This window comes from Macrobrachium nipponense, chromosome 1 (assembly GCF_015104395.2).
Source record: "Macrobrachium nipponense isolate FS-2020 chromosome 1, ASM1510439v2, whole genome shotgun sequence".
Taxonomy (NCBI): domain Eukaryota; kingdom Metazoa; phylum Arthropoda; class Malacostraca; order Decapoda; family Palaemonidae; genus Macrobrachium; species Macrobrachium nipponense.
Window position 1 is genome coordinate 127,481,586 of NC_087200.1, and position 52,297 is coordinate 127,533,882.

Consider the following 52,297-nt stretch of genomic DNA (forward strand, 5'->3'; position numbering starts at 1 on the left):
ATATAAGAGGGTTGCTAAACTGTTTGTAGTTTGTAAAAACAGTGTACTTTTACATCAGGAAGGGATGTATGTCCTTCATTGAATGACTTTGTTGGGGGAGATAAGGACAAGAGAGTTCTATACCCCGTCAGAACCTCGAGACATTATTTGAAAAGAACAGCTTGTCACAGACCAGCTGCAGAAGACTCTTCATAAGCACTGGCATGAGAGACCTTACAGACCTTACAACTTGTTCGGGTTGCCCCAGGTCCCTCAGTATGAGGCACCTCTAATGTCTGCCAGAGTTTTGCTATTACATCTTCCGTTATATTTTGCATCTTCCAATCTTGGATGGTCTGGGATGCAGTTTAGATATTTGTCGAGCTTATTCTTAAACACATCTATGCTCACTCCTGATATATTCTTCAGATGAACTGGCAACGCATTGAATAGACGCTGCATTATCGATGCTGGTGTGTAGTGGAATAATGTCCTGTGTGCTTTCCTTATTTTACTTGGTATAGTTTTGGGCACTATTAATCTAACTCTGCTTGCTCTTTCTGATCTTTTTAGCTCCATGATGTTTTCAGCTATTCCTTCTATCTGCTTCCATGCCTGAATTATCATGTAGCGTTCTCTTCTCCTTTCTAGACTACATAATTTTAAGGATTGTAGTCTTTCCCAGTAGTCAAGGTCCTTAACTTCTATTCTAGCTGTAAAGGACCTTTGTACACTCTCTATTTGTGCAATATCCTTTTGATAGTGTGGGTACCATATCATATTGCAATATTCAAGTGGACTACGAACATATGTTTTATAAAGCATAATCACGTGTTCAGCTTTTCTTGTTTTGAAATGCCGTAACAACATTCCCATTTTTGCTTTACAATTTGCCAATAGAATTTCTATTTGATCGTTGCATAACATGTTCCTATTCATCAACACACCAAGGTCTTTAACTGCTTCCTTATTTGTGATTGTCTCATTATTAGGTCCCCTATATGCATATTTAGTTCCTTTTCTCTGTCTCCATAGTTTATTGATTCAAATTTATCAGAGTTAAATACCATCCTATTTACCTCTGCCCAATCACATACTTTGTTAAGGTCTCTTTGTAGCACGTTCCTATCTTCATCCAAGTAATTTCTCTACTTATTCTTGTGTCATCGGCGAAACTACTCACTACCGAGTCCTTAACATTACTGTCTATGTCTGCGATCATAATAACAAACAGTAATGCAGCTAACACCGTACCTTGTGGCACACCGGAAATTACCTTAGCTTCATCCGATTTCTCATCGTTTGCAATAACTATCTGTTTTCTGTTGTGTAAAAATTCTTTTAACCATCTTCCTACTTTATCCACTATATTATGTTTTCTAATTTTCTTCGCTAATATATTATGGTCTACCTTGTCAAAAGCTTTTGCAAAGTCTAGATAAACCACATCTGTTTTCATTTCCGCTTTCATATTTTTGTATATGTTTTCACGGTGGACTAACAGTTGGGTTTGTGTACTTTTTCCGGGTACGAAACCATGTTGTCCTATATTAAACAGATTATTTTTTATTAAATGTTTCATAATATTTTTCTTCATTACCCTTTCATACACTTTCATAATATGTGATGTTAGACTCACAGGCCTATAATTACTTGCCTCTAGTCTTGATCCACTTTTAAATGTAGGGGTAATATATGCTAATTGTAGCTCATCATTAAATCGTGCCTGTATCTACACTTTGTCTTAATAATATTGCAAGTGGCTTTGCGATAGAATGAACTACTTTCTTTAACAAAATAGCAGGAACTCCATTAGGCCCTGCTGCAGCTCCATTTTTAATTTCATTAATAGCCTGCACAATATCAGCTTCATTAATATCTATGTCAGCTAAATATTCACTATTTTCGTCCCTTACTTCTATATCATTATCTTCATTATCTATTCTAGGGGTGAATTCTCTCTTATATCATTCCGCCAATATGTTGCAAATTTCCTTTTTTTCATTTGTTAATCTCCCTTCAATTCTTAGAGGGCCTATTTCTATTCTTCTTTTGTTCATCTTTTTCGCGTATGAGTATAATAGTTTGGGGTTTTGCTTGATATTTATTAGGGTTTTTTCTTCCAAGTCCCGTTTTTCATCTTCTTTTGATTGTATAATCTTTTGTTCTGCATTTTCTATCTTACTTTTTAGTTCTATAACTTTCCAAGCATTTTTTTCTTTTGCAAGACTTTTTTTCCACTTTCTGATTTTCTGGAACAAGATCCTTCTGTCTCTTGGTATGCATGACTGATGTTTACTTTTCTTCTTCAGTATATATTTATCCACTATTTTCTCTAATATTTTATATAATATCTCCGTATTTACCCTTATGTCATCACTTACGAAAATGTTATCCCAATCTTTGTTTAATTCTTCATTTATTTCTGACCATTTTATATTTTTACTGTAGAAGTTGTATTTTCCATATCCTTCCCACTTTTTCATTTCTTGCTTATCTCTGTTTTCACTTGCTTTGGAATGGACTGTTAATTCTATGACATTATGGTCTGAAATACTTGCATTATAAACTATTATTTCTTTAACATAATTCATCTCGTTCACAAATACTAGGTCTAATGTATTTTCCTTTCTTGTTGGCAGGTGATTTATTTGTTGAATGTTGCATTCTAGTAGCATATCTAATAGCTTTTCGAATTGCCTCTTATCTTCTGCACAACTATTACTCTCTTTTTTATATGTATAAGTACAGCCACAATCTCCTATTCGATCTTTCCAGTCTACGAAAGGAAAGTTGAAGTCTCCAGATAGGAGAATAGTCCAGTCCTTGTGATTTCTACATATATCATCCAATTTTTCTATTATTAAGTCAAACTCTTTAGTATTAGGAGGTCTATATATTACTATGTTCATTAATTTTTCAGATTCAAATTCTACTGCTATTAGTTCACATTCTGAGTTACTATATTTCTCACATATTTTTCCTTGTTTTTTGTCTTTCCCATATATTGCGGTTCCCCCTGGATTCCTATTTTTTCTATCTGATCTATAAGTTTGGAACCCTTTTATTTGATCATCATTCCCAGTCTCTTGGGAATACCAGGTTTCACTTATATTCATTATATCTATTTTCTTTTCAATTTGGGTTAGTTCTTCTAAGTGCTCTATTTTTCTTTTTGAGTTACTCGTAACTAAACCCAGCGCATTCATCACTATGATGGTTTGCGTGTTTTCTCCTTCATTTAATATTGGTAATAATAAGATTTCCCATGTCTCTTTCCTGTTCTGGTATGTTGTTCTTTTTTTCATTTCCAGAAATTCTGACATTAAAAAATCCAACTTTTCCATAATATTTGATCTTCCTTCATCATAATTATTCATTTTGTGTGTGAATCTGCAATTTTCTCTGTATCTGCAATATCCCCTTGCATAATAAATAGTCATTATCTCTTGAGTAGAATCTTGGAGCTGAGGCTTTGAAATTTTTTGCTGACATCTCTGCATATCTTGTTGATGGTTTGGTTTTTTCTTTTACCTGATATTCTTTATTCCTCTCTTTATTTGTTTCTTTCTTATTTTGGATTTTATTACTTGATTGATTATTTATTTGATTATGATTCATGGCTACAGGGTGCATATATTAACATTTTTTGTCGAACTTACATCCTTTTCCTTCTTTTAGGTTTTTGCATATTTTTGGATGCAGATCTCTGCAATCATCCTCATAGCCATCTAGGTATGCACATTTACCATATATTTCATAGTTGTGACATACCTTAGGATGTTTGTAGTAACATCTTTCTCCAAATCTGCAATTCCTTCTTTTCAAAAGGTTGCAGACTTTGTCTTTTTTGTCTATTTTTTCCTCTTTCCCGTCATTGTGTAGATCTGGATAGAGCCTCTTCGGGATTTTCTTTTGTGTTGTCATATCGTAATTTATTTCTTCGTAAGTATGCTGCTTTATTGCCTCATATGTAGTATCAATGAGTACCTCTGCATCTTGTTCTTTGTTTTCCTTATTTTTTTCTGTCATTTCAGTTTTGTTTACTTCTCTTCTGTTTTCCTCTTCTTCTTCATCCTCAACTATTTGTACATTCAATCTTGATTTAATAACATTGTCTATCCATGATAGACATGTTGAGCAAAATATTCTGGTATCTTATCTCATATCTTGCATTACCTCAGCACATTGTGGATGGGTCGGAATGTTGCATGCAGCACATTTTCTGATTAGGTTTTGTGGATTAACTATGCTATACCACACCTTACACAGTTTGCATGCTTTTGGCATTCTTTTTCCTAATGCATCAATTAGGATATTCACAATGTTCACCTTATTCATTTTCTTTGTCGGAATATGTTGGTTTATGTATATTTTCTTTATGAGTCTCTTGACCACTTGGATTTTATTTGGAACTTCTTCAATTATTTTCAAGATGTTTTCTGTTGATTTGTTCCAGTTTGAAGGATTATATCCTTCTAATATATCTATGAATGCTTTTGTATCTTTTTGGTTAGGACTGTTGCTAATCTCATAGATGAGAAATGCCAGTTCCCTTCCTGCTATCTCATCGTATAGCGAATCTGCCAAACAAGCTAAATTTCGCCTTTTTTTGCCACAGTTGGAACTTACTGCCATCTTGTTCTGATTTACAGTATTTCACTTGATAAACTAACTTAGTTGACGCTTTATCCTACTATTTTCACACTAATCTTATCACCGATAGTTCACGAACACTTTCAGCAGGTCCAGAAGGCAGGAATTTCAAAGACCCTTGCACCCCGGAGGTAGTAAAAACGGCAGTGAAGCCCAGAGGGTAGGTTCTTCTGTCAAGATTGTCAATCATCATCGACACTCCTCCCCTCAAGAAGGTGAAGTGAGGCGAGTACAGAAAAATTTTTTCCTTACTTTGGTTTTCTTCAGTGATGACCAGAGTTCGGTAGTTAGTTTTGAGAGTATGGGTAGTGTGGCAAAGGAAATCCAGAGTGAGTCCACCTGACACTCCAGACAGATCGGTCCTCCCACCTACTTGTTATGTCTAAGTATGAAAGCTTGGACTCATACTCCCATCATAACAAGTCAAAGTAATTTGTATTTTACCTGGGATACAAACCTATACTTTCATATAGTATGTTTGACTCTCCTCTACTGGCCCTTGTTTCCAATCTCTCCTCGTCATGTACTCTAGTGGTACAGCTAATGGGATGATTCACAAATTGGTTGAACTAACCTAACCTCAGGTCAAAGTATAACCTGCCGGATGGCCATTTGTTTCATTTTGAATGCCTCAGTGGCGTGGTTGGTATGGTGTCGGCATGCCACATCATTGGCCGCAAGTTCAATTCTCTGGCGTTACACTGCAGGGTGAGAGATGTGTATTTCTGGTGACAGAAGTTCACTCTCAACGTGGTTCAGAAGTCACGTGAAGCAGTTAGTCCCGTTGCTGAATAACCTGAATAACCACAGGTGCCATGCAACGTAAAAACACCATACACACAAAAAAATTTTTTTTTAATGTATAGGTCAGCAGAGAGCCACAGCATATATATGGCGGTAATAAGTACTTTGAAAGTGTAGATTCGTATGGAATAGTGCTAGTTACTTTGAATTTGGTGTATCTTCTTCCAATGGGGATAGGATAGTTTATACATACAAGAAAAAAGGAAAAATAAAGTACAATCTTTATCATTACAACAAAGCAATGCTACTGAGGAGACAAAGCAACTACGTGATAGCTTCCCATACCAACTCTGGTCTCTTCTTTTATTTGGTACAAGGCACAATGAGAATCCAATGCAATTGCAAAGAAATGTGCCCACAGGGATAGAGCGGAAAGCATGGCCTCCCTGCCTAATGCCTAAAGAAAAGTGGCTACTATCAGTAAGCGAGTGGGGCAGAAGAATGACAGGTATTACTCCACTCACCTTCTTATTCCCCCGGTTACCTCTGTTCTGGCTTGCACTCATGGACACATTCTTAATATGAAAAGCAATGGTTTGTATACTTGTAGGCAAAAATTACTGATTGGGACTTTTTGTCATAAGACAGACAGCTCAATCATTTTCATGCATATACAAGAGCAATCATATGTTACACACACCTGGGAATGAGACAAACTAAACTTTTACTTTTGTTCAAAAAGTTTACTCATATACAAAATACTACTTCCCAACTTACAAATTATTTATCTGATCTCAGCTCATATATGGGATACTAGTTTAATGTATGAATAAATGAGAATTCTATACAATTTGTTAAAAATTCATAATATACATAAAGTTTTTTATTTTATGTAGTATAACCTTGATACCTGCTAATAGAAACTTTTTATACCTAATGCTAAATTTGTAATTGCAATTTTGTGAACACAAAGGATTGAGGTATCACAAGTTTTGAGTAAATTCCAGAATTACAAAGGTACTAGGATAAATTAACATGCTATTGGGGATAAAAAAAAATATTTTACAAATTTAGGTAGATAGAAAAATTATACATTTTACTGAGAGATACTACCTCCACTAATCACTTTCCTTAAGACTGAAATTTCTCATAAAATACAACAGATGGGCTGCACAAGTTCTTAAAAAATTAATTAAAGGTTAATTTTTTTTCTCCAAATTCTTTTGACAAAAACATTTCACTATATAAAGGGAAAATATATCTCGATGGATAATAGCACCCATCTTCCATTTAGAAAAAAAAATCACAATTGTTATAAAAAAATCTTGAATGAGAACTGATAAAATTAAAATTAATAATTTCAGTAACAAAACAAAAACAAAAAATTAGGAGTGAATTACAGCATCATGCTACACTTCTGTTTTCTTAGTATTAAAAAGCTTCAGCAAGAATGGTGCATAATGTTCTTTCGCTTCTGGCATTCTGTCACATCCCTCATCTGTGCACCAATAGCCATGTGGGCAACAATGCACCTTATCACCACAGCATGTTGCCTGTAAAGAAAATAAATAAAATTAAATTTACCGGATAAAAACCTTCTGACATCAATTTACAAAAAAAAGTACACACACACACACACACACACCACGGGGCCTCGGGGAACACTCAAATTTTCAGTGGAATCTTCAAGTCTATAATATGTAATCCGTCTAGAAATTTTATTAGTACTATAATAATAAAGACTATGAAATGAGTTACAATAGAGAATATGAAAAAAAAGTTACACAGACCATGAAATAAAGTGTGGCTAAAGTACATACAGCACAGTTTTCTCCTGATATCCAATCCTAATATGAAAGGTCATAACAAGGAAAATTTCTATAAGGGGTTTTAAGGGACAAGCGTTAACCCACAAGCATGAGATGGCTGCCAACATAGCATAATCCTCTCATTGTATCCTCTATATCCTTCCCGTCTGCTGCCGAAATGCTTTCGTTTTAGTTAGCTGAGAAAGATAGAGGCGATGTAAGGATTGGAAGGAGCTTACCTTTGATAGTGGCCATACTGGGCCCTAAGCGGTCTGGCCTCACTGTTTGGTTCATTCTGACTCCAGGTTTGGCTATTACTGAGGGCAGACATATATTTCCCAAAACCCTACACAGAGCCACCACCTTGGGCTAAAGCCACTTATCAGTTCAGGATAACCCTATTGGATTGTTTCTTTGGACTCCTACAGTAAGCCTAAAGGCCTGTCCACACGACCGGGGCTGATCGGCGGACCTCCCCTCTAACAGGCACACTTGACTGGCAAACCGTCAAATTGCCCGATAGGTCTTGTAACAAAATCACCATGGTGGTGCCGGATGGCTTGAGCTTCGACCCCCCCCCCCCCCCCCCCCCTCTCTCTCTCTCTCTCTCTCTCTCTCTCTCTCTCTCTCTCTCTCTCGTAGTAAAAAGAAATTGTGAGAAATGGCATCTGTAGAGATTCCATGAGCCGCAGAAGGGAGACTTCAGTCAGCTACCGAGTTCAACCATGATTCAGTGTGAGCACTAACCTCAAGTAGTCTACACGTTCGAGTTTCACCTCTGACATTCGATTGCTTTACGTATGTTTATGTTTCGGCAAGAATTTCATCATGCCAATGAGGAAAAGACAAGGAAAACATCTCGCTAACATACAGACGAAGAAAAATCACTCAAATATTATTACAGAGTATCATAATACATATACTACGCGATATTAGCGTAGTTGGCGAAGAGAGAGGGGAGGGTTGCGTAGTAACGCCCACGTCTTGCCTGACAGCACACATCACACTGTGCCCAAGGCTACGATCTTTGAGCAAAGAGATCTTCATTTATGATAACATAGTTTTGGTTTTTTAATACCTAAAAAGGAATATGAAATTCATAAAAATCATGATTTATTAAATTGTCTTTGTAAAAAGAGAGTACACCTTCGAGTTTCACCACTGACATTCTCTTGCATTTACGTTTGTTTATCTTTGTTTCGGCGAGAATTTCATCATGCCAGAGGAAAATACAAGGAAAACATCTTGCTAACATACAGAAGAAGAAAATTCGCTGTAATAAGCCGAGTTAGTGAAGGAGAGAGAGAGAGAGAGTTGCATAGGAAGGAGTGGCCCGTCTTGCCTGACGCAGTGACCCAGGCTACAATATATGAGCAAAGGGATAATCATTTATGATTAAATTATGATAAAATAGTTTTTGTTTATTAATACATAAAAAAGAAATATGCATTCATAATAATCATTATTTATTAACAGTCTTTATAGAAATACGAAGGAAAACTTTGAACGCCCGTATCTCAAAACTATACTTATTGACCTTCAAAATCTATCTTCTCACTTAAGTTTTAAAGCTATAACATTGGAATTTGGTATATAACTCAGAAAAACATTACAGAACAATCAATTCAAGCCCTTTTATTCCATTTTTTGTTTCGTCTTTCTTTTTATAAATTTTTTTCTCCTGATTTATAGGGTTTACTTTTTTACCATATTGAAAAATTCATATCTATCAAAAAAATAACTTTTAGAAAAAAAACTCATTCGATTAGAGGTCTACATCAGGTCTATATATGGTAGTAATCCTAGGTCTTAATATGAAATATCAAGGGAGGAGATAGAATTTGAAAAATGGTAATTTTCGGGATAAATCGCCCTGGCGTCACAAAACCGAAGGTCAGAGCGAAAATCATATGTGGTTTGGAGATGTCCCAAGTCCCCTTATTAAGTGGTATGAATATCAAAGTCCTGTCCTTAAAAAATGGCATTAGCCGGCCGGCCCCCTTAAGCATTCAGGCATGATACTGCGGTGAGTTAAGATAGATATATGATATATCGTTACAGCCTTGATGCATGCTATCTTTAGTTACCCTTTAAACGCCGAGGGCCAGTATGTCGAAAGTGTCTCCTGTATGCCGGCCGCGTTCGCGATGTGAGCGCCGAAGTGGAAAAAAATTTTTTTCAAAAAATCCCAGCATGCTCAATTTTCAAAATTAAGAGATCATTTTTGGCTCCTTTTTTTGTCATTGCCTGAGTTTAGTATGCAACCATCAGAAATTAAAAACAATATCATTATCATATATAAATATTGGAATATATGAAAGCGTGAAAATAAATTTTCATATATAATTGTATACAAATCGCGCTGTGAGCAAAATGGTTAAGATAATGAGTTGATTATTTTTTGTGTATTGTACACTAAATTGCGATGATTTTGGTATATAACAAATTGTAAACCGATCAAAGCAACACAGAGAAAATATTATAACAATATGATGGATGAATTCGTAGTGTGCAGACATAAAAAAAAAATCTTTTCAAAAATTCACCATAAATCAAAATATTGTGCTAGAGACTTCCCGTTTCTTGCAAAATGAAGGTAATTGATTGAATATTACTAGACTGTAAGTGTTGTAGCTTACAATTGCAGTTTTTGACCATTTCGGTCAAGTTAAAGTTGACCGAAGGTCAAATTTTTTCTATTTATCGTTATATGAAAATATTTCAAAACTGATAAAAGCTCCAAACTATGGGGTTGTTTATTTTTTAGTTGTATTCTACATGAAATTGCGCACATTTTCATATATAAAACTTTGTGTAACGGCTATTTCAAAATGGTGCAAACATTACGATAGATAATCAGACAAAAAAATTTATGATTTTTTCGGAAGTTACTGCACGGACGTAAGGAAAAAGTTTATTTCATAAATTCACCATAAACCAAAATACTGTGCTAGACACTTCCAATTTGTTGCAAAATAAAGGTATATGATTGAATATAACTAGAATGTAATAGCTTACAATTGCTTTTTATTACCATTTCGGTAGAGTTAAAGTTGACCAAAGGTTGAAATTTTTGCACATCGTTATTTATGTGAAAATATTTCAAAACTGGTAAAAGCTACAACCATGGGTTGTTTTTCGTTGTATTCTACATAAAATTGCGCACATTTTCATATATAAAACTTTATGTAATGGCTAATGTAAAACGGTGCAAACATTACGACAATCGGACGAAAAAATTTCTGATTTTTTTCGGAAGAGTTACCGTGCCAACGTAGGAAATAGTTTTATTTCTAAAATTCACCATAAATCAAAATATTGTGCTAGAGACTTCCAATTTGTTGCAAAATGAAGGTAAATGATTGAATATTACTAGAATATAAGAGTTTTAGCTTACAATTGCGTTTTTCGACCATTTCGGTAGAGTCAAAGTTGACCGAAGGTTGAAATTTTGGCACTTATCGTTATTTATACGAAAATATTCTAAAACTGATAAAAGCTACAACCATGAGTTGTTTTTTGTTGTATTCTACATGAAATTGCGCACATTTTCATATATAATACTCTATGTAACGGCTAATATAAAATGGTGCAAAAATTATGTCAGTGACTAAATAATTTCTGAGATGTGTCGCTGATGCTTTTTAGTGCAAGAAGAAAGAAATTCGCGCTTGCGCGCTTGGGTAACGATTGTAAACAAAACAACAGCTTAATCCATGAGCTCCCAGCATCCCCCAAGGCGCGTGATTCAAAAGTTTTCGCCTAGTAGGCCTATAACTATTTTTCCGCGAATTTTCAAAAAACTTTTTATTGTCGACGTACCATACGTCGGTTTGGCACCCGACAGACAATTTCGTTGATGTTTAATACGTCCAATCGGCGTTAAAGGTGGGTAAGGGTTCAACACCTCTCTTTCAGAGGGACACCTTTATTGTGTGTGACATAGGACAAATCTCAATTTGCCCTTTCCTTCATTGGCTGAACCCACCCATGTGCAAAGGGACAAAGGAATTTCGTCTTTTACAGCACCATTAAATAATTACATACAATCTACTTTTACAAGTACCATCTGACTTAACACCAAACAGGACAAAGTAATTTTGTCTTACAGCACCATTAGATAATTACATATAATCTACTTTTACAAGTACCATCTGACTTACAACCAGCTCGACATATGACTCCTCATACTTACAACCATATGTCTGGCAGCGGGGCTGCATGGGGTGATGCATAAGAGTACATGCAGTATGACAGTTGACCACCGAGTTCTCGGAAACACGCAATCTCGGGAGAACACTCTCATCACTCAGGTAGCATCAGTTAAGAGTTATTTGAATTGCAAACCTATTTACATCAAATTTGACTTCCAACATGCTGCAAGAACCTAACCCTGTTGTAAATCAATGCCTACCTGTACATAATAGACATTACAGAAATGTTTAAAACATACCAATAAATTACATTATGGTACAAAGATTGAAATGATTATTGTACATTACATATCAACAGTACTGTGTAGCTGTAGTTGTGTACTTTACATGGAAAAAGGTTTGTAGTTATGCCCTACCAAGATAAAAGTCAGCATTGCTACACTGCAGAGCTTTGTCACACAAAAAATCAGCAACTGACAAATTCTGTTCTGTGTCTTATGACAGAAAACATCCAAGAGTTGAATGTACTATTTAATCAGGGACAGTCAAATCAAACAACACCAAATTCAATCTCAACGATTCAAGTGACATTTATAATCAAATCAGGCACAATCATTATATACATAAACTGTTGCTGATATAATCCAAGTCATATTCTCATCACAAAGCACCAAAATCAACTGTTATCAGATGTGATCCAAGTGCTAATTACTACAAAGTCAGGCACATTCCAATCACAAGCACCTAAATCAGTTGCTGTCGAGTATGATCCAAATGCTACATATCAACAAATCAGGCACATTTCACCACAAAACACAAAATCTATTGTTATTTGATATGGTCAGATTATTTCATATTACTAATTCAAGGGCATCCCAAACACAAATGGCCAAAGTCAATTTTTGTTGTTTGAAATGATCAAGACTACTAGCCCTTTCTGGTTTGAAAAATAATGAAGAGAAGCTTGTTAGAGTTTCTTTACCCAGAAACCTAATGCATTAAAGCCGATCTTACATATATATCTAAGCAGGGTAAGTAAGAGCATGTCAGTGTATATTCTATACAGAAAATCAGATGCTCTGCTTGTTAATCTCTGAATTCCATCATCTGACAACCAGTCTTTTTCTTCGGAGTATATTTAAGGTAATAACAATGTGTAAAGTCACTATCAGATTAGATTTATAATGGAAAGACAAGAAAATCTTTAGAAATAAAACTGATACGCTACATCAATTAGTACTCATATTTAACCCGAGTCTGGATTGTTAATAATTTAGTAGTCTTTCTCTAGTACCTATCTATTTAGTAGCCTTCTTCAGTACTAACTATCTTGTTGTATACAAGTTTTGAATGGTGCACCAACTTTTCCTGGAATAATGTTTGATAATCTAACAATCTCTACACAATATGACAAATTTTTAATTAATTTACATTCTTCATAGCCAACAAACCTGAGGTCTTAACATTAGGATAACTCTTCTGGCGCCAGCTAGAAACCTGTTAAAACCAATAAAAAAAAAAAAAAAAAAAACTGTATATGCAAGGGCTCTGTGGCATCTGATATGTAGCCGAGATTGACGCGGGTCAGAGACCACCCTAGAACCTCATGACTTATTTTGTCTCTTCCAACCCAGGATGAGACAAGAGAAGTGGCTAGATGTAAGAGAAATGGTTAGAGGTAGGCAGTCAATGTTAAGACCTCAGGTATGTTACCAATGAAATACAAATTAATTAAAAATTTGTCATTTGTTAATACGCAGAACAAACCTTTTGTCTTAACATTAGGATAGAATCACACTTGGTGGGAAGAGTGAGAAAACTGAACCAACTGGTGGTTTGCCACACCTGATCATTCTTCTTAGGAATGAGGATTCTAACGAAGTGGACCTAAGCCTTTAAGATGTTAGATATGTGGATATCTAACACCCAGTCAACTGGGATTAAAAACAAAGGCTGTAAGATGTTAGATATGTGGATATCTAACAACCAGTCCAAAGCAGCCAACACCAGACTCAAGGAAAAAAGTGTCCAAGGACCTGTGGGCAACAATGTTTAGGTAAAAGTAAGTGAAAGAGGTCTGACAAAGCCAGGAACCAGCTTTCAAAATCCTATGAACAGACAAGTTATTCTTAAATGCCGGGGAGGAAACTACTCTGATGTCATGCGCTTTTACATGCACATTACTGGTGGCAGAGCTTGATGATGAGGAGTAGGCTTGCCTAATCACCCCATGTAGCCAAAATGAAAAGGTATTCTTGGACACTTCTTCCTTGGCTTGGCCCAAGCTAACAACTGAAAAGGTTGAACAACTTTAGGCCTTTTTTCTCCTTGGGGTTGACAAGTCATTTTTACATGGACAAAGCAGTGCTCTCACAAGACAAAGCAGTAACTCTTAAGGGGCATTGTTAACAAATTCCTTAAGGGAAGAAATGGAAAATAAGGCAAATCTGTCACTTTGAACCAAGGGATATTGAGTCTTAGCCATGAATTCTGGGACAAATTCAAAAGCTACAGACCCCTACCCCTGGCAAGTTTTATATCATCATCTAGACCATGGCACTATCCAACTCTTCAAGGAAGACTGCTTAAACAAAATAAAAAAATTTCCCAAGGTGAAGTTATGTCCACATGTTTCAGATGAAGAACTTATCCTGAGGCAGCTCTGTAGCCCTTGAATGCAGAAACCTGAAAGATGCTTCTCTGTTCTGAGTAAGATCAGAAAATCCACTATCTGCTGAACAGAAGTTCCAAGTGAAGAGAAACCCTGTCCACAACATCAATCACAGTGCAGTAGAACCCTGGACCTTAACTGTATTAAAAGTTGACATATTGGGTTTCGACACCAAATTTTGAGTAAACTTTGCAATACAGTTTGAACAAAATTCTGGAATTTGACCAGTGGCCATATGATGTTTGTAAACAAAATTGTTTCAGTCAATTGCAACTAGTCTGTGTTGCTGGTGGCGTGTTGTGTTACCAGATCTCTCTGATGCTAAACTGCATGTGAAATTATGCTAATTTTATGATAACTTAGATCTCAATTCCCATTTGTTGCTAAACTCTACATGAAAATGTGCCAAATCTATCAAAAATATGCTAATGTTATGCTAACTTACATCTCACTTCCCAATATATATGGTAAATCTCAAAATTATGCTAGTGGGATGACAAAATTTTGGTAATATTATACGAACTTAGTTCTCACTTCCCATTTGATGCTAAACTCTATATGAAATGATGGTAAATCTATCAAAATTATGCGGATATTATCTTAGATCTCACTTCCATTTAATGCTAAATCTATCAAAATTATGCTAGTGGGATGACAAAGTTATGTTAATTTTATGCTAAGAGATCTCATTTCTCATTTGATGATAAAATCCATAGGAAATTATGCTAAATCTATCGAAATTATGCTAGTGGGATGACAAAATTGTGCTAATGTTATGTTAAATTAATAATTTATTTTCAAAGTAAGTATAAATATACAGTAGTGCCTCAGGTTACGAAAGTAATCCGTTCCGAAGTGGCCTTCGTAACCTGATTTTTTCGCATCTAGAACTACGCTTTACATGTAAATTGCCTAATTCGTTCCAAGCCCTACAAAAACACCACTATAAATTTTACAATAAAGCAAAATAGATGAATAAACAATGAAATACAACAATTTGGACTATTCAATACCTAACCTAACCATGACTGTACCTGTAAATAAAGTGTATCAGCCCTTAAACGCTGAGCCGCTATTTACCGAAGTGTCTCTCATATACCAGCGGCGTTCGGGAGTCAGCGCCGAAGTGGAAAAATAGTTTTCAAAAAATCACAGCACACTTAGTTTTTAAGATTAAGAGTTCATTTTTGGCTCCTTTTTTTTTTGTCATTGCTTGAAGTTTAGTATGCAACCATCAGAAATGAAAAAAAATATCATATATAAATATTGGAATATATGACAGCACCAAAAAAAAAAATTCATATATAATTGTATACAAATTACGCTGTGAGCAAAACGGTTAAAGCTAATGAGTTATTTTTTGATGTTGTATTGTACACTAAATTGCGATGATTTTGGTATATAACAAATTGTAAAATTATCAAAGCAACACAGTGAAAATATCACAAAATGATGCACGAATTCGTAACGCATGGACGTAAAAAAAAAGTTTTTTCAAAAATTCACCATAAATCAAAATATTCTGCTAGAGACTTCCCGTTTGTTGCAAAATGAAGGTAATTGATTGAATATTACTAGACTGTAAGTGATTTAGCTTACAATTGCAGTTTTCGACCATTTCTGTCACGTTATCGTGACACACGAAAAAATTTCAAAACTGATAAAACCTACAACCATGAGTTATTTTTTATTGTATTCTACATGAAATTGTGCACATTTTCACGTATAAAACTTTATGTAACGGCTAATATAAAACGGTGCAAACATTACGACAAACTGACAAAAGAATTTCTGAGATTTTCGGCAGTTACCGCGCGTGGACGTAAGGAATAGGTGTTTTTCAAATTTTTCAAAAATTCACTATAAATAAAAATATTGTGCTAGAGGTTTCCAATTTGTTGCAAAATGAATGTAAATGCTTGAATATTACTAGAATGTCATAGTTTTAGCTTACAATTGCGTTTTTCGACCATTTTGGTCGCGTCAAAGTTGACCAAAGGTTGAAATTTGGCAAATCATGATTTATATGAAAATATTTCAAAATTGATAAAAGCAACGACCAAGAGTTATTTTTTGTTGTATTTTACATTTAATTGCGCACATTTTCATATATAAAACTTTTTGTAACGGCTAATATAAAATGGTGCAAAAATTACGACAAACTGACACAAGAATTTTTTAGATTTTCGGCAGTTACAGCGCAGACGTAAGGAAAAAGTTTTTCAAAAATTTACCATAAATCGAAATATTGTGGTAGAGACTTCCAATTTCTTAGAAAATGAAGGTAAATGATTGAATATTACTAGACTGTAAGAGTTTTCGCTTACAATTGCGTTTTTCAAACATTTCCGTAGAGTAAAATTTGACCGAAGGTTGAAATTTTGGCACTGGTCGTGATTTATATAAAAATATTTCAAAACTGATAAAAGCTACAACTATGGGTTGTTTTTGTTGTATTCTACATGAAATTGCACACATTTTCATATATAAAACTATGTAACAGCTAATATAAGACGGTGCAAAAATTACGACAAAGTGACGAAAGAATTTCCGAGATGTGTCTCTGATGCTTTTTAGTGCAAGAAGAACGAAATTCACGCAAGTGCACCTGGGTAACGCTTGTAAACAACACAACAGCTTGATCCGTGAACTCCCAGCATCCCTCAAGGCGCGTGATTTAAAATTTTTCCCAAACTAGGCCTACAACTATTTTTCTGCGAATATTTAAAAAAACTTTTTGTAGTTGACGTATCGTACATCAATTAAGCACCCGACAGACAATTTTAGTCGACGTATAATGCGTCCAGTCAGCGTTTAAGGGTTAGTGTACAGGGTACAAGAAATACTGTTCGTAGATATACGTACATGTGGTAAAATGTGGAACCTTACCTTTCAAGTGAGGCGATGTCTGAAAATGGCGACAGAGGAAGAGGACAAATGGCAGAAAACATGAATACTTAACTTCACGATACACATTAACAAATGCCATAAAACATTAACACTTCTTGGTTATCTCCATCTTGTCTCCATCCCCATCTTTGTCTCCATAGAAAGCATCCTCTTCTTTCCATGAGCTTCAGCAACATTCTTGGGACCCATGGCTAATAGCGTCAGTAATTAAGTTCACACACAACATGATAAAGTAACTTACAAAACAAAAAAAAAATTTCAAGGAACGCCTTTACATAGAGGCATGATGGGACAGATGCTGACCAATAGGAGAGCAGGATTTTACGCCGGTGACTAGCATCAGGAACCAATCGGAGAGCGGGAGGATGGTAGTGAGTCTACTGAGTTGGCGGAGAGCAAGTTTTAAAATTGTTCTCAGCAGCCCGGGCAAATCTCAGACTTTACAGAGCATACACCCTTTCGCAACCTGAATGGTTTTTGTACACAGAAGCAAAAAAAATCTTCGTCTTTAACTTTGTAACCTGAATTTTTTGCACGCAGAGACTTTGGTATGCAGGGGTATGACTGTATAACATATAAATACAATTTGCCATTAAATATGAAAGTTGATATAATCCTATTTACAGGAAATATCTTTATGGACCTTAGCATGTCCTTGGAAGGATTAAATTTGGCGCAGTCACCTTTCTTGATACATTCACTGCATATTAGTTAATTTGTTAGTGAAACATTTGACTTTTTTTACCATAGAGAAATGCACTCACAGTCTGAATATGGTATGGTTAGCAAGGGTCGAGCCAAGTTTGAAAAAATAGGATATCTATTACTTGTAACCTTCAACCCAGAATGACTTCGTGTCAATGTTTTCATAAGAATGACTCCGTGTTGATGTTTTCATAAAGAAAACTGTCAATATCGTCATTTGTAATTAATTAATGGACGTCATTCACTATCTAAGTCTTGTTGTTCGTTCTCCAAAAATATTGTTGGGATTTTGTTTTGCACTTATGTCTTAAAACACAGACATTTGTGATGCTTGGGCAGCATGTATGAGGGACACATCAAAACCTGTGTTTATATGTTCTTATGTGAGAGATTGACAAACCCAACTTAATAAATATTACGTACGTTATTTTAGCAAAATAAGTCAGATATGTTTGTTATTTTTAATTATTCTACGTACATTTATGCCAAACTTCACAAAAATATGCTAAGTGGGTAGTTATGAGCAATATTACGCTATGCAACAAAATTTAGCACAAAATACTATACTAAGAGCACCTAATGATGCTACTACATCTGGTAACATTGGTGGCGGTGTTGCTGTGATTTCTTTAAAACTATCACTCCGATGCTATTATTTTGGTATGCGCACAGTTACGGTGACAGTTTTCCCTTTTGCGGGATTTCCTTGGTGTAAGCATCAACCCTTTATTTTTTTAGTCCCAGTTAAAAACTAAGCGCACACACATATAAGTTTCGCAGTAAATGCAATATTTGTTTGAGGTTGGATAGTGAGAAAAATGTATGTCATAAAAACTGACAATTAATAGTAAAGTATGAAAAATATACAAAAGGCTTTCAAACAGCATTTTGAGGTTTGGTAGTGAGAGCGATGTATTACAAAAATCCACAATTAATACTGAAGGTTCGAAAATATACAAAGGCTTTCAACATCAAACGGTGTTAGAAAATCTTGTATATTTTACAGTTACAGGCGACCCTCGGTTAGCGGCATGGGTTCCGTTCCTGGCCGCGCAACGCTAAGCAATTTTAAAGCCTACGGCCGCCGCACACCTCCTTTCGAAATTCTAGACCAGTTAACAGTGCCCTAAACCAGTAAAACGGCCCCATAATCCTGCAATGAAGTAAAATTATATTTATGTAGTATAGTACTATAGAATTTACTGTACAGTAATACTGTACAGTACATTATAGTATTATAAATACTGTTAAGTGAAAAAAGCCTAGCTTTAATCCTTTGGGTGTCTAGAGTATGTAAAGATAAAATAAGGTTTTATACCGTGTACAGGTACCTGTAGTGTTCAAGTTACACTAATTCGTCTTACTATAATCCGATTTTATGAGAGACCAAATTGCAATAGCCTAATTTTATCCCATCTTCTAGTTACATAAGTTCAAAAACTGCAAAAGAGAATTATGAAAGTATGGTTTCAACGTTATAATCGTTGCGTAAACGTGTACAGCCATGAACAACCGAACGAGAAACGAATTTTTATTTCAAGTACAGCCGAATTGCATAACATCTTTTTGGCTTGTATTTCAATCATCGTACTATAGTACACTATTACCGTAGTTGTTATAAATGACGTTATGTAGAATAGAACCGAGATGTCTTTAATGTAATAACTTTATTCCCTATAGATCAAAGATCAATTGGGAAATATACTGTTAAATTTAAACCTAGTTATAACTGAAGCCGAGAAAACTGTTCAAGCTGCTAATGACTATTATCGTGCATCAACAACAAGTATAAAACTCCAGTAAATGTATGCCATCATACACAACCATACATAAAATTGAGATAATATAATTTTAAACAAAACTACTGTGCTTGAAAGAACACATTTTCCTGGTTTCATGCCGATATAAGATAAACAATGTAAAGTTCGTATTACGATGATATAAAGGAAAATTGTGAACAGTATCATGTAATATTTTTACGCAATAAACATGCCGCAAACGTGATCTGTTAACAAAAAAAAATTAGTTTGCTATCACAACAAGACATATTCAATTCATATTCTCACCTAAAAACACGTCGTATAAGGAAAAATAACCTTGTCTCATAAAGGTCAAGTATCTAGATATTCATTTATGCTAACTAGAAGCAAGAAAATTCGTGCAGAATTGCGTTAAATATGGCGGAACAAACTCATATTTGCCATCAGCTGATTTCATACCAAAACATTGGTCGCTCCGCAGGATACCGCTTTAGATTTGCCGTAGTATTTTATAATACAATAATATGAGAATACATACAATATTATTGGATACAGTGAAGTAATGTATAACTTTTTAAAGGATTTATGGAAAAGATGCATATTTACTTTTTCTTCTGTGCTCATCTTAATTCTCGTCACTATGCCATCTATGTAGCAGCGGCAACTCGAGCTCGTATTGTCATACCTCAATTTTCTGCATGAGTAACAAACCCAAAAATCGAACGAGTTGCTCAGTTATATTTTGTACTTCTATCCCATGGAAAAACAAATAAATTGCAGTGTTGCAAAATCAAATGTATACACAAGTTTTGTCTTTTAAAATAAATTTATGCAACAATTATAAATATAATTTGTTATAAAAACGTGATTCAATTATATAAATTTAAATTTTATTATTCGGGCGCGACTAAACAACCTATACAGTGGACCCCCCGTATTCGCGTTCTCCGGATTCACGGACTCACACATTCGCGGATTTCTCTCGGGAACGTTTCCCTGCATTATTAGCGGAAAATTCGCACATTCGCGGTATTTTTCTATGAGAAATAACCACAAATTCCTGGTTTTTATTATCAATTTCATCATAGAATGCACTTTTTGTGATAAAACTATTAAGAAAACAAAGTATGAAAATTTTTAGTGGTTTTTCTTAAGTTTTAACTAACAAAATAGGCAGTTTTTAGCGTTTTTATAGGGGTTCCAAACATTCGCGGATTCTAACTATTCGCGGGGGAGTCTGGTACGCATCCCCCGCGAATACAGGGGGACCACTGTATATTGTATTCGTGTGAAGGGCTGTTACAAAGACTTCATATGGACATGCGTACTGCCACTGTATTATATTTATGTACAAAAATAAAATAAATACCCTGTTACCCATTTTTCATGCACATTTTAAACATTAATGCATGAAAACTTATAACAAAAGGCTGAAGTTTCATTAACCCGCTTACGCTGAAGGGGTATGATAAAAATAGTCTCCCATATGCCGAGGCGGTCTCGGAGTGAGCGCCAAAGCGGAAAAAATATTTTTTTCAAAAAATCACAGCATGCTTAGTTTTCAAGCTTAAGAGTTCATTTTTGGCTCCTAATTTTGTCATTGCCTGAAGTTTAGTATACAACCATCAAAAATGAAAAAATAAATATCATTATCATATATAAATAATGGGATATATGATAGAGCGACAACAAAATTTCATATAAAATTATATTCAAATCACACTGTGAGCAAAACAGTTTAAGCTAACGGGTGAATTTCTTTTTTGTTGTATTGTACACTAAATTGCGATCATTTTGGTATATAACACCTTGTAAAATGATCAAAGCAACACAGATAAAATATCACAAAAAGATGCATGAATTCGTAACGTGCGGACGTAAATATTTTTTTTTTTCAAAAATTCACCATAAATCTAAATATTGTTCTAGAGACTTCCAATTTGTTTCAGAATGAAGATAAATGATTGAATATTTGCTATACTGTAAGAGTTTTAGCTTACAATTGCAGTTTTCTACCATTTCGGATGAGTTAAAGTTGACTGAACGTCTAATTTTTTTTATATTTTTTTATATGCAAATATTTTGAAAATGAGAAAAGCTACAACCTTCAATTATTTTTTTTTATTCTACATGAAATTGTGCACATTTTCATATATAAAACTCTATGAAACGTCTAATATGAAATGGAGCAAATATAACGATAATGCGACGTAAGCATTTCGGAGATTTGCGGCGGAAAATCCCCGCGCGGAGGGAAGGAAAGTTTTTTTTTTTAAATTCACCATAAATCTAAATATTGTGCTAGAGACTTCAAAATTTGTTTCAAAATGAAGATAAATGACTGAATATTACTAAACTGTAAGAGTTTTAGCTTACAATTGCGTTTTTCGACTATTCGGTAGAATGAAAGTTGATCAAACGTGTTTTTTTTCTATTTATCGTGATTTATATGCTTATATTTCGAAAATGAGAAAAGCTACAACCTTCAATCATTTTTTTTTTTGTATTCTACATGAAATTGCACACATTTTCATATATAAAACTTTATGTAACGGCTAATTTAAAATGGTGTAAACATTACGACAATCTGATTTTTTCGGAGGAGTTACCGCGCGGACGTAAGGAAAAAAAAATTTTTTTTTTTGTTTTTTTCCCATAAATTTACCATAAATCGAAATATTGTGCTAGAGACTTCCAATTTGCTGCAAAATGAAGGTAAATGATTGAATATTACTAGAATACCAATTTGTTGCAAAATGAAGGTAAATGATTGAATATTACTAGAATATAGTAAGTGTTTTAGCTTACAATTGCGTTTTTCAACCATTTCGGTAGAGTCAAAGTTGACCGAAGGTTGAAATTTTGGCACTTATCGTTATTTTAATGAGAAAATTTCAAAACTGATAAAAGCTACAACCATGGGTTGTGTTTAGCTGTATTGTGCATGAAATTGCGCACATTTCCATATATAAAACTTTTATGTAACAGCAAATTTAAATGGTGCAAACATTACGACAATCGCACAAAAAAATTTATCGGAAGAGTTACCACGCGGACGTAAGGAAAAAGTTTTTTTTCATAAATTCACCATAAATCAAAATATTGTGCTAGAGACGTCCAATTTGTTGCAAAATGAAGGTAAATGATTGAATATTACTAGAATATAAAAGTTTTAGCTTACAATTGCGTTTTTCGACCATTTCGGTAGTCAAAGTTGACCAAAGGTTGAAATTTTGGCACATAATTATTTAAATGAAAATATTTCAAAACTGATAAAAGCAACAATCATGAATATTTTTTTGTTGTATTCTACATGAAATTGCGCACATTTTCATATATATTACTCCATGTAACGGCTAATTTAAAATGGTGCAAAAATTATGTCAAAGTGACGAAATAATTTCCGAGATGTGTCACTGATATTTTTTAGTGTGATAAGAAAGAAATTCGCGTTTGCACGCCTGCGTAACGATTGTAAACAAAACAACGCCTTGATCTGTGAGCTCCCATCATCCCCCCAAAGGCGCATTCAAAAGTTTTCGGCTGGTAGGCCTATAAGTATTTTTCCGCGAATTTTTAAAAAAACTTTTTTATGTCGACGTTTAATACGTCCAATCGGCACCCGGGAGACAATTTATCTCGACGTTTAATAGTTCCAATTGGCGTAAGAGGGTTAACAAAATGAGTTATAATTAGCTCCCAAATTAATAAAATAACACCTTGCATTTTCCAGAATAGTGGCAGACGAGAACGAACATGAAAAATCATCCTCTGACAATGTGGAGGTAGTTACTAAAACTGCCTCAATTTGTATCATATTTATGTACAAAAATAAATACTATACCCTATACATAACATATTTTCATACACATTTTAACATAAAAGCACGAACATTTATAAAATCGACACATCGATCGCTAAATTTGCACACTTTATAACTCTATATTTTCACAAGAGTGGCAGGCGGCGGATAACAAGAACAAACATGAAAAATACATCGTATTTGATAACATGAAGGGCAGTTTCAAAAGCTGACTTAGTATCATATTTCTGCGCAAAAATAAAAATACCTTGTACATAATACACTATCATACACATTTTAACCCCTTCACTACCGAAAGTTTGTTTGGAGGTAGGTGGGTACCACCATTCAAGTGTACTACACCGCACCGGTGCATAAAGGTGGTACGCTGTAGTACCACCAAAACTCCTCTTTTCAGATAGGGACTTCCAATCATTCTGTAATTCGGAATCGGTTTGAAGAGTTTTGGAGCAAAATAAACAGTATGACACGATGCCAGACGTATGATGAACCAAAAAAAAAAATATTATTACTGCTTATAGTAATGTGTAGGTGACAGATGAACTGCGTCTCACAAAAATCACAAAACCAGACAAGCGTAAACATGTAATAACTTCTACGCCCAAGTATCAAAACCTAAGCTTGTATCATCATTTACTGTATTTATTTATTTATTCACTTATTACATTTTACAAATAAAAGATATGAACACCAGATAAATGAAGGTAAAAAATAAAGCCTTATAGTAACTTTATATATAAAAAACCAAACCAGAGAAAAAGCAAAAAAGCGATTTTTTCTGAGGACAAGAAACTTGAAATTTATTAAATTACAACTCAATCAGCTGATGTACATTAGTTGGTACACAAATAAAAACAATAATTATAGAATGATCAAACCAAATTGTGTAAAATTGGCATTTTCAACATTTTAAAATGTTTGGCAAAGCTAACCATCACGAACAAATACTTCTGTATTCCCTTAAGAAAAGTATGTGGTTAACATCACAACAAATGTTCAACAGCTGTGATGTCACTATCAGCAGAGTAATACCTGTTGCAAGTAGATCCCCATGAATGTATTCCTTTAAAATTGGAACGAATCCCAATATTAAAGATAACTGGGGAACTATCAATATCACAAAACACTTTAGTCTGATTATAAAGTACTACCAAGGAAATATTGGCGTTTAGTAAACAACAAGGCACATTAGTCAAGCACAACTGGGAAAACTACGATTAATGATCAGACTGCAAAAATGTTTTGGAAGCGAAGTACATCAGCAAACTGGCAAAAAAAAGCATACGTACTTCATTAAATTTACTAATATTTATAAATAAAGTAGCTGCAGTTTTTAACCCTGCTTTGATAATTTACAAAAGAAATATATCTCTGAATTTAAGTTCAACTCAGCTACTAAATTTGGTAATAATATCGGTAAAACTAAATCAGGTGATTATTTCAAGAATTTAAACAAAGCCAGAATAATTTGGTAATAACACAGGCAACATGAGTAGATACAGAGACAGCTGATTGCTGACGTCATGTTTTGGAGGCAAAATCACATACAGGCGGTCCCCGGGTTATCGACGGTTTCCGGCTTACGACGTTCCGAGTTACGACGCTTTTTTCTTAAATATTCAATGGAAATTCCGTCCTGGGTTACGACGCTTGTTCCGAGGTTACGACGCTGACGCTTCCGACTCCGAGGTTAACGACGCTTTTTAAAAAAAAACGCATGCTATGATTAAAAATCACCTTTATAGTTTAGCACAGTACATACTAAAAAAAATATGTTTTTTTGGTTACATTACAACAAAAAATTTTGAGGTTATGATGATTTTTTGACACTTTTTTTTTTCGTATTTTTTGAATTTTTTTTACTGACGCCGCATATGCGGAAAAACTAGTTTGCGGGCGAATGAATACACTAGCTTGGGATGCCGCAGTTTTTAAAACAGTCCAAAAGCGCAAATATAATGAAAAATCATTGCTTGTTTCCAGTACATAATTAAAAAAAAACTAAGTTTCTGGTTAGATTACAACACAAATTCCAAGGTTACGACGTTTTGTTGATGCTTTTTAACGATACCTCATATGCAGAACTAGTTTTTTGAGCGGAGGTGCATAAATTAATTAACGCTATTAAACTGTATGGTAAATTGACCGAACAACGACCTCGGACGGTCGAGGACGCCAAGCGTAACAATACGAAAGGACGCCACTTCAATCGCGTGCCTGCCTGCATTTCCACTAGGTTGTGTGCTGAGACGTTGCTGAAATTCCTTGCCATTTTCGCTAATTTACAATGGCTCCTAAACGCCAAAGTACTTCCTCCGATGATAGTTCATCCAAGAAGAGGAAGGCGGTCATCGATGGAGGTCAAATATGACGTGATAAAGCGTTCGGAGAAGGGAGAAACTAACACCGAAATAGGCCGTTTCTTTAGGCTTGAGCAGGACCACGGTGGTAACCATTGTGAAGGATAAGGAACGTATTCTGAAGCACGTTAAGGATGCTGCACCGATGAAGTCAACGGTGATAAACGAGAACAACGTAGCCAGAGCATTGTTGAAATGGAGAAATTGCTCATGATCTGGCTGGAGGACCAGAACCAGCGACGTGTTCTGGTGAGCTTAAGTGTGATCCAGGCGAAGGCTAGAGCGCTGCATGAGGCAGTAGTGAAAAAGTTTGGTGAAGGCAGTGCTGGTGGTGAATTTTCCGCGAGTAGAGGTTGGTTTAACCGTTTTAAGGCTCGTGCAAATTTGCATAATGTGAAGGCTGCAAGGTGAAGCTGCTAGTGCTGATAGCGAAGCAGCAGAAAGTTTTCCAGGTGGTTTGGCTGAGATAATTAAGGATGGTGGTTACACGGTTTTTCTGACCAAAGTCCTTTAATGTGGATGAGACTGGATTATTTTGGAAAAGAATGCCAAATCGAACGTACCTTTCAAGGAGGAGAAGTCGCACTGCCATAAAGCTGGAAAGGAGCGACTGAACTTTGCTTTGTTTGGGGGCCAATGCAAGTGGTGATTTTGAAACTGAAGCCCTTGCTGGTGTATTTGGCCGAGAATCCCAGGGCTTTCAAGGGCATTTCAAGAGTCAACTCCCTGTGATTTGGAAATCTAACAAGAAGGCGTGGGGTTACCTTAATGGTCTTCGAAGATTGGTTCAATGACCATTTTCGTGCAGCAGTCGGAGCTGTATTTGACTTCGAAGGGTCTGGCCTTTGAATTTTGGCCCTCTTTAGTCCTGGACAATGCCCCTGGTCACCCTTCAAAATTTGAGCGACAATGCATCCTAATGTGAAGGTGGTGTACCTCCCACCCAATACCACAATCGCTGATACAGCCAATGGACCAGGGAGTAATAGCAAACAATTTCAAGGCTTACTACCTTAGAAGGACCGTACGTTTTGCTTTGAGGGCCATAGAAGCTAACAAGGAGTTGACACTGAAGCAATTCTGGAAGGGCTACAACATTGCAGATGCAGTGAAGAAACATTGCAAGTGCTTGGGACGAGGTGAAGACGACCACTTTAAATGGGGCCTGGAGGAAACTGTGTCCACAGTTTGTGCACAGTTTTTGAAGGCTTTGACCAGGCAGAAGACGTCGAGACTGTGACGAGGAAGATCGTAGGGCTAAGCAAGAGGCTGCAACTAGATCTTGAACCTGATGATGTAACAGAGCTGCTGGCTTTCCCATGGAGAGGATTGTCTGCAGAGGACTTACTAGAACTTGAACAACAAATGATTGAGGAAGAGGAGGCGGCACCAGAGCCAAAACCCAGGTCATTAACTGTGAAAGGCTTGTCAGAGGGTTTTACTCATCTGGAGAGAGCCTTGGCTTCTTTTGAGGCAGAAGACCCTAACGTTTCTAGGTTGACAAAATCAAGAGAGGAATCATGGATTTGGTGACTTTCTACAAGGAGACCCTGAAGGAGAAGCAGACGAAGAGAAGTGTGCAGTCCAGGCTTGACACTTTCTTTCACAAGTCTCCAGTACCACCACCTCCCACTCCTAGTTCCTGGTAAGGAATTCTGAACTGTTTTACTAATTTATGTGTTTACATAGTGTACATATTAAAATGTGTTAACTTTTTAATGTAACAACTAAATGTAAGAGTAAATTGTAACTTCATTAATTTTCATCATTTGTAATTTTATTGCAGAAGTGGGTGACAGTTCCAGATCCCCCTGTACTACCTGTGACAGTTCCAGATCTCCCTGTACTACCTGTGACAGTTCCAGATCCCCCTGTACCTGGACCCTCTGTATCACCCGCCCACCTGCACGTGTACAATCAGGTAAGCAATTTCATTTTTCTCATTTTCATCGTTGGAAATTGTTTACACCCTACATACATACGTACACTAACTTACATAGTGGTACAATGTGTTTGATGTTGCATAACCTTATTATTTTTTTTTTTTTTTTTTTCCATTTCAGACCCCTTTGATAGTGAAGTGACCAGATGACCCTGAGCCTTTCCATGGTTTTGATGCCTCGCCCTATACATCAGGTAAGGAATCCTTACAAATTTGTATAAAATGTTTTATAAATTGCTAATAGAAATTTTATTAAAAGTGATACATATGCTACAATTACATCCACCTTATAATATATTTATGACCCTATCATTCTTTCCAGATGTAGATGTTCCCTCATCAGTTGATACGAGTATCACCTCTCCAGAGCCCAAATCAGTTGATACCGAGTAGTATCACCTCTCCCATTCCTTCAGGTAAAAGAATTTCTTCATTTTTTATATTGAACATACGTATTACAACTACATATGTCAAACGTAATAACATGTGCAGTAGTTACAGTAGTAGTAACTATCATTTTATATATTTTTTATCATTCCAGACTCCCAAGCACCTGCCCATCCCACTCCATAGCCCAGCACCACTCTCATGTACCATATGGCCATCCCAGTAAGCAAGCCAACCACTAGAATTTGGTAAGGACATTTTTTTTTTATTAATGTTTTTTTTTAATATTACATATGTATAACCGTTATGTTTTATGTAAACATACATACTTTATAATCATATGTATTACATTATCATTCAGACTGGCATGCACCTGTGACTTACATAAACCAGACCTCTACATAGCCTACATGTCTTCATTTTGCTGAAGGTAAGGAATTCTCAGTTGTTGGTTTAATTATTTGCCATACGTTACCAATAAATTTTGTACACCTAAGTGGTTACATACTGTCCTTTAATATTAATTCTTCATTCCAGACTGCCCATCATCCTAGCCTGTTATCTGTGATAAAGCACACTGAAGTTAGGTTTGGAATGCATCCTTATCATGAATGCTCTACACCTCCACCTCCATCTCCACAACCTAGGTAACAGCTTTGAGACTCACTAAAAAGTTGGTAAGTTATGTAAGGAATTTCTAAATTAAGTTTTATACTACATGTTTATATGTGATATTAAACCACTGTATGGTGCATATTACTGTATGTAAACTTACTATGCATAGAGTACTTACTGACAAAATTATTTTTTGTACATTCCAGAACCCCCTGAATGATGTAGGCTATGGGGCCACATAAGACTTTGTCCATCCAGGGTTACATTGAATGCCAAATATAAACTAAAGGTAAGGAATTATTAACATACATTAACTCTTTTAGTACTCTTGATATATCTACAGTAATTAACATATGCATTCACAACTTTCTGTAGTGTATATTTTGTACACTAATTTTGTTACTTTTTCCTTCCAGAACCAACATTTTTCACACAACTCCAGGTTGTTACTACAAGTGTCATCAAGGGATAACTACTACAAGTAGAAGCACCATTTTTGGATGGAAAAAACCCCTTCAGGAAAGTATACGTATTCACATGTAACATGTAGTGTAACAAAGTATGAACAGTAAGGTTTTTTACATACAGTAGTACATATTACATACGTACATAACTTTTTTTTACAGGAATTTCCAACCAAGTTTGATTATGTACATATGTACATATGGTACGTATGTTACTGTATGTAACTTACTAACATACATAACATGACTTAACTTTGTACTTTTTTGGTACATTCAGAAAACCAGGACCCCCTCCATGATGCAGGCTATGGGGCCACATAAAACTTTGTCCAGGGTTACTACATAACATAAAGGTAAGGAATTATACATAGTAGTAATTAACATACATTAAGTAAGTTTTATACTAAAAAAAAAGTGACCAAGATCTCTCACTCTTCACATGGGATAAGTGATCAAGGTCCCTCATGGAATTGGTACTGTACACTCCCTGCTGAACAGGGGGTGTAGACCAATCATTTACAATAATGCATACCAGTTGATATTAAACCACGTTATGGTGCATATTACTGTATGTAACTTACTATGCATAGAGTACTTACTGACAAAATTATTTTTTGTACATTCCAGAACCCCTGAATGATGATGATGGCTATGGGCCACATAAGACTTTGTCCATCCAGGGTTACGATGAATGCAAAATTTAAAACTAAAGGTAAGGAATTAATTAACATACATTAACTAAGTTTTATACATGTTATATATGTGATATTAAACCACTGTATGGTGCATATTACTGTATGTAACTTACTATGCATAGAGTACTTACTGACATACTAATTATTTTTTGTACATTCCAGAACCCCCTGAATGATGTAGGCTATGGGGCCACATAAGACTTTGTCCATCCAGGGTTACGATGAATGCAAAATTTAAACTAAAGGTAAGGAATTAATTAACATACATTAACTAAGTTTTATACATGTTATATATGTGATATTAAACCACTGTATGGTGCATATTACTGTATGTAACTTACTATGCATAGTACTTACTGACATACTAATTATTTTTTGTACATTCCAGAACCCCCTGAATGATGTAGGCTATGGGGCCACATAAGACTTTGTCCATCCAGGGTTACGATGAATGCAAAATTTAAACTAAAGGTAAGGAATTAATTAACATACATTAACTTTTTTACTCTTGATATAACTCAAAGTAAGGAATTATAAACTAAAAGTAAGGAATTAATTAACATACATTAACTCTTTTACTCTTGATATCTATAATTTACATATTGCATTCAGGACTTTTGTTTGTTAGTATTTTGTACTAATTGAGTTATACTTTTACCTTCCAGAGCTACCAGACTGGGATTTTAGTGTACTCCAGGATCTAACAAATACATACGTACTACTACGAAGTGTGCAGTGCATAATATATAGTGTTTAGTGTATAATCTAACCTAAGGATTAAGTGTAGTACATTGTGCTTTTTAGTGTCACAAGAGTTTAATAAAGAATTATACCTTCAAGAACCATCCTTTGCCATTGGAATAACCACACTACACATCATGCAATCTACTTGCATGTCACACAGGTAAGGTCTCTAACTTTTTCTTAGTTTAAGGCATATTTCCAAGTGTCGTTCCGGCTTACGACGATTTTCGGCTTCCGACGCGCCTCAAGAACGGAACCCCCGTCGTACGTAACCCGGGGACTGCTGTACTTTATTTAATTCACTATGTTCATAAATAAAGTAATAGCTGCAATTTTTTTTTACCCAGCTTGATAATTCACGATAGAAACGTATCACTGAAGTAAGTTCCATTCGGCAACTAAAGATGGTGATGATATCAGTAAAACTAAATCAGCTGGTAATTTAAGAATGTAAATATAAACAGAATGTTTATAATAGCAATATAATAATATGGTAATAATACAGTATCTCTCTCTCTCTCTCTCTCCTCCTCTCTCATCGTCTCCTCTTCTCTCTCTCTCTCTCTCTCTCTCTCTCTCTCTCTCTCTCTCAGAAATTCCGCATTTTAGAATAAAAGATGAAGCCATTGTAAACCTGTACCAACAAAAACAACAGAATCGAGAGGCAGCTGGTTGCCGACGTCATTTGCTGTAACTATTGAGTGTTTATTAAGAGTTACGTTGAAGTTGTCACGTTGTTAAACCCAGGATTAAGAGTACTTTATTCATCCTGGTTAAACCCTGCCTATTCTCTATGGTGGCTTCCAAAAGTAAAAATATATATCTTCACTCATTGTTCATGCAATGGACATCTGAAGAAAGTAAACTGAAGCTAAAGGTTATAGCTGGAGCTGAATAAAATGAATAACGGAGCAGGCAAAAGGGATGTCCAGAACTGGTGAAATCGGACTTAGGTAATGCTTATAAATCAAGTATTGTGCATGTTTTTAAGCCTACTTTGTTAATTTACAAGAACAAGTATCTCCGAATTACATCTCATCCACCTGCTAATGACAATGAAGATATTGACAGTACTCAATCTGCTGAGATTTTGATAATATAAACAATGCAAATGGCATACAATGACAATGTTTATATTCTGTAATACGTTTGAATTTGCAAATGATAATTTTCTCAAGAAAATATTTAGGTTTACGTATAGGGCTTTTCAGTTTTTAGAATTACGGATAGAGATTGTGGAGCCTGTAATAGAGAGCTTGCTCATCCTGACGTCTAATTATGGTAATTATCCACGGTTGTGTTCAGCGTCCATAGTTGTGACATTAGTTAACTATTGACACCCCTATGAATCTGTCCACATACTCAGGAGAATGAGTCAAGGAACATCTCAGGCTCTAGAGAACCGGAAAAGCATGGTCACTATCAGTACCACGTAGTCCTACAAGCACATCCGAGAGTAGAGAAACGTCTGTCTTCAACATCACACCCACGACCCTCAAGAAGTATCAGGCGAGGTATCCCTAGTCGTTGTAGGTGAACGACAACTGAATCGAGGGGATAGAGAACATCCTTGAGGCCTCTGAGTAACTGGACTTCTAACCTGGGGGTTCATTACCTTTTGATTTCTTGACCGAGCCTAGTTATCTTTCAGCCAAACTTGTATGGGTTGAAGAGACAAAGAATGGACGACTGAAGACGTCCGAGAGGTTGACAGGCGATGATCATCCTCCACCAGAACACAAGCAGGAGACACAGCCACATCCATGTACAGTGGAACCTCAACATACGTAAGTCCCAACTTAGGAAAACTTCAAGTTATGAAAGCAAATATAAAGATTTTTTTGCCTCTGCATACAAAAATAATTCAGGTTATGAAAGGTTGTTACTGTAAAGTCCCGAGATTCACCCGGACCACAGAGAACAATTTTAAAACTCGCGCGCTGTCAACTGAGTAGACTCGCCACCATCCTCCCGCTCTCCCATTGGTTCCTGATGTTAGCCACCGCCGCAAGATCCTGGCTCTCCTATTGGTCAGCATCTCTCCCATCCTGCATCTACGTAAAGGCATTCTTCAGTCACTCCGTAGTAGCATCGTTATCGTAAGCACACAGAATTCGTTCGTTCATCAATTTCGTTTCTCAACATAAATTCGTGTTAGTGATTTCGCTTTGTATACTTTATCGTGTTGTGTGAGAACTTAATTAGTACATAACTTATTACATAAAGTCATGGGTCCCAAGAAAGTTGCTAAAGTTCACGGAAAGAAGAGGTTGCTTTCTATGGAGACAAAAATGGAGATCATCAAGAAGTATGAGGCTGGCATGTGGCTGAGTGTGATCGCTAAGGAATACAGCCAAATTCCATCGACGGTAGGCACCATTCTTAAGCAGAAGGAAGCCATCAAAGCAGCTACAAGGGCGTGATTATTTTGTCCAACAAGAGGAGCCACATGCATGATGAGATGGAGAGGCTGCTTCTTCTATGGATTGAGGACAAAGAAATCGCTGGCGATATGATAACCGAGACAGCAATCTGCCAGACGGCCAGTGCTATTTTGGTGATCTGGTTGCTCAGGCCGAAGACGACAGAGAAGGGACATCGATGGCAACCCCAGACTTCAAGGCTTCTCGGGGGTGGTTTGATAAATGCTGTTAACAGACTGGCATCCATTCGGTGGTGAAGAAATTGAAATTTTGTAAAAAACGTAAAGAATAAAAAAGTAAAAAAAAAAAAAATTTAATTTAAAAAAAAAGTTTAATTTTAATTTTAATTAAAAAAAGTTTAATTTTAATTAAAAAAAAATTTAATTTTAAGTTTTTTTGTAAAGTTAAGTGTTAACGTTTTCTGCCATTTTTTAACCCTTAAACGCCGATTGGACGTATTAAACGTAGACAAAAATTGTCTGTTGGGTGCCGAATTGACATATGAAATGTAGACGCAAAAAAGTTTTTTTGAAAATTCGCGGCAAAATAGTTATAGGCCTACTTGGCGAAAACTTTTGCATCACGCACCTTGAGGGATGCTGGGAGTTCACGGATCAAGCTGTTGTTTTGTTTACAATCGTTACCCAGGCACGCAGGCGCGAATTTCTTTCTTCTCGCACTAAAAAGCATCAGCGACACATCTAGGATATTATTTTGTCACTTTGACAATTTTTGACCATTTTATATTAGCCGTTACAAAATTGTTTTATGTATGAAAATGTGCGCAATTTCACGTAGAATACAACAAAAACAACCCATGGTTGTAGCTTTTATCAGTTTTGAAATATTTTCATATAAATAACGATAAGGGCCAAAATTTAAACCTTCGGTCAACTTTGACTCGACCGAAATGGTCGATAAATGCAATTGTAAGCTAAACCCTTACATTCTAGTAATATTCAATCATTTACCTTCATTTTACAACAAATTGGAAGTTTCTAGCACAATATTTCGATTTACGGTGAATTTATGAAAAAACTTTTTCTTTACGTCCGCGCGGTAACTCTTCCGGCTGAAATTTTTTCGTCTGAAAGTCGTAATGTTTGCACTGCTTTATATTAGCTGTTAAATAAAGTTTTATATATGAAAATGTGTGCAATTTTACGTAGAATACAACAAAAACCAACCCATGGTTGTAGCTTTCATCAGTTTTGAAATATTTTTATATAAATAACAATGTGCCAAAATTTCAACCTTCAGTCAACTTTGACTCAAACGAAATAGTAAAAAAACGCAATTGTAAGCTAATCATCTTACATTCTAGTAATATTAAATCATTTAACTTTATTTTGCAACAAATTGGAAGTCTCTAGCACAATATTTTGATTAATGGTGAATTTATGAAAAAAAACTTTTTCCTTACGTCCGCTCGGTAACTCTTCCGAAAAAATCAGAAATTTTTTCAACCGATTGTCGAAATGTTTGCACCTTTTTATATTAGTCGTTACATAAAGTTTTATATATGAAAATGTGTGCAATTTTATGTAGAATACAACAAAAAAGCAACCCATGGTTGTAGCTTATATGTAGCTTATATCAGTTTTGAAATATTTTCATATAAATAACGATAAATAGAAAAAATTTGTCCTCCGGTTAACTTTATGTCGACGCGGGGGAAAGTTTGGGGCATCTTTCTCTGCGCGACTGTTAACAAATATGTCCGCTGTGCGATGAAAAACAGCTGTTTTTGTGGTAAAGAAAAGTTTGGTAATTGAATTTCGGGCCACTCGATATAAGACATAAGCGTATAACTCTTGTCCCATATAAAAAAAAAAAAACAAAAAAAAAAAAAAATTATTTACGAGTGAACAAGTTCCCTTTTGTGGGCACTAAAGGGTGATTTTGGACGCTTTCCCTACTTCCTCTCTCCCTTCATGACGAGCAAGAAAAAGGAACCATCGGCTCGGTTTCCCCGCTGCCTGGTCAAGTGCGTGGGAGGGAAGCTCGCTTTGTGTTTTAAACCTAGAAAGCAGATGGATGTGCATGGCCTTGAGGAAATTAAGCGATTTTAGGAGGTAAGCATTGCAGTGTACTGAGATTCTATAATCAAACTAAGAGCTAAGAGAGGGTTGTTGCTGATGAATAACAGTTGATAGCTAAATAGAGAAGTGAATATGATGGAAATATAGGCTCGTTTAACAAGTGTCCTAAATAGAGAAGTGAATATGATGGAAATATAGGCTCGTTTAACAAGTGTCGTTAGGGGTCATGTGCACAAATTACGATGCCGTTCCCTTCAGGAATGTAGGCAGTGGACCATGAGGGGGATTAAGACGGACGGTCCTTACGGTTGGGAAAGCAAACGATTTGGTAAGTAAGAGTATTATTTTGTTAAGAGATCGCTCATGACATTTTGGTTCCTCGAAGTGCATGGTAATGCCTAGGTATATTTCTTAAAGATTCTATGTGCAATTATTGTTATTTTAACCATTGTGATCACTGAGAAATTGATTCTAATGTGAGTTAAGGGATTTACCTGTCCCTAGTGTTTAAGGAGTTATCATTTAACTAAAATGGCAAAATTGTCACCACTGTGAATATTTATGTTTGTTCATTTTTTCAGTGACCGATTGTAATAAAGGAAACTATAAGACAGTCGCGTATCACTCAAACCCACGTTGGGGCCGCCCACAGTCACAAATCGGCTACCACCCCTCTGGCGAAGCTGTGCGGAGAAGACGAGGAAATGAGGCTGGTTTCAAAGGACGTCCGCTACCACGCTGCGCCCAAAGAAGACCAGGAGTGCGAGGAAAGCTAGGCTAAGTCTACACAAATAAGAAGCCATTGTTGGATCCATTTCTTTAAGGCATTGTTAGGCGTATTTAGTGGTAGTGCCGTCACCAATGCAATTATTTGTCAGGGGGCCATGGTGGTTCCGCAACGAATGCTAAGAGTTCGTGTTTAATGTTGTGTACCGCCAAAAGTTTTGGGCGCGATTGTTAAAGGTGTCACATGAGTCAAGTTTTATCAGGCATATGGTGGTTCTGCAACGAAGGGATTAAAATGTTCATGATCGAATCTTAACGAATTTGGAGTACGTCATTAATATTTAACAGTTATGGAGGAGGGGAGACCTTAAGTTTAAGATTCTGATGGCTGCTCAAATTTATTCTACTGGCGTCGTAGTTGGGTAAATAATTTGTTTGGAGAACTATTCAGGGTTGGGCAATTAATTTTGGTTTGGCGAATTATTCAGCAGATAATCTTGCACATTGGTAACCATGCGTAAAAACATTTGGGTCATTCTAATGTGGGAATTGTTGATTGCTGGGCAGTGGTTTGTGTGTGTAGGGTTGTATTTAACTAGGGTTCTTACAATCTTACCATTTGTAAAAAAAAATATATATATATATATATATATATATATTTTTATATATATATATATATATATATATATATATATATATATATATATATATATTATATATATATATATATATATATATATATATATAGCTATAGGTTGTGATGGTGCCCGGATTTGTGCCATTTCTTCAGGGAGGGGCGTAATTTTGTGGGGCATGCAAACTACATCTGGGTGAGTTTCCAGGGCAAGGGCTGATTGGCAAATTTGAGGGGTTCAAGATCGTGTTTGTGGGTTGGTTGGTAACAAAATTTGGTAGGATCGTGGTGTCCCCGCTAGGGACCCTAATGAACCACGGTACAGGGTTAATAGCAATTAGAGGGGCAGGCGTGCTCGAGTCGGGAGAGCAGTGCAACATGTTTAAGCCTCATGGTGTATTAATTCAGGTTCGTTGGATGATTTCCCACAGTCTGTTTGCCGCTTGCAGTAAGGCTTAAGTAATAAGGCTGGGACACGAGACATTGTTGCATTCAGGGTTGCTCCCTAGACTTGAAGGATCTTTGTGACGTCGCAACTGAGTAAGGTACTGGTAGTTGTCTTCACGGAGTGGTGCGGGTTTTGGCAACTCCTTGGTTAGGTCAGCTACAGTTCGACTAGGGAATTTCGTTAGTTCATAGGGAGTGGCCAGAGCTGAATCCAGGAAAATGGAGACCCTTAAAGTTGTGCAATTGAGGGAGGGTTTGAGAGCTAGAAGCCTCCCAATGAGGGGGAACAAATCTGCATTGTATCAGCGTCTGAGCGAGTCACTAGAGAAGGAGGGCAGAGTGTTCAGGTAATTTTTGAAGGAACTCGAGGTCAGGCAGAACAGTGAAATCAATCAGGACCAAGAGGCAGGAGAGGACATTGGGCCAATCCCAGAGGAGGAGGAACATTTAAATGTGGGGGATAGCGCATCAGTTATGGGTAGGCAATCTGTTGCTTCAGGGGGCTCTAAACAGTCAAGCGTGAGTTTTACTGGGAGTAGGCGTGTGTTGGCAGCTGCTTCTAGAGCCAGGTTGGAAGCAAAATTACAGAAGTTGGAAGAGCTGCAAGCCATAGAGCGAGAGGAAGAAGCCTAAAGACAGAGGAGGGAGAGAAGCTTAGGTTGGAGGCAGAGATAGCTGAGGTGGTGGCAGGAGGAGAAGGTTTTACAACAATTTGACGAAAATAATAGAGAAATAGCTCCCGTCACTAGGATAAGGGAACACATAGACCCTGATATGGACAGGAGTGAACAACCCATGGGCTTAGGTGCAGTAGCGCACCTGAAGTTAGCTCAGGTGGGAATAACCAAGGGGACTTAAGTAATAGGAAATCTTGCAGACATTAATCTCTTGCAGCCTCAAAGGCTTGATGCCCAAGCAGGATATGGCTAAGTTTGATGGAGATTATACAAAGTACTTTAGGTTCATCCGCTCATTCGATGACATATTTAGCAGCCAGCTGACAAATGATAAGGAAAGGCTGAGGTATCTGGATTTATACACAACAGGTAGCCCAAATGAGATAGTGGCAGCTTGCCTCCACTTAGATGCTTCAGAGGGCTATAGGCAGGCAAGAAAATTGCTGGAGGAGCGATACGGCAACCTTGAGCAAATAGCCACCGCATACGTGGATAAGGTAATCGAATGGAAGGACATGGGGGAGAATAATGCAGAGGACTTTGATGAGTATGCGGTGATGCTAAAAACCTGCAGAAATGCAATTTCGTGCGTCCCTTATGGTGTCGCCGAATTTCAGAACCAAAAACAATGAGGTTGATCTGAGCAAATTCCCCATCTAGTGTGCGGGACCGATGTGTAGAGTTGCCGACAAGATAATTAGTGAGAAGAAGCAGACCATACAGTTTGATGATTTAGTTAGTTTCATTGAAGGGGAGGCTAGGGTCTTAAAAAATCCCTTGTTTGGACGCCAACTGTTCGAGAGTGGTAAAAGGGGGCCACCCCTGGGTTAGGAGAGGGTTCAGCACCAAGCAAATCACAGGGTTTAACGAGTGCAAGGAAAGTTTCATGTAACAAAATTGGGGAGGCTCCACTTTCATGTTGGCACTGTAAAGGACCACATATAATAGATGAATGCGACCAAATAGCTAAAATGGGACATGAGGACAAACTAAACACCATTAAGGAATTGAGGCTTTGTTTTAGTTATTTGAGAAAATGGTCATATGTCCCAGTATTGCAGGTACAGGAAAAAAGGTGCAATGTGTGTAATAAAAACCATCCAACTCTGTGCACCGACACCAGGAAGCAGAAGTGGTGGCACCAGAGAGCGCAAATAGGGCCTTAGTGGTTCAGGGGGAAGGTACGCATGACAAAATTGCTATGTTCAGAGCAGTTAAGGGGGGTAGTGCTGGCACAGGGATGTCAGTTGTGCCCATAAGGGTTAGGTCAAGGGAAGGAAGGGAGGTTGTGACGAGGGCCTTTTTGGACAATGGGAGTTTCTACATGCTTTTGTTCAGAGGCATTATGAAGACATTAGGTTGCACTGAGATGCAAGGACGTAAAGGTGAATGTTGAAACCATCAAATGGAACAGGGGAAATTGCATGTAGCCTAGTCTCAGGATTGTCAGTATTAGACTATGAGGGTAAGAATTGCATTACACTCCCCCAGTGTTGAGCACCTCCCGCATACCTATCGATGAGTGTGATGTGATCAGAGGCCGGAGATCTGGAACGCTGGCCACATCTGCAAATAGATATCCCAGATGTGGATGCCGAAGTGGGTTTGTTAATTGGGAACAATGTTCCTCACTTACTTGAGCCGAGGGAAGTCATTAACTCACCCACCTCCATGAGCCACATGCCATACGAACATTATTGGGCCTGGGCAGTCTGTGGGGCAAAGGACAAGAGGTGTCAAGAGCACATCAATAGGATCCAAGTAACTAGCAGGCGTTTTTTTTTGGAGTTGGCCACAGCATGCTGGTGGAAGATTATAATAGAGACTTCCAGGACATGGCATCTCCCAAAAGGGAAATGTCTGCAGAAGATAAGAAATGGCTAGATCTAATTCAAAGGGGGGGGTTAGAACTGTAGAGGGGGTTATGAGGTGCCACTGCCTCTGCGCGACAATCTTGGACCCTTGCCAGAAACAAGAGACATTGCATTGCTCCGTATGCACAGTCTTCGTAAGAAGCTAATGAAGGATGGTACCTACGCTAAGCAATACAGTGCCTTCATGACCGAGATGCTACAGAAAGGATATGCTGAGCGAGTGACCTCGGCCAGCCAGGAAAATGTATGGTATATCCCTCATTTGGTGTGCAACATCCAGACAAGCCAGACAAGGTCCGTTGTTGTATTTGACTGTGCGAGCAGGGTGGAGGGCACGTCGTTGAATGACCTAATATTGCAGGGACCCGATATGATGAACTCTTTGCTGGGTGTGTTGGTTAAGTTTAGGGGAGGTCTGTTTGCCTATTCAGGGGATATAAATATACAATGTTTTACCAGGTACGGGTACCAGAACATCAGCGGGACTACCTCAGGTTCTTTTGGTGGGAAATAGTTTTAATGAGGAGCCAACTGAGTTTAGAATGGCTGTACATCTGTTTGGGGCCTGTTCGTCACCCAGCATTGCGAATTTTTGTGCTGAAACAGACAGCAAGCGACTTTGGGAATGGGTTCTCCAAGGGAGCACGGGACACCATTGCTAACAATTTCTATGTAGACGACTGTTTGAGAGCCGAGGATCGTCAAGATGCCTTGTTAAGTAATTTGTTAGAGGTTAAGGAGCTTTGCGAAAAAGGGGGATTTACATTGACGAAGTTCAGTAGCTCATGCGTGGAGGTTTTGTCATCCATCCCAAGGGAGTGGTACGGTAAGGGCATTTCAGGGTTCATAGATGGATCAGGGCCAAATAAGACAAAGGCATTGGAGTACAGTGGGACTTGGCCACTGATGAATTGGGTGTCCAGGCAGATCTGGTTTCAGTTCAAGGACTAAACGCAGCTTGTTGTCAGCCATAGCCTCGATTTACGACCCCCTTGGCATATTGGCACCAGTTTTAATTGAGGGACGGATAATTGTGCAGGACTTGTGTAGATTGAAGATAGGCTGGGACAGGGGATTGGACTCCAACACCACTGACCGCATCAGGGTGTGGGTGAAAAAGTTTGAATCAGACCAGAGGGATAAGTGTGCCAAGATGCCTAAAGGTTATTGGGTGGGAGTCAGCTACCCTAATACAGCTGCATCTGTTCTCGAATGCGAGTATCATGGCTTTAGGAGTAGTGGCATACTTGCGGGTCACAGATCGGTGGGGAAATGTATCCTGTAGATTCATTATGGGAAAGGCAAGGGTAGCGCCCTTGAAGGACGTTTCAGTACCCCGGCCGCCGAGAGCTTAGTGCAGCTGTAAACTAGCCGTAAGACTTGCAACCACAATTCTGGCCATGATAGATTTCAAGGTGGACGAGGTCTATTATTGGACAGATTCAACAACGGTCTTGCGTTATATTCGGAATGATCAAGCTCGGTACCAAACATTTATAGCGAACCGAGTCTCTATGATAAGGGAAGGAAGTGATCAGAATGAGTGGAGGTACGTTAACTCTGAATGGAACCCGGCAGACGATGCATCACGCTCCAAGCAGTCTGAAAGGTGGAGAACAGGGCCGGGTTTTTTGCTGAAGGAGGAGTGTTTTTGGCCAGCAGAGCCAGCCCACATGTCCAACAGTGTGGAAGGACTAGAAGTTAGGCGTGAGATAGGTCCCAAAAGGGCACAAGACTGCTAAACAATTAGCTTCAGGGTCGGGTTGGATTGTAGGCAGACAGGTGCATAAAATCATCCACCACTACTCAAAGTGGATCCGGCTACTCAGAGCCGTAGGTTGGGTCATATTGTTTACCAGGTATTTAATGTGCAAACATAGGCAGCAGCTTAGCGAACTAAACATGCATTTGTCTACACAAGTTATGAGCTTGGAGCACGAGACTGTGGTTGTGCAGGTAGCACAGCGAATGACTTATGAGGTAGAAATGTAGCAAGTCTTGAGAAGGGCAGCACCATCAGGGTTTCCAGCTCCTCAAGAAAATTGAAACCAATCCTGAGAAATGGGCTATTGTGCGTTGGAGGGAGGTTATCACTGGCGAATATTGCCCCGAGTGAAAGGAATCCAATTATTCTGCCATATAAGGGCCACTTGACTGACATAGTTATCCAGTATTATCACGAGCGTTCCAACCATATGGGCATAATGTATGTTGTCTGGGGTCTAATGAGGGAAGAATTTTGGGTGGGTTAAGGGCAATGCAGCGGTGAGGCGCGTGCTAGGGAAATGCATAAAGTGTCGCAGGGTACATGGAAGGGTAATTGAACAGCAAATGGCCGATCTCCACCACCTGATCGCGTGGAGTCGGGGAAACCACCCTTCTATCGCACCGGGGTGGACCTTTTTGGACCATTCTTCGTAAAAAGGGGCAGAGCGCAGATAAAGCACTGGGGAGTTATATTCACCTGCTTGAACATGAGGGCCATACACTTGGAAGTAGCGTCAATCTCACATCAGACTCATTCATTAGTGCCTTCAGAAGGTTTTTGGCTCGTCGTGGACATGTTAGGACGATTAGATGCGACTGCGGCACTAATTTTGTGGATCACGGAAGGTTCTAGACTCCAGTTATGAGTTCTTGGGAGAAAACAAGGTGCGAAATGAGTTTCTCCAGTGTGGGGTGGAATTTGTTTTCAATCCCCCGGGCGCCTCACATTTTGGAGGAGCATGGGAACGATTGATAGGTAATGTGAGGAGGTCCTGGATGTAGTCTTGGGGACACAGCAATTGGATTATGAGGGATTGTGTACACTCTTTTGTGAGGGTGGGAAGCAACAGTTAATAGTAGGCCCCTTACCATTGTCACCTCAGACAGTAGAGACCCAGCTCCACTCACACCAAACAAGCTTTTAAACATGGGAGAGTCACCCGCAGGGTGCCATGTTGCAACAGGTAGCTACTCTAAGCAGAGATGGAAGCAAGTGCAGCACATGGCTGAGCAGTTCTGGGCACGTTGGAAACGAGAATACCTGTCGGGGTTACAACAGCGACAGAAGTGGTTCAAGGAAACAACGAACGTTCATGGGTGGGAGACATAGTCCTTATGGTCAATGAAAGTGTAGCACGCTGCCATTGGCCACTGGCTCGAGTAGTACAGACTAAAGCAGGGAGGAAAGATGGACTGGTTAGACGGGTGGTGACTGTCAGAAGGGGGAGGGCAAGGATTATGATAGACCACTGTTGAAACTTGTTTTAATTCTGGAGGAAGAGCAGGACCTAGTGGACAATGCTAGGCAATAGGTGTTGAAAGTTTGGGCATCTTCTCTGCGCGACTGTTAACAATATGTCCGCTGCGCGATGAAAAACAGCTGTTTTTTGTGGTAAAGAAAAGTTTGGTAATTGAATTTCGGGCCACTCGATATAAGACATAAGCGTATACTCTTGTCCCATAAAAAAAAAAAAAAAAAAAAAATTATTTACGATGTTAACAAGTTCCCTTTTGTGGGCACTAAGGGGTGATTTTGGACGCTTTCCCTACTTCCTCTCTCCCTTCATGACGAGCAAGAAAAAGGAACCATCGGCGGCGGTTTCCCGCCGCCTGGTCAAGTGCGTGGGAGGAAAGCTCGCTTTGTGTTTTAAACCTAGAAGCAGATGGATGTGCATGGCCTTGAGGAAATTAAGCGATTTAGGAGGTAAGCATTGCAGTGTACTGAGATTCTATAAACTAAGAGCTAAGAGAGGGTTGTTGCTGATGAATAACAGTTGATAGCTAAATAGAGAAGTGAATATGATGGAAATATAGGCTCGTTTAACAAGTGTCCTAAATAGAGAAGTGAATATGATGGAAATATAGGCTCGTTTAACAAGTGTCGTTAGGGGTCATGTGCACAAATTACGATGCCGTTCCCCTTCAGGAATGTAGGCAGTGGACCACGAGGGGATTAAGACGGACGGTCCTTACGGTGGGAAAGCAAACGATTTGGTAAGTAAGAGTATTATTTTGTTAAGAGATCGCTCATGACATTTTTGGTTCCTCGAAGTGCATGGTAATGCCTAGGTATATTTCTTAAAGATTCTATGTGCAATTATTGTTATTTTAACCATTGTGATCACTGAGAAATTGATTCTAATGTGAGTTAAGGGATTTACCTGTCCTAGTGTTAAGGAGTTATCATTTAACTAAAATGGCAAAATTGTCACCACTGTGAATATTTATGTTTGTTCATTTTTTCAGTGACCGATTGTAATAAAGGAAACTATAAGACAGTCGCGTATCACTCAAACCAACGTTGGGCCGCCCACACTTTAACTCGACCGAAATGATCGAAAACTGGGATTGTAAGCTACAACACTTACGGTCTAGTAATATTCAATCAATTACCTTCATTTTGCAACAAACGGGAAGTCTCTAGGACAATATTTCGATTTATGGTGAATTTTTGAAAACGTTTTTTATGTTGGCGCCTTACAAATTCATGCATCATATTGTGATAATATTTTCTCGGTGTTGCTTTGATCATTTTACAATTTGTTATATACCAAAATCATCGCAATTTAGTGTACAATAAAACAAAAAAATAATTAACTCATTAGCTTTAACCGTTTTGCTCATAGCGCAATTTGTATACAATTATATATGAAATTTTTTTTTTCACATATATTCCCATATTTATATATGATAATGATATTTTTTTTTATTTCTGATGGTTGCATACTAAACTTCAGGCAATGACAAAAAAAGGAGCCAAAAATGAACTCTTAATCTTGAAAATAAGGCATGCTGTGATTTTTTGAAAAAAACTTTTTTTCCGCTTCGGCGCTCGCTTGCGAACACCGCCGGCATACGGGAGACACTTTCGGAAATACTGGCTAGGCGATTATGGGTTAATGTGTTTCGTAAAGTTTAGTTTTAATGTTTCCTGTCATTTTTAATGTGTTTCATTAAGTTAAGTGTTCATGTTTTCTGCCATTTGTCCTCCTCCTCTGTCGCCACTTTTGGAGATCGCCTCACTCAAAAGGTAAGGTTCCACATTTTACTACATACGTATGTAAATACAGTATTTCTTGTACCATGTACACTAATACACTTTATTTACAGGTATGTAGTACATATTAGTAGTATAAGTAGTTTAAGTTAGGTATTGAATGGTCCAAATTGTTGTATTTCATTGTTTATTGGTCAATTTAGCTTTATGATAAAATTTACTGGGGTGTTTTTTTAGGGCTTAGAACAAATTAGGCAATTTACATGTAAAATGTGGTTCAAGATACGTAAAAATCAGGTTACGAAGGCTGCTTTGGGAACGGATTAATTTTGTATCCTGAGGTACTACTGTACATGAATTAGTGACACACATCCATGAGAGGAAGAAGAAAACATAGCTCTCAGAAGACGGAACCTCCAAGTCCTTAATCCAACAACATCTAACCTGAGACTGAAGAAGGGAAGACGAAGACGACAACGGACACCTATGCCGTTTCCTCTTAGGGGTAGTACCATACTTCTCTTAAATAACAGTCCAGCTTGTCCAGCATAGCCTCAACAAACATCTAATGGATTTACAACTGTAGATGATGGCGTCATGGTGGTAGTTGGCTGTGATGTCACAGCACCGAGATGAGTAGGTGATACGGTGTGAAGACACAAAATGGGACAATTGGCTTAAAAGGGAGGGTACCCCTGGTGGGCCTAGGGAGGCCCTAACTGGCGACATCTTTGGCGCATCAGAGCCTGAAACAAAGGAACAAGATGGTGCTCTCCTAACTTACTGAAGGAGAAACATTCACCCGAGAGATGGGCAGCATTACACTTAAAATCACCTGAGTAAGTCCCAATGCTTCTAAAGATGAATCAATGGAAGAAAAGGAAGAAGACAAGGCATCAGAAGTAGCAATCTGGAAGAAGGGGAATCAGAAATGCCCACTTGGGTAGGAGGGAATCATTCCCAAGATGGAAGTGCCGACTTCCTTAGGTGCTCCTTCTTATATTACTTCTTCCACTGCTCAACAGGCCAGAAACAACACTCCGGGCATGGATTGAAGACATTACAAAAATTAGAAAGACACCTACTGCAAGTTGTATGGGGTTCTTTCTTAAAGGCAGCCAGGAAGCACGAACACAGGAACCATGGGAGGCTGGAACACATAGTACCTTGATGCTCACAGGATTTCTTAATAGAGGAATCCATGATGAATCCACAGAACACACACACAGCCACCCAAAAGCACAGGAAAGCTGAGAAAGGACTCATGGACTTACCAAACCCGGCTTGGGAGGAAGAGAGCAAAAGCGAATGTCCACTCTCCAAGGCATTTGAAGAAAGTCTCAATACATCATGAGGTTCAAGCGTGGTCTCTGACCCACTTCCACCTCGGCTTCGTATCAGATGACAAATGCCACAAATCCCTTGCATACAAAATTTTTTATTGCTTTTAACTGGTTTCCAGCTGGTGCCAGAGCCTTATGTTAAGACCAAAGGTTTGTTCTGTGTATGAACAATTCAAAATTACTTACCTTGTCTCAGCACCATTTCCTGGAATTATGTTTGATTATCTAAAAAAAAAAATCAATTTCAAAATCACTTACCTTGTCATAGGCACAACAGCCATAACCACCTTCTTCTACTTCACAGCAAGTTGCACCATCAGGGCATTCCGACTGGTCAGGACACAATTCATGCAAGTCTTCTTCTGGCATTCCCTTGTGCTTGCCTTCAGTCTCAGTGCCCTTTACCTGTAAGAATAAAAGCATTATTAATCCTAACTTTCATCTTAAGACAGAAGCTGAAAATAATACAAGTTTAGCTTTCATATTTTTTCAAAATAGCATAATTACAAGGATTATTTTTAAACAAAATTTTTGCATAAGTTCACTAAAACAAATAGGCACTACAATCTGAAATTACCACATATATCTGCGTATGAGAAGACCTTTAAATCCTATAATTCACCCTTAAATTTTTGGGATCATCTTACACTAAAATTCTAAAAATTAAACCTTGAATTCCAAGATGTGTATCAGTAGGATAACCTCGGCCTCGGTGCTATAGCCTAACCAACACACATGAAGATTCACATTACAAAATAAAAAGATAATAAAGGTAATAAAACCATTTTTACCTTATGTATTATTGGCATATCTTCATAGCAAACAGCTTATTTTAGGAATAATTCTAAATTGATGAAACAAACCATAATCTATGCGATCCCAGCTGACAAAATGTAAACATTGAGTTACGGTTACGATCAGTGTAACCCTTATCTTTCCGTAACCTCTTAGAAATTTCAATGGAGGTGTAATTATGGTAGTAAAAGCATTTAGGATAACATAATAAATTTTCATTAACCTGTTAAGCGTCACCCACGTAATACGTTTACAGCAATCTACTTGGTAGCGCCTTCAACGGGATATTATGTTCAAGATTTTAACTGTGCTTGTCAAGCCGTCAGTCCCATAATATGATATTGTTATGATACAATAAAGTTTGTTCATACTTACCTGGCAGATATATATATATAGCTGTATTCTCCGAAGTCCGACAGAATTTCAAAACTTACGAGACACACAGTGGGAGGCCAGGTGGTTAGTACCCATTCCCGCCACTGGGAGGCGGGTATCAGGAACCATTCCCTTTTTCTATTCAGATTTTCTAGTGCCACTGTCTCCTGAGGGGAGGTGGGTGGGTGGGCACTATGAATATATATATCTGCCACGTAAGTATGAACAAACTTTATTGTATCATAACAATATCATTTTGTTAATGAGACTTACCTGTCAGATATATATATATATATATATAGCTGAATCCCATTGATTGGAGGGTGGAAGAGACAGAATATGATTTAGGAAACAAATTACATGTAGATGATTGACACCTTGGTTCCTAGCATAGCTGACTTAGTGATTACTGTCACCCAAGTCTGCTTCTGCTTTACTAGTCTCCAGCAAGGCAGTGACCTGTATAGCTGGTGAGTTCTAGATGATCTGTCAAAGGGGGAGTGACCACAATGTGAATAGACCATATTGAACATACTATGAGGGCCACGAGCACAACCACCTGACCAAGCCTAACTAAGTTATGATAGCATAACTTAAGCTAAGGAATGGGAAGTCCGCCTCTGGCGGCCGACCCAACAACCATAAAAACACAATAATAAAATTAAAAAACACTTCCTAACCATTTTCTAAAGAATAGGATGAGTGTTACTCTCTACTCGCAAAATAGTATCTGCGGAAACGTATGGCCCTAGCGAACAGCAGTTCTCATACGTCGTTTTCACATCTCACAGGTAGTGTGAAGCGAACAACGAGTTGCTTCGCCAAAAGGTGGCACCCAGAATGTCACTGAGTGCCATATTGTTCTGAAATGCCACTGAGGTTGCAATCGCCCTCACCTCGTGAGCATTTACTTTCAACAGTTTAAAATCACTGTCCTGACAGTTTGTATGCGATCTTAATAGTATCTTTTAAGAAGAACGCTAGTGCATTCTTCGACATTGGCAAGTCTGGCCTCTTCACCAAACAGCACAGATTGTCCGAAGGACCTCGACCTCCCTTCGTTCTATCCAAATAAAATTTGAGAGCCCTGACAGGGCACAGGACTCTCTCTGGCTCTTGACCAAGAATTTTTGCCATACCCTTGATTTCCAAGCTCCTGGGCCAAGGGTTAGACGGGTTCTCATTCTTGGCTAAAAATGATATTGTTAAGATACAATAAAGTTTTATACATACATACTTACCTGGCAGATATATACTTAGCTATGGAAGACGGAGTCTATAGCTAAGTATATATCTGCCGGGTAAGTTGCATGTATAAAAACGTAGGGCTTAAGGTACATACCGCATAATGTCCTTTACAGCCTACATGTTTGCTGATGGCTTGAACTTCGCTAACTCTCTTCGCCATCGCCAGAGCGGTTAGGAAAATGGCCTTTCTGGTCACATCCCTCAATGTCGCAGAATGTAGAGGCTCGAATGGACTGGACATCAGGAACTTCAAACCCACATCCAAGTTCCAGGAAGGCAGCCTTGGCTGAGCCACACTAGTGGTTTCAAAAGACCTTAAGGGGGCCAGCCGGCTAATGCCGTTTTTTAAGGACAGGACTTTGACATTCATACCACTTAATAAGGTGACTTGGGACATCTCCAAACTGCATATGATTTTCGCCTCTGACCTTCGGTTTTGTGACGCCAGGGCAATTTATCCCGAAAATAACCATTTTTCACATTCTATCTCCTCCCTTGATATTTAATGTTAAGACCTGGGATTACTACCATATATAGACCTGATGTCGACCTCCAATCAAACGGAGTTTTTTTTTTTTCTAAGTCATTTTTTTGCTAGATATGAATTTTTCAATATGGTAAAAAAAATAAAACCCTATAAATCACGAGAAAAAATTTATAAAAAAAATAAAAAAAAAAGACGAAACAAAAATTGGAAAAAAATGGGCTCTATTTGATTGTTCTATAATGTCTTTCTGAGTTATATACCATATTCCAATGTTATAGCTTTAAAACTAAGTGAGGAGATAGATTTTGAAGGTCAATAAGTATAGTTTTGAGATACGGGCGTTCAAAGTTTTCCTTCGTATTTCTATAAAGACAATGTTAATAAATAATGATTATTATGAATATATATTTCTTTTTTGTGTATTAATAAACCAAAACTATTTTATTTGTCATAATTTAATCATAAATGATTATCCCTTTGCTCATATATCGTAGCCTGGGGCACTGCGTCAGGCAAGATGGGGCACTCCTTCCTACGTAACCCCCCCTCTCCCCTTCACTAACACGGCTTATTACAGCGAATTTTCTTCTGTATGTTAGCGAGATGTTCTCCTTGTATTTTCCTCTTTGGCATGATGACATTCTTGCCGAAACAAAGATAAACAAACGTAAATGCAAGAGAATGTCAGAGGTGAAACTCGAAGGTGATACTCTCTTTTTACAAAGACACAATTTAACAAAATCATGATTATTAACGAATTTTCCATATTCCATTTTGGGTATTAAACAAAAAACCAAAACTATGTTATTTATCATAAATGAAGATCTCTTTGCTCAAAGATCGTAGCCTTGGGCACAGTGTGACGTGTGCTGTCAGGCAAGAAGGGGGCGTTACTAGGCAACCCTCCCCTCTCTCTTCACTAACTACGCGTATATTATGATATTCTGTAATTTTCCTTGTCTTTTCCTCATTGGCATGATGAACTTCTTGCCGAAACATACATAAACATACGTAAAAGCAAGCGAATGTCACGAGGTGAAACTCGAACGAGTAATCTACTTGAAGTCTATGGTCCAACTGATTCATGATTGAACCAGGCAGATACTCGCTTCTGCGAGCCACGGAATCTCTACAGATGCCATTTCTTACAATTTCTTTGCCAATAATTATCAAAATTTACGATAACAGAAGAAATATTGTATTTTCTTGTACGGATGAATGTTTTAGGCTTATTGAGTTATGTTTACTAATTACCCTGTAACTACGAAAGTAAGAGGAATTTTGACAAAATATTTCGTATACGTATTCTCAATTGCCATATGAAGCTCCATGAATTTTTTCATGACTTTGCATTTTTCGCCCTATACCACCATATATAGGGGTTCCGGCCGGCCCCCTTAAAAGCTTGAGAAGGTCCTTGTTGTTTGCTAGATCCACACCTCTATGTCTAAAACCGCTGACAACATACTCCTATCCTTTGATAGTTGGGACTGCCAGCCTTTCTTCTTTCTAGGTGTCTGACACTTATTCGTCCTCAGTGTTGCTCCGCAGCGAAGTTCTGTACACTGAAACAGAGTCTAAAGCGAGTTCGTAATAGACCCAGCCGCTCCAACCGCTGCCAACTGACTGCGTTCGGCATCAAGGTAAGTTGTCCAAGTATCCAAGCAAGTCACGTGACCTTCGACTTGAAGGGCTATGCCGAAAGACTATAAAAACGCTTATTTGTTTGTCCCCGATGCCAGACAGTGAGGTGACGATTCTGTAGGGAATGTGCCCAGCAGGCAAAAGTCTATGCCTTTTAGAGACCGATGTTCCTGATGGCAAGATATCCTCATAGTAGTTGAATCTCAGCCTAGGAGAAACAACACTATGCGGCGAAGAAGAAGGAGGACAAAGAAACAACCTACTTCTTCACAGCTGAATCGAGAGAAAGATTCTTCAGAATCTGCACCCGTGCTTATCAATGACTGAAAACGCTAACCGCTATTTCATTACTTTCTGATGAGAAGACGAGGTCTATGAAAGCGGGGCGTTTTTCAAAAACAAAAAACCTCTGGAAGAACTGCCTGCAGAACTGCTTCTCATGGGCTGAACCTTTGGAAGCAGAGCTGCCAAGCCTGGGAACAGGCGCTGACTTCCTACACATCTGTTAAATCATGGTGAACCAGGAATTGCACACCTACGAATACGAGATATTTATAAAAATAAGCTCAGATATCTGGAGAAAAAACATTACTCATTATCGTAGTGCTATGCAGTGGTAGACTAGTACAGAATTTTGTTACAGTGTGGTAAACAGAAAAGAAAAAGTCTAAGAGATATCTCTGTTGAAAAAATTCTCGCAAAGCGAAGGCGATGTTCATTCATGCATGCGAGAATCCCCATTAATCAGAGACCTAAGTCCGTGATTGTTGGGCAGAGATGCGGTTAGTCAGTCAATCATGCAGGAGAGAGAGACGTAACCAACCGCGCATCCCAGAGAGCCAGCTGGTACTGAGCTGCTATTACAGAGACAGCAGTCTATACAACGTTAGCAGTCTCGCACTCTTCAACCTGACCTGAGTTGCCAGCTATTCCATTCTACGAAGGAATATGTTTTGCTAGAACCATCGAGCAGAAAGAAACGTTCAAGCAAATAAATTTAAGCGAAACGGATTTCGGTAAATACGGAAGCTGAGTTGGTGTTGTCGTGACAATACCTTAATTATCTAAAAGCGAAACTGGAAACTCCTGGAAGGCTGCAGGGTTAGGAAAAACAAAGTCTACAGGAGGGTTAGCAGGTGAAAAACTACTACCCTGACTTCTACTCGCTGACACGCTCCTGGAGGAAGACCTCCTGATCCTATCACGCTCTAACTTACGCACATAGGAATCATAAATCTTCCAACTGGAATCAGGCAAACTCTCACACTCCTTACACCGATCATTTATCAAGGATACATGTCCGCTACAGCTCGTGCATACAGTGTGGGGATCTACCGAAGCCTTCGGTAGCCTTACCTTACACTCTTCCACATAACACACTTTGTAACTAGCAGAACTAGATCCAGACAACTTAAACCAAGAAAAATCAAAGCAAAATCCAAACCATCCACAATAGCGTGTGCCTAGCCACAAATGCAAGTTAAAAACCAAAAGACAATCAAAATACTCAAGTGGCAATGAAAGTTTACGAAATCCAACGACGGAGGTACTGAAAACAGGTGTTGACAGTACTGGCGACAGAGAAATTCTGAATAGAAAATGGGAATGGTTCCTGATACCCGCCTCCCAGCGGGGGGAATGGGTACTAACCACCTGGCCTCCCAGCGGGGGGAATGGGTACTAACCACCTGGCCTCCCACTGCGTGTCGTAAGTTTTGAAATTCTGTCGGACTTCGGAAAATACAGCTATATATATATCTGACAGGTAAGTCTCATGAACAAAAATCCGTTTACTCGAATAGAAAGTGTAGGAACATCATTTGGTAACACTCTCAGCACAGGTATCGAGACTAGTTGACTTTTGCGTCTTTCACAATGAATGTCTCAAAGAGGAGGCGTATTTCTTCAGGTGAGATCAATCAAATACTACTAGATGAGGAGTTTGATATTGATGACCTATTTGATGATGAGAGCTCTAGTTCTGAATCCTCCAGTGACGAGGATATTGAGGGGACAAACTTTTCTTCCAATATCGGGAGTGAAGATGTCTTTTCATTGCTGAGTGACTGGACTCGGAAAGGGAGAGGGAGAGAGATCCCTTTACTTTAGTTGCTGATCCCGGCATGAAATTTACAGTTGAGGATAAAGAGAACCCATTAGAATCTTTGAGAAATACTTTGA

General features: G+C 37.8%; 1 protein-coding gene and 1 long non-coding RNA gene across 2 annotated transcripts; one reads left to right on the forward strand and one right to left on the reverse strand.

Moving 5' to 3' along the window:
* Positions 1-6,101: 6,101 nt before the first annotated feature.
* On the reverse strand, positions 6,102-45,972 carry LOC135219618 (progranulin-like; the record flags this gene model as incomplete). Its single annotated transcript, XM_064256527.1, is given in 2 exon segments — positions 6,102-6,932; positions 45,826-45,972. Coding segments are annotated over 2 exon segments (255 nt in total). The 3' UTR covers positions 6,102-6,788.
* Positions 29,253-30,641, forward strand: LOC135220278 (uncharacterized). The gene is made up of 4 exons (XR_010315633.1): positions 29,253-29,331; positions 29,836-29,918; positions 30,062-30,144; positions 30,339-30,641. It is a non-coding gene; the product is annotated as an uncharacterized LOC135220278 (long non-coding RNA).
* Positions 45,973-52,297: the final 6,325 nt, after the last annotated feature.